At 40.1% G+C, this 72,089-nt stretch overlaps 2 protein-coding genes, 1 long non-coding RNA gene and 1 pseudogene across 6 annotated transcripts; all 4 read right to left on the bottom strand.

The window, feature by feature from the left end:
- Window positions 1–29,368: 29,368 nt before the first annotated feature.
- On the bottom strand, window positions 29,369–29,951 carry LOC126799000 (uncharacterized). The gene has a single exon (XM_050526103.1). It carries the CDS (start codon window positions 29,896–29,898, stop codon window positions 29,575–29,577), a length of 324 nt encoding a protein of 107 aa, XP_050382060.1. The 5' UTR covers window positions 29,899–29,951; the 3' UTR covers window positions 29,369–29,574.
- Window positions 29,952–31,326: 1,375 nt separating this feature from the next.
- Window positions 31,327–37,226, bottom strand: LOC126796937 (putative pentatricopeptide repeat-containing protein At3g13770, mitochondrial). The gene is made up of 5 exons (XM_050523652.1): window positions 36,574–37,226; window positions 35,740–36,071; window positions 35,065–35,548; window positions 33,483–33,943; window positions 31,327–33,388 (listed from the first exon to the last, which is right to left on the bottom strand). The coding sequence occupies exons 1-5, from the start codon at window positions 37,158–37,160 to the stop codon at window positions 31,944–31,946; spliced, it is 3,309 nt and encodes a 1,102-aa protein (XP_050379609.1). The 5' UTR covers window positions 37,161–37,226; the 3' UTR covers window positions 31,327–31,943.
- A 16,606-nt stretch (window positions 37,227–53,832) lies between these two features.
- Window positions 53,833–58,354, bottom strand: LOC126798778 (beta-fructofuranosidase, insoluble isoenzyme 3-like; annotated as a pseudogene).
- Window positions 58,355–67,850: 9,496 nt separating this feature from the next.
- LOC126799649 (uncharacterized) lies at window positions 67,851–69,204 on the bottom strand. 4 transcript variants are annotated; one of them, XR_007672640.1, is made up of 4 exons: window positions 69,084–69,204; window positions 68,291–68,953; window positions 68,051–68,130; window positions 67,851–67,970 (listed from the first exon to the last, which is right to left on the bottom strand). It is a non-coding gene; the product is annotated as an uncharacterized LOC126799649 (long non-coding RNA). The 4 variants fall into 4 exon arrangements; XR_007672639.1 differs by having other exon boundaries at window positions 67,851–68,130; XR_007672641.1 differs by lacking the exon at window positions 68,051–68,130 and having other exon boundaries at window positions 67,851–68,050.
- Window positions 69,205–72,089: the final 2,885 nt, after the last annotated feature.

Here is a 72,089-nt window from a genome sequence, read left to right as displayed (position 1 = left end):
TTCCAGGGTATGATGTTGTACTTGATTCGTCCTTAGAGAAAAAGTCTTCCAAGATAGGGCCATCACCATGAACGGGTAGAAGAGATTGCTCATTTGGCTCATTCTCCTTTGACACTTGCTTCTTCCCACTTTGAGAGGCAGGCTCTATTGCTCCCAAGCTCTCCAAGGTGATGACTAGTGGACGAGGCTTACTAGCAGGTGCCATAAATGTCGTGGGTTGAGCTCCAGCCATGCTCCGGGTGACAATGGGAATCGGTTCACTCTTTGATTTGGAGAATGTTTGTTTGGATTTCTTGACTAGCTCGGCCTCTTTGCTTAACCTCGCGGTTGTGGACTTGGATTTCGTCGATGAAATGGCTTGGTTGTTATCGCACAAACGAATTTCAAGATTTCTTCGGAGAAGGAGATGAGATGCCAAAAATGTCCCACTGGGCGTGCCAATTTGTAGAAGGCGAATCTGAGAATGTTGTGGCGGAAGGTAGTAGTTCATCGACTTGCTGTCAAACTAGAGCTCGGCCAACCAAGCAAACACAAAGACGCTTTCGAACAGAGCTTATAAAATTATGGCGGAAGACGGTTTGAGGATCAGTCCCATTAACGGCAAATTCTTGAAAAAGTACCATGCTTGAAAACGTCAAAGTATGCTTTAAGTCTGCATGAATCTAAACTGCACAAGACAAAAAAAATGAACAAAACAAAACAAAAAAAATGCTTCATGCCTGCATGAGCTTAAATTGCACAAGGCACCAAAAAAAAAGGAACAAAACAAAACAAAAATGCTCCACACCTGCATGAGCTTAAACTGCACAAGACACCCAAAAAAACAAAGAAACCCTTTAACTATGTGATGACTTGATTCCTTATTCATAAGGATACGTAGACAGCTTGAGAATAATAATCTTAAGTTCAGTCACATCAAAATAAAAATAAGGGTTTGTCCGTCAAATGATTAAGCAAATTCTTATTTCGCTGATACACACTGTATAGGTAAAGCCTCCAGTAGTTCAAAACGCACCCTATCGCACAGAGTTGTTGGATATAGTCATTGAGAAGCTTGAATGACACCGTAGGAGTATCTTTGTCATGATGTACAGACTTCAACATTAAAACGTCTGAACTTAGCTCCTCATTGCCTGACTTCGGCGATTGGAAGCTGGCTACTTGGCGATTCACTGCGTAAGTCCACTGCAAGATGAGAGTGGAGCTACCATAGAATCGAGCTTCAAAGGCGAATGGCCCTGTGAGAGAGGGATATACAGTTAAGGTGGTGCCATCATGTTGCTCATCTTCAACATCGTCGAGGATAGTGATCGTCCCGTTTTTCAAACTCTTGAAAGCCGCCATGCTGAATGTGATGCGTAAAGCCTAAAAGGCTTTTATTGAGTGATGTCAAGTCTATGAATTGAGAGCAGTCACATCATTATGTCGTTTACATTCTTCAAACTCTTGAAAGTTACCATGCTGAATGTGATGCGTAAAACCTAATACGCTTTTATTGACTGTTGTCAAAATCTATGAATTGAGAATAGTCAAGCGATTAGGTCGTTTACGTTCTTGAAACTCTTGAAACCACTGTAGTGAATATGATGCGTAAAGCCTAAAATGCTGTTATTGAATGTTGTCAAGTCTATGAAATAAAAGCAGTCAAGCGATTAGGTCGTTTACGTTCTTCAAATCCACCAGAAATCAACGCGTTTTGAAAGCAGAATGGCTAGAACGATCGCGACTCTCAAATTGTTGTCAAAATCCTACAAAAAACAAAACAAGATCATATACCCGAGCAGGAGCCGAGCTGAGCTGGAGGTGAGGCCATTGCTGCTCAGACCCGCGATTGTTGTGTGAGGAAATGGAGCTTCGTTCTTCTGAACATGAGCACAGTCTGGAAGTGGAAGTGCCTACTGAAGAAGACACAAGAGATTTAATAGTTGCAAAGTCTGCATAAGAGATGTGCTTGCCAAAGAAAGAGCCCAGAGCGCTCAATGTTTCTGAATTGGCTCTTGAAAAGCTCGATGTTGGGCAAACCAAAGAAGAAACAAAAGAAACTATTGAAACATCCTCTAAAGCTGATTCCCAAAGCATTGCTTTAGTTACTGAAGATGAAATCGTCACTAATCGAACACAGTGTGACGGTGAAAAGGAGCTAGAGGCCTCTGAAGTAGTTCAGGAAGCATTAAATGCTGATGCGCTTGAAGAAGAAACCAAACACAGTTCGGCAATGTTCCTGAATGTAACTCTGAAAGCACTGATGAGCTTGTGAAAGAGGATCTTAAAATACCTTATACTGCATTGCATCCCGAAGAAAAAGAACTCGTCGCTTCAGAAAATGAGCATGAAACTACAAGCGTTGAGTGAAGCACAGAATAAGAGATCCCAAAAGAAGTGAAAGTGCTAGCTCATGAAAACAAACAAGAGTTATTTGCCCGCAACGCCAACAAAGACATACTTGCAAACAGAAGAGCCCAGAGATATTGAATCGGCTATGTACAAGCTAGATGTTGGTGAAACTCAAGAAGAAATCGAGGGAACTTTCGAAAAGGTCACTAGATCTGATTCTCAAAGCATTGTTATGGCTTCCCGAGATGAAATTATTGTTAATCAAATACCGTGTGAGGAAATATCAGACGCACCACTTTCCAAGGAAAGAGAGTTAGGAGCTTCTGAGTTGGCTCTGGAAAAGATGGTAGCTGTGGACACTGAAAGAAATCAAAGAAGGTCCGGAAATATCGAGGTCCTTTGATTCTGGAATCATCGGAGTAGTTTCGAATGATGAGATGACCGGTGATCAAACATTCGACACAGAGATGTTGAAGGAGCAAATTCAATCACCATCTTCTACATTGCTACCCTAGGAAAAGGAGCACGAAACTTTTGAACCTGACGTGAAACTCATCATGATAGAATGATTGGAACTCATCAAATACAAAGGTTTCTAAGTCGCACTGGCGGAGCTCGAAGCCATGTTGATCTCCCATCCCAACCTCTCTGATGCTGCTGTTGTACCGATGAAAGATGAGACTGCAGGGGATGGAATATAAGCACATGAAAATATGCCTTCTGAAAAAGAAAAGCAAGCACATGCCAAAGAATGACACAATGATTGTCTTGGAAGATGATGATGAGATTGTTCTGCCGTGAGCACATGCCAAAGAATGACACAATGATAGCTTGGCTATTGATTAATGAAGCAGAGAGAATAAAAGTAACGGGTGTCACGTTTAAACCAATCAATATGAGGCAAAAAAGGATAATTAGACTCTGGCAGTTTGTGACAGATAAGGCAAACAATATTTAAACCAATCAACATAAGGCAAGCAAGGGTGTCACCACTGTAACTCAGTTTGTGACAGATTTCTCGGAAAAATATCCAGTCTAATTATATTAGTGGATGGAAATATTTTCAAAATTAAATTCATTTGATTAAAATATATATGATGGAAATATTACTACAAAATTTGCGGAGTCTCGGAAGCTAGCTCCACAAATTCTTCAAATTAAAGTGCAGACTTCAAGCTGCGTTTTCGGCACATGACGACGACATGTCTGCAGCACGACTTGAAGTGTGGGTATTTGTAGACACATGAAATTTAATGAAGTAAATCATCTTCATTAAATGATTAAATTGACCAAGAACCCAACAAAATTACAAATGTGGCCGAAAAGTCATCAAAGTTAGAGCGGATCCGAATAAAACTCGTGTCACCACATAAATGGATGATCGTAACCAAAGCTACGTGATTCCGACGTAAATCGGAAATTGAATGTCATTGACGATTCAAAATGGTAATCAGATATTTGATTAAATTAATAAATGTTTTTAACGGTCATAATTAAATCAATTATTTTCTAGTTAATTTAGTTATGAGAATAACTAATTTTAAATTAATCAGAAAATACATATTGATTTAATTATACGATTAAAGAAAAATTATTATTTTAGTGTCATTAAAATATTCTATAAAAAAAGCCTTTACACTATAAATTACATTTTATTTGTACACATGTCTATACTCTTATTTATTTTCAGATTCTCGTTCTACACCTTCATCACTCAGTCTTCAATTGCTATGCACACCCATAGTTACTCTCACTACATCCAATTATCTATTTTCTGTTTTTCCTTGCATTATCTTTGTCTTCTTGTAGTAGTAGTAGGCTTGGCCCTTCTCTCGTCTATATGTAAGTGAGATGCATGTCACATCCCGCCAAACTTAGCCATATTTACCTTGAGCATTTTTGAAGCAAACATGGCTCAAGGAAGGTTGTGGAGAATACTTGAGCATTCCAGGCGCATCCGGAATATGGCGAAACTCTTTAGGACTTTTTAGAAGTTCATAGAAGGTTTTATAAGGCGTTGGAAGTCTCCGGAAGAATAGGGAAGTCCTGGGATATCTCCGGATTTCTCTAGAACCATAGAGAGGCTAAGAGAACAAGACCACTCCAGAAGTCTCTAAAATAATCAAGGAAATTTTTAGTCTTGTGTAGACTTGTGTAGAAATATCTAGAGGCATCTCCACTTGTACATAGTCCTAGAATTTTCTATAACTATAGATGTAAGATGAGGAGGCCTATGAATAGGAACGCACCCCTCACATTTGAGGCATCAAGTAAGTTTCCTTCAAGCATATTTGTAAACACTCTTGTAAGCTTTCTTTACTTAATACAAGTTCTCTTTTAAAGATATTCTCTTTGCCTTTCAATTGTTCTAGCCAGGTGTAGCGAGAGTAAGGCTGACTTAGCATAAGGGACGTGCTAAGGCCGCACGAGTAGCATAGCGAAAAAGTAAGCTCGTGACAGGTGGTATCAGAGCTGAAGTTCGATCAATAGGCTAGATTGACACAATGGCGAAGAACGGCAATCTTGCTGGTAATGTTTCCGACGACACGAAAGAGAGGGGTCGCAAAGAACTTGTCAATCCGATGGTTCCCAAAGAAGGAACGGCTCAAGGACGTGTTAGCTTCAATCTACCCACAACCAATTCAACTAGAGGAGAGCGTGAGTGGCATGTGGACCCAGGTGGAAGACTTGGAGGCGGAGGATGCCGCTATCTACACTGCGATCAAGGGCATGATGCTCAAGCTAGAGGAATCCTTATGGGGTGAGATGGACAAGATTCGCGAGGAGTTCATGGGGGAACTTGTCAGGATGCGTGAGGTTTATGAAAGGGAGCAGAATAGCATGCTTGAACGCATGGAGGAGATGCATGCAGATTCTGCACGCATAGAAGAAGTACAGGCAGACCTTGCCCTATGCAAGCGCGCACTAGCCACGAGGGTTAGCACCAGTAGCACCGCTGAGACCAAGTGGATTGAGGTGCCAAAGCCAAAGAGCTTCGGAGGGATGCGCAACGCTCAAGAAGTGGACACCTCTTATGGGGGCTAGATAAATACTTCAGGGCCGTAGGCATCACGGAGGAGGGTGCCAAGATTAAGATTGCGGCTCTATATCTCACTAACACCTCCATGCTATGGTGGAGGAGAAGGCGAGGAGATGTCGAAAGACGTACGTGCACCATCTCTACCTTTGATAACCTTGTTAAAGAGTTTAAGAGGCAATTTTATCCCGAGAATGTCGAGGATGAGGCAATAGCTCGCTTGCGAAGGCTCAAGCACACAAGGCCTATTCGTAATTATATTAGAGATTTCACTAACTTGGTGTTTGAGATCCTCGACTTGTCCGACAAGGATGCTCTCTTTAACTTTATGGATGGTCTCCAATCATAGGCCAAGCCGAAGCTAAGGTGACAAGAAGTGCAAGACCTTGACACCGCCATAGGCGTGGCCGAGGGCTTAGTTGATTTCTCAAGTTCAAGGGAGTCCACCAAACCAAAGGAGAAGAAGAGCAGCTATGCTAAAGGTGGAGGAGATAAAATCTAACGCAAGGAGGAGCCCCATACACGTGGAGCTCGGACAAGCCTAATGACAACAAGTGCTTCCTTTGCGATGGTCCGCATTGGGCTAGGAATTGCCCACAAATGAGAGCTCTAAGCGCACTCTTGGGAAGTCATCAGGCGGGAGTGAAGCCGAAGGTGGCGATGAAGCTACACACTTGGGGTCTATGCAGGTGCTCAATGCAATCTGCTCTACACCCAAAGTCCAAGCCAAAAGTTTGCTCTTCACAGATATTAGCATAGGTGGGAAGTCAACAACGGAAATGCTCGACACGGGGACAACCCAAAATTTCATTTCCATTGAGGAGGCACGTAGGCTAGGACTAAAGGCGAGAAATGGAGTGGGCTCCCTCAAGGCGGTTAACTCACCTACCCGCCCCATACAAGAAGTAGCTCGAGAGTTCCGATGGATGACTACAAGGTAGTCTTGAGGTTCGAATTTCATGACCAAGTCAAGGCGTTCCAGTGCCATTCACCAATAGTTTGTCCATCATGGACGGCGACAGATCATGCATGGTACCGACAACAAGAGGTGCAAAGCAAGACATCAAGGTGTTGTCGGCATTGCAATTCAAGAAAGACATCAAGATTGAAGAGGATAACTACTTGGTCATCCTTAGTGAGTTCAATGATGAGGAGCCAAGGCCACAAGATGCCATGCCCAAGGAGGTAGTAGCAGTTCTTGAGGAGTTCAAGGATGTATCACCTGCGGAACTGCCCAATAGACTACCCCCAAGGAGGGAGATAGACCATGAGATAGAGTTGAAGCTAGGGACCAAACCACCCGCCATGGGAGCCTACCACATGGCGCCTCCCGAGTTAGTGGAGCTAAGGAGGCAATTAAAGAAGCTTTTGGACGCGAGCCTACTGCCTAAACATGGAAGAATTGAAATCTTAATTTACGATCGATTCATTCAATATTTCCTTTTCATTATACCTTCGAAAGCCTCATTCGGTTCCCCGGTCTAATTCCAAAAGAAGAATGACAGATCTCTACGCATGTGCATCGACAATAAGGTGCTCAACAAAATCACGGTAAAGAACAAGTACCATATCTCTCTCATTGCCGATCTCTTTGATCAATTGGACCATGCACGATATTTTTCCAAGTTAGACCTTTGTTCGGGGTACTACCAAGTGCACATTGTGGAGGGAGATGAGCCAAACACAACATGCATCACAAGGTACGGTTCTTATGAGTTCTTGGTTATGCCTTTCGGTCTAATGCACCGGCAACAGTTGCACGTTGATGAACAAATTATTCCACCCCTACCTTGATCAGTTTGTGGTTGTTTACTTGGACGACATAGTGGTGTATAGCAAGACAATGCAGGAGCATGTGGAGCACTTGTGGGAAGTGTTCAAGGTATTGTGGGAGTACAAGTTGGAGAAATGTTCTTTTGCCAAGCCGAATGTGTCATTCTTGGGGCACAAGATCAAGGACGACAAGCTTATGATGGAAAATTGCAAGGTGCATTCCATCCAAAAATGGGAGCCACCCACCAAGGTACATGAACTAAGATATTTTCTTGGGCTAGTTAACAATTACCGCTACTTTATCAAGGGATACTCGACGAGTGCCGCACCTTTAACTGACCTTCTCAAGAAAAACAAGGCATGGGAATGGACAACAGAGTGTCAAGAAGCCTTTGAAGACTTGAAGAAGGCGATATGCAAAGAGCCCATGCTTAGCCTACCCGACCTCGCCAAGCCATATGAGGTGCGCACTGATGCTTCCGACTTTGCCATTGGCAAAGTTCTCATGCAAGAGGGGCATCCAACTGCCTATGATAGTCGGAAGCTCAATGACACGGTGCGGCGCTACACCGTGCAAGAAAAAAAGATGAGTGCCATTATCCATTTCATACGACTGTGGCGACATTACTTTCTTGGGACCAAGTTTGTGATCATGACCGACAAGGGTAGCAACAAGCTACTTCCAAACACAAAAGAAGCTAAGTCCAAAGCAAGCAAGGTGGCAAGACTTGTTGGTGGAGTTTGACTACATGATGGAGTAGAAGCCCGGAAAGGCAAATGTAGTAGCCGATGCCTTAAGCCGCAGGGCGGAGTTTGTAAGCATTTCTCAAGTCACTAGCCCACTAATAAGCAAGATCAAGGAGGGACTCAAGGCTGATCCTCAAGCACGGAGCCTCACTGCCTTATTCACGGAAGGGAAAACGCGGAGGTTTTGGCTAGATGGAGAACTTCTCTATACCAAAAGCCACCACATCTATATACCGAAGTGGGGAAACTTACGGAAGGAGCTTATTAAGGAATTCCATAATTCCAAATGGGTAAACCACCCAAGTATGAAATGGACACTTGCCTTATTAAAGTCCACACATTATTGGCCTATGATGTGTGATGGGGTCGAGGAGTATGTGCAGACGTGTCTAGTTTACCAATAAGACTAGGTAGTCCAGTAGCAACCGGGGGCTTGCTTGACCCATTACCCATACCGGAGAGACCATGAGAAAGTGTCTCTATGGACTTCATCACTTGCTTGCCAAAGTCCGAAAATTTTGGGAGCATCATAGTTGTGGTGGACAGATTTAGCAAGTATGCAACCTTCATGGCCACATCAGCCGACTACACCGCGGAGGAGACAGCAGAGCTATTCCTACGCAATGTAGTCAAGCTTTGGAGGGTTCTAATAAATATTGTCACCGATAGAGACCAGCGCTTCACGGGAAGATTTTGGACGGAGCTATTCAAGATGTTAGGATCAGAATTGAACTTCTCAACCAGCTTCCATCCACAAAGTGACAGTCAGATGGAGCGCGTCAATGCTCTCTTGGAGCTATACTTGCGGCACTACGTGTGATACGACCCGAATCTTTTACAATTCATCGTGATTATAGTTTTATCTTTTTTCGGAATGAGAGTCGTACTAAGTGTGACGACTCTAAAAGTTGACTTTTTGATGCGTAAGATTTTCTGGAAAACTTCAGTCACGAAAGCTGTAGGGCTCATCGATACAAATTCGTGAACACGCGGCACGCCTAAATCGTAGTTCGTATGTAAATGTTACGAATCAAGAAGTGTGTTGGGAATGTTTGGAATTTAGTATAAATAGGGGTGAAAATCAGAATATGGGAAAATTCGAAAAAAATCAGATTTCGCGCCACTGTTCATCCGATTTTCCCCTGAAATTTCTCCGGCATCGTTCTCCTTCGTCCGGCCACCGATCGGGGTGCCACCGGTCCCATTCGAACCGCTTCACCATTCTCCGTCGATTGGTGCATGTATTGACTCTTGCCGACCGCAAAATCCAGAAGTCAACGCCGCCGTGCAACCTTTTTCCAATGATACCAGAGCTCGGGCTGCTACAGATCAGCTTATCATTTCCCTCTCGGCTCGAATCGACCAGGTTGGAGCTTCGAATTGAGCTAGATCATGATTTGGATTTCATTGCACTATTCTGATTTCAGAGGTGTTTTTCTGCCACTTCCCGGCCGATCTGGGCTTCGATGCCGTTAAGAAAAATGTTTTTTTTCTTGTGATCTATAACTTTCATGTTGGAGTCGAGTTCATTTGGAGAGGTGAGAGAGTGGCAGCCCGTGCGACAACGTGTGCTGCCATTTTTGGAGCAGTTAATCACTCCATCATGTAGTATACGTCGATCTGAACTTATCGATGTCTTAATTTTTGAATTTGGTTATCGTATGAGGTCGTTATTCTAGCTTATCGTTGGTAGAGATAATGTGTTATTAACGTAAGCCTCGTGTTCATTTGATGTTGTGGCTATGTGATTGTGTTGATTGATAATGATTATGGTGTTGTGTGTTTGATGGATGATAGTTGAAAAAAAAATGATAGTTATGTACGTCGGATGTGATGATGTGTGTGATATACGAATAGGAATGGTTATGAGGTTTGCGTGTTGTGGTGAATAATTGAACTACGAATGGGTTGATCCCTTTTATAGGATACGTAAACAGCCCAACCGAGGTTTAGGTGCAGCCACAAATATTCTAGGTTAGATTTTCATTGCTAGATGTGTTGATGCTTTAAGTATTGTGGTTATTTAATGATGGTTACTATATGATCATATTGTTAGATGATTGTATGACGTTAATTAATTCTATCAGAATTAGTGTTAGGATTGTGGGATTTATTGTCAGGTAAATGTATGCGGATAAACACCAAGTGTTGGGTATTCATTCGGGTTATGGTTTCAGTTATCTCAGTTAGTCGGATTGATTAGCTTTGACATTTACCAGTGAGACTCAAGGTACGGTGATATCGTTATGCGTGCGTGAGTGAGACTCGGGAGTACCAGAAGAGAGGGGTTGAACTAGGGGTACCGGAAGAGAGGGGATGAACCAGGAGTACCAGAAGACAGGTGATGAACCAGGAGTACCGGAAAAGAGGGGATGAACCGAGAGTACCGGAAGAGAGGGGATGAACCAGGAGTACCGGAATGGATGAACCGGGGGTATCAGAAGAGAGGGGATGAACCGGGAGTACCAGAAGAGAGGAGATGAACCGGGAGTATCGGAAGAGAGGGGGTGAACCGGGAGTACCGGAGGAGAGGGGATGAACCGGGAGTAGCAAAAGAGAGGGGATGAACCGAGTGTACCGGAAGAGAGGGGATGAACCAGAAGTGATATTGATATTACCGAGTCGCTAGAAGAGAGGGGATATACTAGCAGAGTTCTGATAGAGATTAGAAAAGAGAGGACTAGTGACTCGCCAAGCATTGTATGGTCTCGTGTTTACTTCCTAAGTGAACGTCGTTATAAGTGTAATTTACACGATTCAATGTTTATAGAATGTTGTATGATTGTTGTGACCCCGTCGTCTTAGTGGGTTGGGCCGTTGTGGTATAAGATGAGCTACGAGCTCTCGGGGTCCAATGAGATTAGGTAACGAGCATGGCATACTCCGCCATACTTTTGAATTATATTTTTGAATTGTGTTTGGGGAGTTGAAAGTTTGGGGAGCATGGTGGCTCCAGGTGTTGATGTTGGATTTGAGATATTGGGAGTGTCTTTTGTGCAGGTTGGGTTGGCTACTTTCAGGGGGAGACTATGCCAAAATTTTTGGTATCTCTTTTGACGGTGGTCCCCGCACAATATGCATCGATATAGGGTATAATTTGGGGCGGGTCGTGTCAACGTGAGTACTAATCAAAAGGACTGGGCAAAGCTTCTTGACGTGGCGCAATTTTCCTATAACTTGCAGCAAAGCGAAGTCACCAACAAGAGTCCTTTTGAGATTGTATTGGGACAGCAGCTAACAACCCCTCTATCCCTTGCCATTCACTATGAAGGGAAGAGAGTCGCATTCAAGTTCGCCAAGTCATGGCATGAGAAACAAAGTTAGCTCGAGCGGCATTGCACAAGGCTACCAAAAAAGTAAAGAAGTGGGTGGACAAAAAGAGGAGGCATGTCGAGTTCAAGAAAGACGACTTTGTACTTGTGAAACTCTTGCCGCAGCAGTTCAAGGCTTTTAGGAAGGTACACAAGGGCTTGATCCACATGTATGAAGGGTCACTTAAAGTTATCAAGCGTATAGGAAAAGTTTCATAAAAACTCATCCGGTCTTCCATATGAGTATTTTGAAGCCCTACAACGAGGACGATGAAGACCAATTGAGGGGAATATTGCACCAGGCACCTACAACGGTTGTCACCAACTTCAACATAGAAGTGGATGAAGTACTCGCATATCGGGTCATTCGACGTCGAGGCATGCCAAGTTATAAAGAGTACCTCATCAAGTGAAGAGGCCTTGCTCAATATGGAAGCAAGCCAGGGGTCTGAGGATACACTTTGGTAGTTCAAGGACAAACTCCAGTGATACAAGGAGCAAGGCCCGATGAGGACATCGCGGGCATAGGTGGGGAGAATGTCACATCCCGCCAAACTTAGCCATTTTTACCTTAAGCATTTTTGAAGCAAATATGGCTCAAAAAAGGTTGCGGAGAATACTTGAGCATTCTAGGCGCATCCAGAATATGGCGGAGCTCATTATAACTCTTTGGAAGTTCATAGAATGTTCTAGAAGGCGTTGGAAGTCTCTGGAAGAATGGGGAATCCTTGGGCCGTCTCCGGATTTCTCTAGAACTATAGAGAGGCTAAGGGAACAAGACCACTCCGACAGTCTCTAGAATATTCAAGGTAGTTCTTAGTCTTGTGTAGACTTGTATAGAAATATGTAGAGACATCTACACTTGTACATAGTCCTAGAATTCTCTAGAACTATAGATGTAGGATGAGGAGACTTAAAAATAGGAAGGCACCCCTCACATTTGAGGCATCAAGTAAGTTGCCTTCAAGAATAGTTGTAAACACTCTTGTAAGCTTTCATTATTTAATACAAATTCTCTTTTAAAGATATTTTCTTTGCCTTTCAATTGTTCTAGCCAGGTGTTGCGAGAGTAATGCTAACTTAGCATAAGAGACGTGCTAAGGCTGCATGAGTAGCATAGCGAAAGAGTAAGCTCGTGACAAGTAGCTCTTTTTGGCATGATGAATGAAAATGAACTCTTCCCTTGACTCTTAGTGCACGTTTGGTACCCCTCCTTATGTGTTCCTCACTAATTATTAATATTGTCTTACACCCATGAGAGTGGCCTTAAACTACACTAACTTTGTACTATGTTTGGTGTTGTCAGGCATAAACCAAGCTACCCAGAATATTTGATGTAACGACCCTAAAATTTCGAGCTTCAAAACTCAAAATCTTAGAATCGTTAAACACAAAAATAATCTCAATGAAATCGAAATCATTTTAATGTCGCAGCGGATCACATCTGAGTTTAAAATATAACTCAGTCAAGCCGATTATTACAAACCCAAATGATAATTCAACATATAACAAATGGAATTGTATAATCCTCACAACAACCTCACAAATAAAATCACACCAAATCTCACACACAATCCACGCTGGAACCTCACCACGACTGGATGCGATCGACTTCGAGTTTTCGGAGTCGTCACTCAATCACCACTACTCAGCACCTGCGGAAGTATTCCCTACACCATTGAAATTGGTGCACCGGGATTGCAACACAAACCCGGTAAGCTTTACAGCTCGTATGAGTAAAATATTAAAATAACTCTCGTCTCATAAAAGACACAACTCCACATCAACACAGTATAATGAAAATCATGAGAAAACGAGCAACCCATCTGGTTACTCTAATACTTTCACAAAATGGTAACTAATGAGCGCTGGTACACATCTGTTACCCCTCACTTAGTATACCGCTGATGTTGGGTAACCACCCGCCACCCAACATCCAAAACAAGCTGAGTACCCATGATCAAATAACCACCCGTTACCTCATGCAGTACTATGGCAGACAGACTAGAGCTCTAACTGTATCGTAACTTTCGCCCGGCCAAAGGCTAGGTTCCGACTTGCCTCACATGTACAATAATCTCACATCATATTGTACCACACATCACGTCCGAAGACAAATCACAATATTTCACATTTTCCGAGATAAAATCATGTACAATAATCACTCATCATATTGTACGTTTTAAAACTTTCACAATATATCATAATAAAAATCATAACAGTATATTATATTGCAAACTATATATATTTGTATTTATTTACCATTTATACAATATATACATAGTCCACTATATCATATACATGTCATATTTCATAAACACCTGAAAAATTACGTACGATAATCTCACATCATATCGTACCATTAAAATCACACATGCACAATTTTTCTGTCACCGAAATGACTATTTTTAATGAATTAATAACAGTATGTAATTTAATGAACTATATATATATATGTATTTATTACCATTATACTATATATATACGTAGTCCACTAAGTTATATACATGTTGTAATTCATTAAATAAACACACTTGCAAAAATGTTGAATCACCGCGAGGGTAGATTCGTAATTCAGTGAGATTTTACTCACCTTATTGACTTGAGCGTAAATCCTCAATTTCCGATGATAAATCCTTTCCTCGATTTAACGATCACCTTAAAAGAATAAGAAAAGAATTTAGAATCGTTTCGTAAACCTTTAAATGCCAAAACAGTAATAAACAGTTACTGTTCAGCAATTTTGGTTTATACGAAGTTACTGTTCACGGTTCACTATTCACGGTTACTGTGCAATACTCAATTAATACGTATTTCTGTACGTATAAATACTATATACGTATTTCTGTACGTATAAATATTAAATACGTATTTCTGTACGTATAAATATTAAATACGTATTTCTGTACGTATAAATATTAATACGTATTTCTGTACGTATAAATATTAATACGTATTTCTGTACGTATAAATATTAATACGTATTTCTGTACGTATAAATATTAATACGTATTTCTGTACGTATACGTACGATTTAAATGTAAATACAACTCAGTAAATAAAATTTACTAAATTACCCTTTTACAAATTACTTTTTACATTTACTGAAAGTAATTTATAATTACATTTACCGTAGGTAAAACTTAATTACATTTACCATACGTAAATAAAATTTACATTTACCGTTACACAGTAAATTACCAAAATACCCTTTCAGTCAAAACTAATTACACCACCTCACACGGCGGCGCGTGTGGCACACGCGCCACCTCCGGCCGGCCGCGCGTGGGGCCCACGCGCCGAGGCTAACCACGGAGCGTGTGACGCCACCGCCGTGCCTAAACTCTCCCCCTCCTCCCCCTCTTCCTTCCTACGGCCTTCAACCACCCCTAGGCTACCCCTAACACCCTCACGCGCCGCCTAGAGGCGGCGGTATCTCCCACCCTCCTTCACTGCCGATCCTTCCCAAATTCGAATCCAAATTCTCCCAATCACCCCCAAATCACCATTCAAGCACACACAACTTCAAATCAACAATCATACCTAGCTCAAATGGAGATTTCGATTCGTCGGTGGTGACGTGAGGGAGGCCGACGCAGTCGATGCGAGTGGAGGTGAGGCCGTGTGGAGGCGAGGCCGTGTGGAGGTGAATCGGGGTTCAACCCTTATCGCGGAGGCTCCGGAGGCGAGTGGAGGATGGTGTCGGCGAAGGAGCTCGGGGAATGAGTGGTGCTCTCGGCGGTGAGGTTGAGCGCTGCAAGCTCAGGGGTTGGAGAGGGGAGCGGCGTGGTGCTTCCCGGCTAGGCGGTGACAAGCACGTCTCCCTGTTGAAGGGAGATCGGAGGTGAGGCCGAAAGTGAGAGGGAGAGGGATCGGGGAGAAGGGGAGAGGAAGAGAGAGAGAGAGAGAGAGAGAGAGAGAGAATGCGGCGGAAAAGAAATGGGTTTCCTGTTATGGAAACCCTAGTTACAAAAATTCCCTTTTTATACTAGTTTCCAAATCGGAAACTAACTTCCGACGTTAATAACTTTTACCTCCGACGTCCGATTCGAATGCGTCACATATTCACGAACTCGTATCGACGTGCTCTACAACTTTCGTGAAGGAAGTTTTTGAAACCGAGCGACGGAATAAAAGTCGATAATTTCGTTTGGAAACGTAACGTTTTCTTATTAAACGTTCTCGGAACGCTTCCGTTTCCGTTTCGTAACGATTGCAAACAACTCAAATTCGATTTAAAACAAAATTCACAACTCAATAGAATTTAATTAAATTCAAATATTGTTTGAAAACGAGGGTTATTACAATCTACCCCCCTTAAAGGAATTTCGTCCCGAAATTCAAACTCACTCATCAAACAACTGTGGATATCTGGTCATCATGTCTGACTCTAACTCCCAAGATGCATCACCCTCATCATGGTGACTCCACAACACCTTGACTAGCCCAACTTCTCTCCTCCGTAGCTTCTTCGTGGATCTATCCAGGATACGAACCGGCTCGACAACAAAAGTGACATTTTCCTTCACTTCAATGGTGCTATGATCGATTACATGTGACTCATCTGGTACATACTTCCTCAGCATGGAAATGTGGAAGACGTTGTGAACGCCCGACATGCTAGTAGGCAAGGCTAGTCGATATGCTAGTTCGCCCACCTTCTCAAGTATCTCAAAAGGCCCAACATACCTCGGTGCCAATTTTCCCTTCTTGCCAAATCTCACTACACCCCTCATAGGTGAAACTTTCAAGAACACATGATCACCAATCTCAAACTCCACATGTCTCCTCTTCAGGTCTGCATAGCTCTTCTGTCTACTCTGAGCGGTCCGGATTCTATCTCGAATGATCGAGATCTTCTCCGTGGTTTCCTGAACCACCTCTGGACCCATCAGTGCCTCATCACCAACTTCGGCCCAACAGATCGGAGATCGACATGGTCTACCATAAAGTGCCTCATAAGGTGCCATGCCGATGCTAGAATGGTAGCTGTTGTTGTAGGCAAACTCAATCAATCTCAAATGATCTTCCCAGCTACCCTTGAAATCCAACACACATGCTCTCAACATGTCCTCCATCACCTGATTCACCCTCTCCGTCTGTCCATCCGTCTGAGGGTGAAAAGCTGTACTCATATCCAAGGTAGTGCCCATCGCCTTCTGCAAACCACCCCAGAACTTCGAAGTGAAACGTGCATCTCTATCGGAAACAATAGAAACTGGAGCACCATGAAGTCTCACTACCTCATCCACATATAGTTTCCCAAGCACGTCCACTGAGTACTTCATCGACACTGGGAGAAAATGAGCCGACTTCGTCAATCGGTCGACAATTACCCATATGGCATCGTGACCCTTCCTCGATCTAGGCAACCCGGTCACAAAATCCATAGATATCTGCTCCCACTTCCAAAGAGGAATAGTCAGTGGTTTCAACATGCCAGCTGGTCGTTGATGTTCTGCTTTCACTTGCTGACATGTAAGGCACTTCGATACAAACTCTGCTACATCTTTCTTCATACCGTTCCACCAGAATTGTCTGCATAGGTCCTTGTACATCTTGGTGTTCCCTGGATGGACGGTATAGCGTGAACGATGTGCCGTACGGAGAACCTCCTCCCGAAGATCATCACAATCTGGGACACACAACCTTGCCCCAAACCTCAACCCTCCATCGGGTCCAACTCTCCACTCAGAAGGACACTCATCAAGCGTATCAACTACAAGATCCGCCAACTTAGCTCGTGAGTGTCTATCCTGCGCCTGACCCTGTATGATCCTCGTGATCAATGTGGGTTGCACTGTGACACTACCAAGAAAGACCCTTGGTTCTCCTCCCGATGGTACCAAATCAAACTCTGATGCAGCTTCTAGCATGAACCATTCCTGGACCATAAGTGAAGCTACTACGCCTCTCGGTTTCCTGCTCAAGGCATCAGCCACCACATTTGCCTTCCCCGGGTGGTACTCTAATGTGAAGTCATAGTCCTTGAGGAGTTCCATCCATCTCCTCTGCCTCATATTCAGCTCCTTCTGTGAGAACAAGTACTTCAAACTCTTATGATCTGAAAAGAGTTGAAATTTCTCACCATACAAGTAATGTCTCCAAATCTTCAGGGCAAATACAACTGCCGCAAGCTCTAGGTCGTGTGTCGGATAATTCTTCTCATGAATCTTCAACTGTCTCGAACCATAAGCAACCACTCCTCCATGCTGCATCAACACACAACCCAAACCTTGGAGCGAAGCATCACTGTAAATGACATAACCACCACCACTAGAAGGAATTGTCAACACTGGAGCTGTGGTCAGTCTAGTCTTTAGTTTGCTGAATGCTTCCTCACATGCATCCGTCCACACAAACGGAGTATCTTTCTTGGTCAACTTGGTCAATGGAGATGCAATACTAGAAAACCCCTCAATAAACCTCCTGTAGTAACCTGCCAACCCGAGGAAACTACGTATCTCTGTAGGGTTCTTTGGATGACTCCAATTCTTCACTGCCTCTACCTTTGCCGGGTCCACTAGTACTCCATCTTTTGAGACAACATGACCAAGGAATTTGACCTCTTCTTTCCAGAACTCACACTTCTCTAGCTTGGCATACAGTCTCGCCTCCTTCAAGGTCTGCAACACTGTTCTCAGGTGCACCACATGTTCTTCTTGTGTCTTGGAGTATATCAGAATGTCATCCACAAACACCACTACAAACTCATCCAAGTATGGACTAAATACTTGGTTCATCAAACTCATGAAGACAGCTGGTGCATTCGTTAGACCAAATGGCATGACGACAAACTCATAATGTCCATACCGGGTCCTGAAGGCTGTCTTCGATATATCTTCTTCCCTCACTCTGAGTTGATGATAACCAGATCTCAAATCAATCTTAGAGAACACTGTGGCACCCTTGAGCTGATCGAACAAGTCATCAATCCTAGGTAATGGATACCTATTCTTGATGGTCACCTTGTTCAGTTCTCTGTAGTCCACACATAACCGCAGAGAACCATCTTTCTTCTTCACGAACAAAACAGGTGCTCCCCAAGGTGAAACACTAGGTCTAATGAACCCTTGGTCTAATAGCTCATCGATCTGCACCTTCAGCTCCTTAAGTTCATTCTGCCCCATTCTATATGGCGCCTTTGACACAGGTGCTGTACCGGGTACTACATCAATGCAGAAATCTACCACTCTTCGAGGAGGTAGCCCCGGTATCTCTTGGAACACTTCACCAAACTCCGATACTACCACAATGTCTGTGATAGTCACTTCCTGATCCACTGACTCCACATGTGCCAAAACTCCTGATCTCATGGCGTTGTCGGACTTGAGGCAACAATAACGAAACACTGGCTCTCCAGGTCTATGAAAGGACACTACCATGTCGAAACAATCAATCACAGCATGCTGTGGTCTCAACCAATCAATACCCAAGATCACATCATAAGTGTGATCCGGAATCACAATCAACGAAGCAGAGAACTCTCTACTTCCAATGAAGATCGGACAAGCTTTGCAGATTGTCTCTAACTCAAGTGACACTCCGAGGGGCGAAGTGACACATAAAGCGTTCCCAAGAGGTGTAGGAATCAATCCTAGCATCTCCACTACCGAACTAGCAATAAATGAATGCGATGCTCCCGTATCGAACAGTACTCTAACAAGGTAGTCAAAGAGTGATAATGTACCTTCCACTCCTGTGTCTCGCTGACCCACTGCGAACACTCTAGCTTGGCCTGCTGGTAGCTGTCTCTGCGGTCGTTCCTGTCTACCCGGAAGTGGTCGGGTACAATCTCGAGCTATGTGCCCCACCTGCCCGCACCGGTGGCACCCTCCTCTCTTCAGTTTCGGACATGCTGAGGCGTAATGTCCCATCTCATTGCAGCCATAACACCTCACCGCTGCTAATGGTCTGACTGGTGCTGCCCTGATAGCTAAGGGTGGTGCCCTTGTCGGGGCCTGATAGTGGGGTCTTGGCCTCTTCCATGACCTATCCTTCGGTCCTGAGTGCTCGCTGCATGTATAGACCGCCTTGCCTTTCCCCTTCGCATCCCTGTTCCCCACATCACCTGCTCGAGTCTTCTCAGCTTGTTCCAAACTCATAGCACTCTCAAATATCTACTCCCGTGAAGTCAGGCAAAGGACTGATATCATGGTCTTGTACTCTTGTTTCAGCCCACGTAGATACTTCTGAGCTAAAGCAGTCGCACCCATAGGCCTGACATACCGATACAGTTGCGAGAATCGAGCATCATACTCTCTAATGGTCATGTCTCCCTGCACCAATGCCAGAAACTCCAACTCTAAGTCCTCCTGTACTGAGGCTGGAAAATACTTCTCTTGGAATATGGTGGTGAAATCTCCCCATGTGAATGTAGACACATCCACAGTCTGTCTCATGCTCTTCCACCAATCTAGAGCATCACCCTTGAGAAAGAATGTAGCTATCTTTCTCTTCTCAATCTCTGTGCACTCCATCAACTCAAAATAAGCCTCCATACCCTCGATCCAATGGTCAGCTACCATGTGATCTAGTCCCCCATGAAATGTCGGAGCTGACAGTGCACTAATATCCTTGATCAGCTTCAACACTCGACCGTCATCTCTAACCGCAGGAGCTGGCTCATCCTGCTCCTCCTGCGGAGCAGCCTCCTCATAGAGGTTCTCCACGTTGCGGACTCGACCTGTGGCCCTACCTCGACCTCGGCCTACCCGCTCTACCTGTGGAGCAGCCTCCTCATAAAGGTTCTCCACGTTGCGGACTCGGCCCGCGGTCCTACCTCGACCACGTCCTCTCGCCCGTCCTCGGCCCTTGTCAGCATTCATCACCTTCAAACAACGAAACACTTAGTCAATACTTGTGAAATCTCGAATTCAACTAAACAGGTTCAATAGGTATGAACATGAAATTTCAGGATATGATGAATCATCGAAGTATCATCACGATACTTCTCGGAGGACCAAACCATTAGGTATGGCTCCTAAAACACTCTCGCGTACCCGACGACATATCAATACCGAGGAGCATGTGATGGGGGCCCGCCTGCAGTCGGATCATCGCTCCCGGATGATATTGATAATCGCCAAATACGCACTTAGGCTCTGATACCAACTGTAACGACCCTAAAATTTCGAGCTTCAAAACTCAAAATCTTAGAATCGTTAAACACAAAAATAATCTCAATGAAATCGAAATCATTTTAATGTCGCAGCGGATCACATCTGAGTTTAAAATATAACTCAGTCAAGCCGATTATTACAAACCCAAATGATAATTCAACATATAACAAATGGAATTGTATAATCCTCACAACAACCTCACAAATAAAATCACACCAAATCTCACACACAATCCACGCTGGAACCTCACCACGACTGGATGCGATCGACTTCGAGTTTTCGGAGTCGTCACTCAATCACCACTACTCAGCACCTGCGGAAGTATTCCCTACACCATTGAAATTGGTGCACCGGGATTGCAACACAAACCCGGTAAGCTTTACAGCTCGTATGAGTAAAATATTAAAATAACTCTCGTCTCATAAAAGACACAACTCCACATCAACACAGTATAATGAAAATCATGAGAAAACGAGCAACCCATCTGGTTACTCTAATACTTTCACAAAATGGTAACTAATGAGCGCTGGTACACATCTGTTACCCCTCACTTAGTATACCGCTGATGTTGGGTAACCACCCGCCACCCAACATCCAAAACAAGCTGAGTACCCATGATCAGATAACCACCCGTTACCTCATGCAGTACTATGGCAGACAGACTAGAGCTCTAACTGTATCGTAACTTTCGCCCGGCCAAAGGCTAGGTTCCGACTTGCCTCACATGTACAATAATCTCACATCATATTGTACCACACATCACGTCCGAAGACAAATCACAATATTTCACATTTTCCGAGATAAAATCATGTACAATAATCACTCATCATATTGTACGTTTTAAAACTTTCACAATATATCATAATAAAAATCATAACAGTATATTATATTGCAAACTATATATATTTGTATTTATTTACCATTTATACAATATATACATAGTCCACTATATCATATACATGTCATATTTCATAAACACCTGAAAAATTACGTACGATAATCTCACATCATATCGTACCATTAAAATCACACATGCACAATTTTTTCTGTCACCGAAATGACTATTTTTAATGAATTAATAACAGTATGTAATTTAATGAACTATATATATATATGTATTTATTACCATTATACTATATATATACGTAGTCCACTAAGTTATATACATGTTGTAATTCATTAAATAAACACACTTGCAAAAATGTTGAATCACCGCGAGGGTAGATTCGTAATTCAGTGAGATTTTACTCACCTTATTGACTTGAGCGTAAATCCTCAATTTCCGATGATAAATCCTTTCCTCGATTTAACGATCACCTTAAAAGAATAAGAAAAGAATTTAGAATCGTTTCGTAAACCTTTAAATGCCAAAACAGTAATAAACAGTTACTGTTCAGCAATTTTGGTTTATACGAAGTTACTGTTCACGGTTCACTATTCACGGTTACTGTGCAATACTCAATTAATACGTATTTCTGTACGTATAAATACTATATACGTATTTCTGTACGTATAAATACTATATACGTATTTCTGTACGTATAAATATTAAATACGTATTTCTGTACGTATAAATATTAAATACGTATTTCTGTACGTATAAATATTAATACGTATTTCTGTACGTATAAATATTAATACGTATTTCTGTACGTATAAATATTAATACGTATTTCTGTACGTATAAATATTAATACGTATTTCTGTACGTATACGTACGATTTAAATGTAAATACAACTCAGTAAATAAAATTTACTAAATTACCCTTTTACAAATTACTTTTTACATTTACTGAAAGTAATTTATAATTACATTTACCGTAGGTAAAACTTAATTACATTTACCATACGTAAATAAAATTTACATTTACCGTTACACAGTAAATTACCAAAATACCCTTTCAGTCAAAACTAATTACACCACCTCACACGGCGGCGTGTGTGGCACACGCGCCACCTCCGGCCGGCCGCGCGTGGGGCCCACGCGCCGAGGCTAACCACGGAGCGTGTGACGCCACCGCCGTGCCTAAACTCTCCCCCTCCTCCCCCTCTTCCTTCCTACGGCCTTCAACCACCCCTAGGCTACCCCTAACACCCTCACGCGCCGCCTAGAGGCGGCGGTATCTCCCACCCTCCTTCACTGCCGATCCTTCCCAAATTCGAATCCAAATTCTCCCAATCACCCCCAAATCACCATTCAAGCACACACAACTTCAAATCAACAATCATACCTAGTTCAAATGGAGATTTCGATTCGTCGGTGGTGACGTGAGGGAGGCCGACGCAGTCGATGCGAGTGGAGGTGAGGCCGTGTGGAGGCGAGGCCGTGTGGAGGTGAATCGGGGTTCAACCCTTATCGCGGAGGCTCCGGAGGCGAGTGGAGGATGGTGTCGGCGAAGGAGCTCGGGGAATGAGTGGTGCTCTCGGCGGTGAGGTTGAGCGCTGCAAGCTCAGGGGTTGGAGAGGGGAGCGGCGTGGTGCTTCCCGGCTAGGCGGTGACAAGCACGTCTCCCTGTTGAAGGGAGATCGGAGGTGAGGCCGAAAGTGAGAGGGAGAGGGATCGGGGAGAAGGGGAGAGGAAGAGAGAGAGAGAGAGAGAGAGAGAGAGAGAGAATGCGGCGGAAAAGAAATGGGTTTCCTGTTATGGAAACCCTAGTTACAAAAATTCCCTTTTTATACTAGTTTCCAAATCGGAAACTAACTTCCGACGTTAATAACTTTTACCTCCGACGTCCGATTCGAATGCGTCACATATTCACGAACTCGTATCGACGTGCTCTACAACTTTCGTGAAGGAAGTTTTTGAAACCGAGCGACGGAATAAAAGTCGATAATTTCGTTCGGAAACGTAACGTTTTCTTATTAAACGTTCTCGGAACGCTTCCGTTTCCGTTTCGTAACGATTGCAAACAACTCAAATTCGATTTAAAACAAAATTCACAACTCAATAGAATTTAATTAAATTCAAATATTGTTTGAAAACGAGGGTTATTACATTTGAAGACCATAAAACAAAGAAAAAAATAAGAGAGAAGACTAAGTACAGACCAACTTCATATTTGTAAATCTGTATCATTCAATTTATTTATATATAACCATATAAGAATATTGATTGCTTTACATTCACACTTGACAACAAATAAGAAAATCATATGATGATCAGTCTTATTGTTCTTTGAAACTCATATGAGGGATTTGGTGTTTATGGATTAACAATTAGTTCATATTGAGGGATGAGGATGTTGCAAGTTGTGTTGAGTGGACATACAAAAGATTCAGAAGTTCAATTGATGTTGCAAGTAAGGTGTGCATTCATGAGCCCCTGGCTAAAGTCTCAATTGATTCTTGCTAATAACCCCGCCACCACCATATTAATGAAGAACCCAGCAAGACATCAACAAGAAAAAGCTATCAGCTTCCCAACAAATCCCTAATCCCAAGTTTCAATTTTTTTTTCTTCTTCTACGAAATCAACAATCCATGGATTTATCATAGAAGAGAAAGAATGAATCAAGTAGAGAAGAGAGAGACGCATAAATAGATGAAATTACTTGCTGCTAAAGAAGTGATCATGATGCTCTGTTGAGAAAAGAAGAAGAAAAATGCTTGAGCACTCTTTATTGGTGACCTCGCCATCTAAGGGTGAGGAAAAGGCGTCCCCAGTATAACACCCCTTAAGGAGGTGAATTTGAGAATTACGTAAGGCTATTTAAGTTTATACTTGTTAGCAGGAAACACGGGACTAACTTTTTTGTACTCTTTATTTAAGGCTATCCAGGTTAATCCTAGCAAACAAACATGCCCTTACTCTTTTTCCTTCCCTTCTCTCTCTGTGTATACACAACATTGGTATCAAGAGCTTGCAACGATGCATGGCAACCAAACCGGCACGTCGTCGCTACCTATGTTCGGCCCCTTTGTCGATCCAACACCACACTCCCATTCTTCCACTATCACCACTAGTCAAACCACACCACCTAATACCACAACCCCTCCTCCACCCTCCTCCGTTCAAGCTTCTATTGAGCACCTACATACCCAAGCTAGAGATATCTGTGCCACCATGGTACAACTCCAGCAAAACTTCCTCACGTCTTAAACAACCCTCCATCATAACATCTCCGCCCAAATACAATCGCTTTCTTCCCAACTGTTAGACCGCCCAAACTCACCATCTTCCACACCCGTCACCACCACCCAACCCACTTCCTCACTGACGCTGACTTTCGGCAACTATACGCCATCATCGTCAGCATCTACCTCGGCCAACAAAATGTTGGAGGTTATGGGTATGACTAACCCATTTCCGTCTAGATTTACCCCTCCACTCAGTACTTTTTTCACCATCACATTCCACAACACCCAACCCACCGCCGAACACATCCCAACCTTTTGGGCAACAACAAACCCACTTCAATACCCCTACATTCTGGCCACCGAAGGTCGAGCTTCCCAAGTTCTACGGCAATGACACCGTTGGCTGGATGTCTATGGTGGACCACTATCTTCGGACAACCCGCTTTCCTTTACATGAGCGGGTGAACGTCGTGGCCGCACATTTGAATCTGGGTCCTTCGCTATGGTGAACTACCTAGAGCAGCACATGCCAAATGTTGCTTAGGATGACTTTATGGACGCTTTGGGAGAATTTCAGTTCCGGCAGCCCGGTAGATTTTAAGGCTGGGCTTGCCCACCTGCAACAACGTCTCTTTGTTGATGAATTCTTCGATGAATTCACGAAATTAGCCTGCCACGTGCCAAAGTGGAGCCACACTGATTTATGGCCAATGTATTGTGGTGGATTGAAGCCGGAGCTCTTCCATGATGCCCTAGCACTGGGTCCCCGATCCGTCTCCCACGCCCACCAACTTGCTCAGCACTATGAGGGCAAGCTCCAGGATAACCGCCCGACACCGGTTTGGAGTTGCAAGCCATTGTCATGGACTGCCAACCCACGCCCACCCCTAGACAGTGGTCCCTCCCACGCCAACTCTTCCTCCATTACTCCTAGCCACACCGACCAAACACCTCAGCCCCCAAATTCAAATTCCTTTCTCCACTCCCAGACAAACAACATCTCCCACCGTCCGGCATTGGTCCCCAGTAGAACAACATGACAAAAGGGCATATGGGCTTCGTTGGACCTGTCACGGCCCTTATTCCACTGGCCATGTATGTCAGCAATCGTTTCTGGCAATCTTAGTGCCACAACAGACTGCTTCCGCTGACGAACCTTAGGAATTTCATGATGCCAAGTCCGAGTTGGAGGAAACCGCGGATGTTGTCGCGCTGTTACCACTCCACACTATCGCCAAACCATCTCTCAACAATTTGATGCGGCCATACGGATCTTCATTGATTGTGACTCGGCCTCCAATTTCCTAAACCCTGCTATTGCATCAAAACTCCATCTTCCAATACACATTGACCCCACACTGCGGTTTGTCTCCATCTCCATTTAGTTCCGGTGACGATGCAATCCTATGGGTTTACAACTGATTTTTTGCTGCTTCCGGTGGAAGAATGTGATTTAGTCTTGGGTGAACCTTGGCTTAGCACGTTGGGGCTCATTGGCTGGTATTTTGCTGACAAGGTGATGATATTCTATAAGCAGGGAAAATATTACACAGTGGTCGGAGATACTTCATAGTCTCAGATACATCGACATTGGTTGCGTTGGTAGAGGCAACCCAAAACCACTCGGTGACTCAAGGCCCAACTTCTGCCTTTGATCTTCCACGGTGTGTAGCCCAATTGTTACAAGTTTATGCTGAATTGTTCCAAACACCAAGCAGTCTACCACCGGCCCATGTTATTGAACATAGCATTAACTTGGTGCCAAATGCCGACCCAATACGTGTAAGCCCGTATCGCTACGCCCATTCACAAAAAACGGAGTTAGAAAGTCAAGTCCGAAAAATCCTCGCTTCCGACATTATCTGTCACAACACAAGTCCTTGTTTATCACTAGTACTCCTAATTAAGAAAAAAGACAAGAATTTGCGCTTTTGTGTTGACTATCGCCGGCTCAATGAGGTTACTATGAAGGACCGTTTTTCAATACTAATCATTGACGTTGTTAGATGAGCTACATGGGGCAACTTATTTTACCAAACTCGACCTTCGTTCCGGTTACACCAAATCCAAATGCGAGAACAAGACATTGAGAAAACAGCCTTCCGCACACACAAAGGTCACTATGAATTCTTGGTCATGGCCTTTGGCTTGACCAATGCTCCAAGCACCTTCCAAGCTCTCATGAACTACATCTTCAACAACTTCCTCCGTAAGTTTGTGCTTGTTTTCTTCCATGATATCCTAATAATAAGTGCTGAACTGCTTATACCCATCCTAGCATATTTATGTGCATCTATTTATTGTTCGGGATTGGCTGCCGACCAAAAGTGTATATGTTTTACTAAATAGATTGTAATGGAGCTCCTTCTGTTTCTTATTGTAAACTTGGGGGCTGAGGGTAGTGTCTAGGTCATAGATGCTACTGGAAAAATTTGGGATAAATTGGATTATTTTCTAATGATCAGTACCATTTTAGCTTTCTGTTACTTGGTATCACTTTTATCCATCTTCTCTTTCAAGCCCAGATCCGCTGAATATTTAGTTTACAACCATGTCCTAGTTGAAAAACTTTTTAAAGTTAATGCATTATTACACGGTATTAGTAGCAAACAAGAATTACTTTCCTGTAACAGACATGAATTTCAGCTCATTGTGCAGGTCCAAGTAGGGATTCTCATGGGCGATTTTCAGGGTGTGATAAATTGACAAAGTAATAATCTTTCATTATAGCACTAAGAGAGCTGAACTAAACAAATTAGAACCGCCCCCTCTGCATCCAAGTGAAAGGTTCTCCTCTAGGCCAAACTACATGAAATACTATTTGTCCAACTTTACGGATGCATTACATTAAGGGGTGTGAAATTACATGTAGTAGTATCATGTGATCTTATGCTAGGGATAAGACTAGTTGTGCAATTAAAGCCACCCCATTTGCATCGTCATCGTTGATCCAATTCTGCTGGTAATTGTTGGAACTCTGACGAAGTATCCGGTACCAATCGTTTATGTTAGTGCGAGGATCTAACATATATAGGAGAATTTCCGAGCATTTGCTTCTTTCCTCTGTAATGTACGTCTGCATATTAACCACCCCTACAGTAATACCGAAAAGGTGACACACCCTTGTTTCATGTTGGTAATCACAAATACTAGAGGGTGACAACCAGTTTAAAATACATCGTCACCTGTTGGAACTTGGGAGAGTGCAGCTCCATTGGTTTACATTGGATTGTGTTGTTATTTGATAAAACAAAAATTATTATTTGGATTTCTCCATACAGGTCAATGGAAGAGAGCACTCAACGAAACAAGAGCTTCCAGAAATTTGATCTTGCAAATTCAGGCACCAACAAGGGAGAGACAAAGCTGCAAGGTTCTCCAAACCATATTGAGCCGGAGAACGGGATGATGTATCAGTTGATAAATAACGAAGGACCGATTTGCCTCATTCAAATCTTGAGTCTGATAGCCATATCCATGGTCTCCATGAGTGAAGAGAACCATTAAGATTGGTAATTACAAAGGTTCACAACATTATGATCATACAAAGAACCCAACGCCCTAAGCAAACAGAGAAACTGTATCCAAAATCTATTTCATCACAAGTGGGTAAATCAATAAAAATAATTAAAAAAAGGGGAGAAAGCAAGACTATAAAAAGCAACAGAAAAAGAAAAATGAAGTCTATCTATCTGCTTAAATGAAGAAGAAAAATGAAGTGTAACCAGTATGAAGTCACATAAGCCATTCCCATAGCTGTATGAATGTGATTCTACTCGGATCAAGTACCCACAATTCTAAAACTGGGGATACTTGATACCCGTAAGTAGTAACTCATAAAAGGCGGTCACAATAAATGCAGTCCGAGAATGTAACATTTACCTATCCAACATAAAAGGCTAGACTGCACAACTACAATCTAAAAATTGAGAATCCATTTTTTAAACCGATAACCTCATAGGTCAGGCAAAACAGCTTTCCATATGGCTATAAACAGTGAAAGACTTTAAGATGAAAATCAGAAGAGGAAAGATGATATCTGAGAAGCTAGTGCATCCCAATTCAACCCACCTTCTATAATAACATCGCAAACAGGATGATCTTTGTTAGCAACATAATCAATGTTTTGTAACAGCAATCTCAGTACCACATCCTTCATTTTATTGCACAAAGCACTACACTTTAAGTTGTATGAAATGAAAATACAACATATCACCAAAATATTGATATTAAGAAGAATCTGTTTACACAGAAACACGTCTACTATCACTTCTTTATTAGCACATTTTTAAAATATCCAATGAAGCAAGTAATGAGCAGCAGAAAGCATGCAGAAGAAGCCCACACAAAAGTGTACCAACAGTTTATTTAAGCATAGGTAATAAAAACAATGTTCAAATTTCAGCTAATGGCACTCAATTGGTGATTTAGGAATTAAAAATCCTGCACATCAACCAAGTTTAAAGAATACAAGACTACACAAGCCCAAGGGAGACACTTCTCACAAGTACAAAGGCATTTTTTAAAACCTAATACCATCATCCTCTATGATTGGAGACACCTCTTACAATACATCATTAGTTTAAACCTCTGCAAAGTTTCAACAACTCAAATCGTTCAAAAACCTCAGAGTAAACTTATCATTGTTTTCAATCTTATATAGGTACCACAACTTGCAGCTCATGAGTTGTACACTTAAATCAGGAGTCCACATCTCATCCTCTGCAAGTCACTTCCTCTAACAAAGTTAAATAAATAAAAAACCTCGATTGTGTGCCATGCTAATTGCCAAGGGCATCACACCGCCCCCACCCTACACTCACTATCCGTAGTCAGCTCACTCGAAGATTAAAGTTATTTATGTTCTTCAACACAACAGCCAGTAATGTAAATCACATTTTTCACCACATTTCAATCCTACCACATAGCTAATTAACACCGCTGCAAAACTCAAATCACAAAGCATAAATCGAAACGACGAAAATTTTCAGCTATAGTCAAACATCCAAAAAATAATCTTCAAATTAAGCAACAAAAATTAGGAAGAGTACTCAAAAGCTTCAATTTTAAACGATCCAGAAACCCTTATTTCAAACTACATATCATATCAACATCGGAAAACAAGAGAAGAAGCCATCTGAAACCTCAACGATCCGTTGGATTCGAATTTGCCTCATTCGGACGGCTCAGATGAGAGGGCGGCGGCGGACTGCTCGATCTCGAGGCGCTCGAGGGCCTTCTGGTGGGCCCAGGTCTCGATGGTGAGATCGGGCTTGGCATTGAGGCCGACGCCGAGGATGACGATGGTGAGGAAGCTGGTGACGTAGCAGGGGAGTTCCCAGTCCTCCCATCTGCGGGACTGGCCGGGAGGGAGAGGGGTTCGGTTGAAGAGGTAGCCTTTGGGCTGTTCTTCGTGGCCGGGGCTTGTCCAGCGGCTGGGGCCCGTGGCGGAGCCGCCGCGGGTACGGAGTGTTTGGATGAGGCGCTGGCGGAGCATCTCTTTTTTGGTGGGGGGGAGGGAGGGTATGACTTTCTTCTCGCTCGGGGGGAGCTGAGAGAGAGAGAGAGAGATGGAGTGGAGTGAATTTTTGTTTGGTAAAGGAGAGAATAGTGTGATATGCTGCGCTGTGCGACGAGTCGTTTTGAGCGATGTGGCCGAACCTATATGGGGGCCGTTTTTCAAATGAGATATATATATATTTATTTATTTATTTATAAACGATCGGATTACACATCTTAGACTCATTAATTAGTCTTGAAACAAAAAGTTTTTGAGTAATTTTTGGATCAAACTCAAATATGAAAAATCTTTGGTGACATTACCGAACTGTCGGAGATCTAGTGATCTGAATCATTCAATTGCGAAAACTAAAATTTCTTAAAAGTATTATGTTGTTTTATGATGAAAAGTGAAGAATTTGAGGAATTAGTGACTTTTCCAATTTCAAATATGGTATGTACCTTTTCTATTTGATGTAATTTATGTGAGTTAATTCACCATTATAGACAACAATCACAACCTGAAACATAAAATTGTTTTTCTAAGAAGCATCCCAGATCAGGTCTAAACCTCAAACGTATAATATGGCTAGTAGATGTGATATGTTTCTTGCGTTCTTGGTGCACTTGTGACTTGTGTTAACATAGTGGATTGCCTCCTTGAGATAATCCCTTTGTTACGCATATACTGTGATGTATGTTAACATTTGATCCGCCTCCCACTTATCAAGTAAGATACAATGCAGCGTTAGAAGAGAAACCGTGTTTTAGCAGTCTTCGACTCTCCAATGGTTAAGTCAGACACTGTATATATGTTGACATAATAGTGGTAGGTAAATATTAATTGCTTACTTAATTAGGAGAGAGATTAAACCTTATATAGCTGGATTGAGGTAGGTGGAACACTTATTTCTCAATAGAGATTAGGTCCCTTTGAGGTGCTTTCTAAGACTCACTTTGGAGTGCGCATGCAGGTGCGTTCCCAATTGGATTAAGGTCCGGGATGGCTCATTGCGCAGCTGGCGCTGCTGTCTTGCCATCTACATGGCCGGCTTGGGCTGGACTTGACTCGAGGTCCGTGATTAGTAGTGAAAAGCCTATGCCAACAACTTGTGTAGTGAATAGTGTGTTGAAGTTTTGAAGTTCAATTTTAAAAATGTGTTGTACATTTGAAGGTACACCAGCTTTTTTGAACTCTTATGTTATGCTTCGCACCATAGCAAACCAGGACGCATAAAACCGGACATCTTAGCTAGGAGCCTGTGGTATGAACTGGTGCTGGTTACTACCTTTGTGAACGCAAATGAAGTGGAGCTGGCGTCTAAATCGACAGCCCAGTGGAACAAGGTTGTATACGAAAAGCAGAAGCTAACGGGAAGAAATCTTTATATATTATCACTGGATCAAAATTGTAATGCATACGCCATTATATAGGTGTATGGAACCAAAATTTGGAGAGTATGAAGCTACCTACTTCTCTGTATCGATTGAGCTATTTCAGTTTACTTCTGTGAATATCCTGTAAGGTTGCATCATGCTCCACCTATTCAAGTAGTTGAAACAGTTATTTCTCCAGATGGAACACCAAGCAAGCTGCAGCATGTCCATATTCACAATGCAATTGAGGCATTTACTTCAAACTTCACAGCACTTTCCATCGACACTGGCGTTACATGTTCTATCATATCAAGGGGAAGTTTCTGAATCGGCATCCAATAAAAGGACATCTTCAAATTTTGACAAAATCCATGTTTAGGCATGAAGTGGTGAGATGCAACTGCATGTTGTTTGCCTTTGCTTTAGTCTTGAGAAAAATAATCTTCTCCAATGACACCATCAAGAATAATCTTGAAAGGATTCGAAGAACATAGAAAAAAAACCTTGTACTTCAGATGATATCACAATTGGTCAAGGTGCATAACAAGCTCGCTCCAATGCTTTTCTTGTTCACCTCAGAAGTCCCGACACAATGCTTTCACTGTCATCATTGCTGTATGGTCATATTTGCTTCTGACTTTCAATCTCAGCATGAATCTTCAAAACTCACCAGTAGTCTCCGCAAGAACAAATCCCTCCAACCATGTGATGAAACCGGCTTTTATCTCTCAAAGAGACTTCTCTACCATATATCTTTGAGACTAATTTAGCAAAGTTATGGCAATCCACACAAATGCGAAGGTTTTTTATCACACGGACTGGTGCACCTTCAGGGGTAGCAATAATCCCAAAAGCCAAAGCCATCTTTTCGCTGTGGCCTAAAAGTATCTTCTCCTTCTGCTCGTCATCCACATCATATAAAACACAACCCAACTCAGGAGAGTAACCAACTTCCTTTATCTTTGCTGATATCTCTCTCACCTTTGCAGATACCTCTTCCCTTCTAGGATGGGAGCGATCACTCGCATGAAAAGTATGAAGGACTTGGTCAAGCTCAATCCAACTTCTTCCAGGCTCCTTTATCACAGCCTTATCTGTCATTAACTCCCTCACAGTTCTTACATCTTCCCATCTCCCTGCAGAAGCAAATAAATTAGAAAGAATAACATAATTCCCAGCATTTTCAGGCTCAATTTCTAGAAGCCGAAAACCCACAAATTCACCAATCCTAACATTCGAGTGAACTCTACAGGCCCCTAAAAGGGAACCCCAGATTGCAGCAGTTGGTTCAGAAGGCATATTTTTAACAAACTCATATGCTTCTTCAACTCGACCAGAACGTCCAAGCAGATCAACAACACATCCATAGTGCTCAGGTTCTGGCTCAATTCCATTTTTCCCTTTCCTCATATTATAAAAGAATTCCAGCCCTCTATCTTCCATTCCACCATGACTGCAACCAGATAGAACTGCCAAAAAAGTGACACTGTCTGGTCTGATTTTATCTTCTTCTTTCATGAGCTCAAAAAGCTTAACCACCTCATTTCCCATTCCGTGTTTACTATATCCTACCAGCATTGCATTCCATGAGATAACAGTCCTCTCAGGCATGGTATCAAAAACTCGTCTTGAGTAACTCAACTTTCCACATTTTGAGTACATATCAATCAGAGAGTTCTGAAGAACCACATACGAAGGCACTTCACAGCGAAGCACATGGTTGTGAACTTGCCTGCCAAGGTCCAAAGCAGCAAGCCCTGACAGTGCTGTGAAAACACTGGCATAAGTGACATAATTGGCAGTCATTCCTTCCCTCTGCAACTGCCGGAACAGCTCCAAAGCCTCTTCATCAAGACCCTGCTGGGCATAACCAGATATTATAGCCGTACAAGAAACAACATCCCTTTCAGGCAAGCTGTCAAAAACTCGTCTAGCTTCCACCATTCTACCAGCTTTGGCATACATGTCAAGAAGGGAGCTGCCGACAAATATATGCGATTCATGTTTTGTTTTTATTATAAGAGAATGGATTCGTCTGCCCAAGTCATACCCCCAAGAACCAATACATGATGTAAGCACTGTCGCGAACGTGAACTCATTAGGTTCCTCATCTGCAACATCAACAAAACATTACCAATGTATAAGAGAATGTAACAACAACAGCAACAGTTCTTAAACAATAACAGATTGTAGTTCCAATAATACCTGATCTTAGCATCTGCAGAAAAAGATCAGTAGCTTCGGCGGCATACCCTCTCTTAGAATAAGCCGAAATCATGGCCGTCCACGACACCACATTTCTCAGAGGCATTTCATCGAGCACTCGGCGTGCGTCACCCAAACAATCACAGGTGTTATAGAAAACAATGAGCCGGGTTCGGAGGTGCATCGGTGGATGATAATTAGTCTTGATCATATGGGCATGGACTCTTTGACCTTCTCTGTACGCCTTTCTGGTTATGCACTCGTTTAAGAGGGTGTAGTAACCTTGAAACTTCATGGCAAGGCCTTGTAGGGTCATTTCGACCAGGGCTTCTCTCAGTTGACCGTTAAGGCACAGAGATGTTAAATCCGGTGGGTTTGGCGGGAAGTATGGAAGGGATAGGTGGCGGGAAAATGGGGTATAGATTACATTGTTACGGTTGCAAACTAAGAACGGTAGTCTTCTGTTCATGTTTTAACTGAGCGACCTTTGCGCCTTCAAACTTGACTGCAGAGTTGAGCTCTAAATAGCAGTTATCGGCATCGTATCGGTTTTGTAAAATAAGGATATAACGGAGATATATCGAGATATATCGGATTTATCGTTTTTGCTAATTTTTCATTAAATTTAATATATTTATAAACATATACATCAAAATATATTAAATAAACTTGAGAAATTAAAACTTATATAAATAAATGTATTAAATAAACTTCAAAAAAAATATTTGATTGTTTTGAAAATTAAAATATATAAATAGTATTAATTAATAAAAATAAAATGTGATCATTTTTCATAAACTCTCTCGTCATTGAATATTATTAACGAAATTTTTATTTTCTTTAGATTATTTTTTTTAAACGACGTGATTTTTAGAAAAAAAATAATAAAAACACTGATATATCGGGTCAAACTCGGTTTGACCTGATATATCGTCATTTGACTTGATTTTTCGGGTTGACCGATAAGCAACTTATCGTATCGTTTTCTTAATATCAGGGATATATCGAGAATATATCGGGATATTTAGAACATTACTTGAGCATATGTATGGAAAAGTAAAAACATTTCTAGTGGAATACCGTAACTACCCTCGAATGCCTTGTTTGGTTTACTTTCTTTTCCCGGAAATCTCACTTATTGATCATACATAGCTCTATATTGATAGCCAGGAGTACAAAAACCAAACCAGCAAAATCTGATCTTAACGACTATACAGAAAGATGCCAAGGCTTCAGCAATAACCAACTAACAATGATGGGGTAGTCTGAGAAATAGGTTCACAGTGAACAACACATACTAATGGCCTGATAGCCACTGCGAGCTTCTGAAGTTGTCTCATGCAGCAATCACCACCGATTTTACGACTTCAATCATATTAAGTGTTGAACAAAACTGAATTCTTTATTTCGCAATACCCTGAACTCATACAAACCTATATACATTAATACATAGACTGTCGCCGGCCATATGAGCATTTCCGGTAACACTGCATTGTCTGCATACACGATCTACAAGAAATAATGTGTTCCCCGCATACAATCAAACGCATGACAATTTGGTGGTTTTTTCTATCTGTTTCACTGTGTGTATAGGCTTGAATGGAAATTGAGCAGAGAAATGTTATTTACAGTAGCAGATCTGAAATCCATAGGATTATTCCACTGTTGTAATTGCTCATCGGACCATCTCATGTTAACATTGTCAAACACTAAGCCATTGATGTGTTCTAAGATGAAACCAGCTGTACTGTGCTTTACCAGCCCTTGGCATCCTGGTCTGTAGTCCACCAACCCACCCACATTGTTGGTCCATCTTCTGTAAGTCAGATTCACGTTGATGAATTTCAAATCACTAAGAAGCCCGTGCTTAGAGCCTGATAAGAATGCACCATTCTCTGAATTTGCAGTGATGTTCACAAAGAGTATGTTAGAGATCGAACCCTCCTTTGAATGAGAGTCTCGTGGACAAGTAGTCACATAAATAGGCTCTGCTCTTCCCCACCAGGATTGATCATAGTATCTTGTGCTGATATTAATGTTTGAAAAGATAACATCACTCACATTTCCTGCACAAGTAACAACATATTAGTACATTGAGCTACATTGATTTGTTAAAAGTACAGTCTACTTATCAAGTGACTGGTAGGATCGCTTGACCCAAAGCTGCAACTATAATAATGGGATTGAATTTCTTTTTATCTGTACAAGTAATGGCCATAGCAATAATGCAAAAACAGGTAGAGATATTTGTTACTACCTCCATCACGTATCTGGAATCCCAGCCCTCTATGAGAATCTGAAATAGTGATATTGTCGAACACCAGACCTTTAAAATCAAACCAACTGGCACTACCAAATTTGATAGCCGAAGACTTTGTCCGAATCCAACAATTTGTTACAGTTAAATTATATAGAGGACCAGTATATGTCTTTGGACAGATAGCATCATCTCCTGTATCGATATGGCATCTAGTAATGACTGTATTATTTGAATCATCAATATCTATTCCATCATTATTTGGTGTATTGAAATCTCCATAAATTGAAACATCTTGAATGGTAACATGTTCACAACGTACAATGTGCAAGCTGCAATCACACAGCCCATCTATCAGATATCTGCTAAGTTCCAAAATTGGACAAGTTAAGTTTCACATCTGACTACCGACTGTATGTAAATTTATTTACAATATCATATTCTTGCATTTTCATTGTTCTGAATCAATGACAACGACTCTAGCACTTCCCTAAAGTTGGTCGGCCAAGCTGCCAAGTGAAGAGTATCTCAAAACCGAATTTATATATTAACAAAACTGGCATTCTACTAATGCTCCAGCTATATGAAGCAACAGCTGACTCTTTCTTTTCTTCGTAGTTCTTACATATTATAAATGAATTCCCAAATTTATACACCTTAATCAGATGATCAGCATATCCTAGCTGTTGGTTAATCTCCGCTTAAAATGACATTGTTTACTGATAATAGCCGACGTAACTAGTAATTGCATTGCTTATCATACTCATATTTCATTACTATAAATATAAATATAAAACGGATCGGAAAAATCAAAATTAATCAGAAAAGACGTACCACCAGTAAGCCGGCTGACGCAACTGAATGTTGTCAAGCTTGACATTAGTGGAGTCAATGAAGCCGACGAGTCTGGGTCGGCACTCGTCTCCCACACAAGCCCCGGTCCAGTTCCAGCTCACCATCACATTCTTCCTCTCATCAAATCTCTTCACAAACTCCAACCCCTGACCATCCACCACTCCCCCGCCGCTGATCCCCACATCCCTCGCGTTCTCCGCCACCACCACGTACCACCGCTCCTGCTCCGCCGGGTAGTCCTCCATCCTCGTCCCGCCGAGCAGCGTCGCGCCTTCCTCGATGTCCAAAACGACGCCGGATTTGAGGCGGATCGTCGCCGTCAGATAGGTCCCTCCGCACGGGAAACGGACGCGGCAGGGCGCGGTGGAGCAGCTGTCGATGGCGGACTGGATGGCGGCGGTGTCGTAGGTGACGCCGTCCCCGGTGGCGCCGAAGTCGGTGACGGAGAGAGCGGCGGTTCGGAGCTGGATGGAGGGGGAGGGTGACGACGTGGCGGAGGCGGATGGGAGGAGGAAGATGAGTGTGAAGAAGAGTGTAGCTGATTGGAGGAGGAGGGGAGTGGCCATTTGGATTCAGGCTTGTTAAAGTAGAAACCCTAAATTGGAAAATAAAAGAAATGCAGAAGAAAAACAACTTGGATATATGTTTTTCAGATAAAATGAAACGAGTTTGATCTAACCACTGTGACACGTGTCACTAGCTAAGTGGGTAACACTAAACATGCTTAACGGCTCTTAACAACCTTAATTAACACTAACAGACTCCTTTAAACATAGCACGCGCTACTCACGTGATGTCGCCACCAAGACTTCTCTGAACTGAAATAGAAAATATTAAATTAGAGAAATTCTTCCGTGCGCTAACCGTACCACGTGTCATATACTCATCGAATAGAAAGTCGACACGTGTTACATTTCCCTCACCTAAATCTCTTCTTTTTTCTCTCCTTTCTTCTTCCTTTTTGTTTCCCAATTACGGGAGAGAGGTTCTTCTCCGATAATTCAACCTGCAATTCCTCCAAGTTGAATATTGCCGTCATCAGAATATAGACCACAAAACATGCCAAACCCTGATCCAACCCCCACCACCCCCTCTAACTTGCTCTCAGATTCTTATCATGAGGACACCTGCTTCTTCGTCGCCAACTCCAACCATGACTCGGATTTCGCCTCTACAGAAGGATTTTGAGAGAGAGACCCTCGTTTTTATTTAGTTCTCTCAAAATCACACAGACAAAAACAAGAAGAGGAGTTGGAGAAATTAAGAGACGTGGATTGTCGTTTTGGTTTGATCAGATAGTCTTGCCGAGTTCTTTTTTTTGCCCATCATTGGATGTAAAATTGGGGTTTATGATAATTATGTTTTGTAGCTTACAGTAATGTTGAACTACAAAAGCCATGATATAATTAAGAGAGAAGAAAGATCTATACTTGCCTCAGTTGTACTGTATTGGGGAGAGAAGCTTTTGTTAATCTGGGAACATAAGGATGAAGAGAGGAACAAGAATGGAGAGAAATAAGAAGAGATTTAGGTGAGGGAAATGTAACACTGTCGACTTTCTATTCGATGGGTATATGACACGTGGTGCGGTTAGCGCACCGAAGAATTTCTCATCAAATAAATTGATTTTCATAACAAGGTTCTGTTTCCAAGTCAATGATGTTAGTTTGGGATTTTGTATTCCTTCGTAACATTCTTGCACGAATAGTGCACGAGGTGGGTGAATTCTTTTAACTTTTCATTTTCATTTTCACCGTAGGTAAAAAGTGTAAAGTCTCTAATCAAGAAAGTTAGGGTATATTTGGTACCTGGATTGGGAGGGATTAGACTGTCTTATTTCCTTATATAATCATAACCCGTGTTTGGCCTGAGAAGAGATTTATTGAATGGGTGTTTTGTAATCTATGGGCCCACCACCACACCTTCTTAGACAACTACCCCAAAACTCATGGGGTTCCATAAAGACGCGTTCTATAACGCAAGTTTTCCTTCGGTAGCGAACAAGGCGAAACTCGAACCTTTTAGAGAGAGTGCGAAACTCATCCACTGTTGAGCTCTCCCAAGTGCAATCTCTATGTTTATTCATTCTCTATCTTGCATTAATCATCATCGTTCTCCTCTACAACCCTCCTTTGTACCTTGTTTTAAAATTCGATTTGGAATCCAACCAAGGTTTGGTTATCTATTGAAAGTTGTTTATGGGTGTTAGATTAATGACAAATTTGGTGTCTGGGTAGCTTGGATTTGTTAAAAATTAATCAATTTCATGGCTGGGTTCTTCAGATCTACTTCTAAAACGTTTTTTCTTCTAATCTTTCATTGAATTGATAAATGTTCTGGGTTCTTATTCTCAAGTATGTGTGGTTTATTGATTTGATTTACTTATATTTGAATTGGACAATGCTAGAATGATTCAACATAATTGTTTGGGTTTATTTTTTATCTGAAACGTACGTGTATGATATAATGATTCTTATGGGATCTTCTTCTCAAATATTTGTGGTTCATGACTTTGATTTGTTTATATTTGTTTTGGTCAATGCTAGAATGATTCAACATAAATGTTTGGGTTAATTTTTTTTATCTGAAACATATATGATGGAATTGATTAATTTTTGTTCTGATTCTCTTGTTCCAATTTTATGGTTGAAGAACTAAAACTACAGAGTTTGAAGAGCTAAAACATTCAAAAAGTTTATTGATTTGAGCTCTCTAGTTTTAGCTCTCATGTTTGAAGTTAATTAATTTTGCAGTTCCAATTTTATGCCATCTAGTTTGAAGAGCTAAACATTCAAAAAGTAATGATGGCATAAACTATACTCTGTCTAAAACTAAATTAATCAATTTTACGGTTCCAATCTCATGTCTAAAACTAGATGGCATAAAATATACTCTGAAATCCATCATAACTTTTTGAAGTTTATTGATTTGAATGTTTATCTGAAAATTAGATATGGATCGAAGGAAAATTATGTTGTTCCTATTGGTGGAATTGTGGCACCTAGAGACAATGTGCGCTTGCACTATGCTTGTGTTAATGATGTTGAATTTGAGATGGAGACGTGTTGGAAGAGCAGTCCTAAATAATCGTTCATTTGTTAGACATGAGACTCGTTTACTTTATTTAGATAGTATCATAGGTAATAGTGATACTGAGTGTGTAAACGAATTAAGAATGGATAGAAGAACTTTTGGCCTACTGTGTGAACTGTTACGTACAGTTGGTAGGATAAAGAGTGATGGGTTGGTGTCTGTGGATGAGCAAGTATGTATGTTTGTACATATACTTGCACATCATGTGAAAAAATAGTACTATTAGAGGTAGATTTTTTCGATCTGGAGAGACTGTCAGTAGGTACTTTCATTATATACTACAAGGTGTTCTGCGACTGCAAGGTAGTTTGTTGAGGGTACCAGATCCAGTACTTCCTGACTGCACAGATCGTAGATGGAAGTGTTTTAAGGTTAGTTTATCTTAGGGACTCAATTTTTGAAATAATCGATTGTTATTGGCTGATCTAGGTTATACAGTTGATATTATTTCATGAACCTTTTGTTTTAATAGAATTTCTTGGGCGCACTAGATGGAACTTACATTAGAGTATGTGTCCCTGCAAGTGACAAGCCAAGATATTGAACGAGAAAGGGTGAAGTTGCTACAAATGTATTAGTTGTTTGTTCTCGTGACTTACAATTCATATTTGTCTTGCCGGGTTGGGAAGGATCAGCATCGGACTCTAGAGTTCTTCATAATGCAGTCACTAGGCCTAATGGATTAAGAGTTCCCACTGGTATGGCAGTAACCAACAAAGTTTAGATTATATTGGCACTGGTTTTGTGCCTTTATACATACTAATAGAAATTTATTTTGGCTATTAGGTTATTATTACCTTGTAGATGGTGGTTATACGAATGATGAGGGATTTCTTGCACCATATAGAGGAACAAGGTATCACCTATCAGAATGGGGTGATGGAAATTTACCTAGGGATCATGTGGAATATTTTAACATGAAGCATTCCAAGGCAAGAAATATTATAAAACGTTGTTTTGGAATGCGGAAAGGAAGGTGGGGAATACTAAGGAGTCCGTCATTTTATCCAATAAAGACACAATGTCGAATAATTACAACTTGTTGCCTTTTGCATAATTTGATTAGGAGAGAGATGTCCGTTGATCCAATGGAGCATGTAGTATTTCTATTAGATGCACATGATGGAGAATAAGTTAATGTGATTGGCAATGTTGAATCTTCTGATCAATGTAGATGCGTGGAGGACTAACTTGGTTTTAGAGATGTTTAATGAGTGGAGGCGAAGAAGGGTTGCAAGGAAGCAAGAGCAGCACAAGTTGAAGAAATTATTGCGAGAGATGCAAGAGCTGCAAGGGCTGTTAGGGATACCGGGGCCACAAGGGATGCAAGAGATGAAACAAATGGAAGATCTGCAAGGACATAGATTGTAGTTGCTGCATTATTATCCATTTGAATTTGGCTGATTAGGAAATCTTTGTATCACTCTAACTTTGTATGACCTCTTTGTTATTAGACTTTGGTTGTATTTCCATTGCTTTGCTTGTTTTTAGTGTTGATTACTATCCTTGCTGAAACTGAATTGGTCCCAAAAATATATGAGTTAAACCATATTGGTCGTTATCTGATATATATGTATATATATATATCATTATATATATGTGTGTGTTGGTTGTTATCAAACTTTATTGATATGTCGATATAGTTCATCATGATTATATTTATTTTCCTATCGACTGATGAAATGTATTGTTGATCTTTGTCATTCTTTTAGAATGAAAGGGGGTGATGAGAATTTAGAACAAGGGAAAAGGCGTATTTGGACTAACTTTGAAGTAGAAGCTTTATTGAATGTTCTTGATGGTATGGTTGCTAGTGGACAACGTTGTGACACTGGAACTTTCAAATCTGATACACTGCGGAAAATAGAGGCTGCTTTGCATCTATTATGTCCTAATACCAATTTGAAGGCAAACCCACATATTGGGTCAAAGTTGAAGAAACTTAAGGTGGATTACAGCATTGTCTATGACATGATAAATAAGAGTGGATTTGCATGGAATGACATAAAAAGTGTGTTGAAGTTGAAATCAATAAAGTATGGGAAATGTATGAGCAGGTAATGATTTAAATTCTTTATTCTTTGAGATTAAAATTTTCATATTCATAAGATCATTAAGAATTGGCTAATTTTAGTTTTCTTTTCTATTGTGGCACAATAGTAATACAAAAGGATGGAGAAACAAGCCTTTTCCAGTGTATGAGAGACTAGCTAACATATTTGGGAATGACCGTGCTAATGGAAATGCGACTGAAGTCCCTGCTGAGATGGTTGAGGATCAGAGCAACAATGAAGATGAGATAGAAGGCGAGAATGATACAAGCCCCATGTCAATAAGCAAAGATGGTATTGGATCTCAGTCCATTGGAAAAAAAAAGGAAAAGAACCGATGAAGATAAAATCTTGGTTGCATTTGGTAAGTTTTTTGAAGAATCTGGAAAAGAATGCAATTGGTGACTAATAGTGAAAGGTAATGAAAATCGATATGATATTGCTGAGGAACTTAAGAATATGAGACTCTCTATCCTAGACCGAATTGAGGCATTGAAAATCATTAAGGAGAAACCCCAAAATATTTCTATGTTCATGTCCTTAGATAATGAAGCAAAAAAAATGTATGTTGATAATCTGCTCGCCGGTATTAGTAGAGAGTCTACCTAGTTTTTGACGTATATTTCCGCCTCAAACAATGTTTGACAAGCCCGTTCTGCAAATGAACACTCATTTTGTAATTTCTAAAAAGCATTCATGTTTTGTTTTCTGTTGATAGAGAGTTCAGCCTTCATTGTTGTATTAATTGGTGGACTTGTCAATGTGTAAAAACTGTTCACTCTTATTTTGATTGTGGTGGCTTAATTAATCTATGAAATTGTGAAAATCGTATCTTTGGACTTCTTGTTGGCACTTGCTTGTTAAATTTCTTCTTGGTAGTAAAGCTTTTATGAAAATATATATATCAGTCATATTTATTATAAGTAGGGCAAATTTTGTTTTATTTACAAATTTATTAAAGAAGTTCGTACGAAAATGAAATTATGATGAAAGTGACGAGCTACAACAACACAGATATGTAGCTTTATATCTAAGTTGTTTATATAATAATTATAATATATTGTTTCATGCTTTAAACAATAGTTTGCAAACCTGGAAAAAAATTTTGATGTGCAGAATTAGTCAAGCCCAATATATCACCAAACATGAGATATGATTATTGTCATTATTCTGGTCTCTTATCCCAAGTTAAACCAAACATGGATTAGGTGTTAATTTAAAATAAGGTAAAGGTAGTGTATGACAGTGTTACTTAATAAATTAAGGTGGGTCAGCACAATCCCAGGTACCAAACATACCTGGGGCACGTTCGGTATACGTTTCATAAAATGTTTTTTTTAGAATAATTTTACAAAATGAAAACAATGGATAAAACTCGTCGTTTTGTATTCTAAGAATGCATTCGGTCTATGTGAAACTAAATTATGTTTTTACAAGATTGGATCAATATATGAAAGGTTTTTAAGGAAAGAGATACTAACATAAGAACACCTGTCATTCTATCAATTAACCCTTCTCCCACGTGTCTCTCTCTCAAATATTAAACACCTCCATTGCTCCACCGCTCCACATATCTCTCTTTCTATGAAGGCGAATGCATCCATGCATAAGAATACAGTAAAGATTAGAAAAGATTGTTGTTGGTTCTTTCTTATAAACTTAAACACTTACATATAGTTAATTGATAGATGATTGTTCAACCATTGGTACTCATTGAAGCTCAATTCTACTACAACTTGTATAAGATAGAAAAGCAATAGCTCAATGGAGGACTGGAGGAGACTTGCAAAAATTCAATGCTTCTTCTTCTTCTTCTTCGTCTTACATTTGAGAACTAGGTAGGGACGATGGGTATGATTGAGTGATGGGCATGTCAGCTCGCATGTCAGTTCCCATGTTCGTCATTGTTTTGTCGTCTATGTTTTCTAAAAACAATGGAAACAAGAAAAAGCCATTTTTTACAAGGAATATCTTAGATGTATCATAATAATTATTTTTGCGTGTTTGTGAGAATAAAGGAGCCAAATGCATATTAAGTTGGATTCTATTTTGATAATACGGAAAACGGGTTTGTAATCACATACTGAATAGGCCTTAAGAAACCATGAAGAACTTGACACATGAAGTTAGAAAAGATGTTATGATAGATTCGCTTGCTAACCGTAAGGGAGTGTTTAGATAAGAGATTTTGAGGTTCGTAGGAATTTAAAAGTGAAGGGATTTGGAAGTGAAGTGTTTTGAAAGTGACAGGATTTCAAAATGAATACACTTGGGGGATGGATTATTAAAATGACTTGTTTGGGTCTTTTTTTTTTTATAAAAAAGTGATTTAAAATTGGGATTTTGTAACATATTTATTTTCTATTAACAACGTTAATCTCTTTTTTTTTTACTTTTGCTATATTATTATTATAATTAATTAAATTGAAGAACTCATATTCATAGTTAGAATTTAACATTGAGAGTAAATTATGACACATTTGCCACATCTCTTTGTTCTTGATGCGTTGTTGAGCTCGATACCTTCGAGATAGTCAGCAAACACATTCATCGCTAGTCGATCACAAAATGGAGTCCACTCATTAATAGCTTCAACAGTTCTAACCTCATCTGCATTGATTTCTATTGGCCTCAGCACCAACTTACGATCAACCAAATTTAAAATGTGCAACTCTTCAGCTTCTAACAAAGGATCAATATACTTCTCAATCCGTATGAACTTGTGTTCACACAACAAGCATTGATGATTTCGTAGACTATGTTAGTATTGAGCTCAGTTTACATAAGATGTGTGTAAATCAATGGAGTTTATTTCACACTTTACATGACTCAGTAGGAGGATTGAATTGAGAACAAAGTAATTGTCAACAGAAGAAAAACTAATAAAAGCTAATGCCATGGACTTCCTTCTCCATTTCTTTCTAAAATTAGATTAGACTAGAAAACAAAATGAGTGTATAATCTCACAACACATTGGAAATGAGCAAAAGAGGATATTGTATCAAGTTATTTCCCATTCAAACTTCATGCTACATTTTTTCAGAGAAAAGGAAAAGGATACGAGTGATCGATTAGCTTACTCGACATCAATATTAACCATATAAGCATCGTTAGTAGTATAAAGCAAGAGGGTATCGTTCACAAACCGGGAATCCACAAGGGCAAAGAATCATAAACATTTAACAAGGAATTCATAAGAAATAAAAGGATTTGATAATTATGGATGATAAGTATAAAAACAGAAAATAATACCTAAACTAATATATATACATGTGATCAACCAACCAACACATAAGCAATCACCAAGCAAATAACATAAGAACAAAGGAAACTAAATCTACTCTCATTTAGGTTCATGTCGTAGGGTTGATTATACATCCTAGAATCGGTTATGCAGTTAAGTTCCTCTCAAGGTTCCTAACTCAATGACACTTTAACACATTCGAACTCAACCCCAGCCTCATTTGAAATCTAACATACTAACCCATCATGCAACCCCAGTCACATAAAGAAATTAACATATTCAAAGGCACAAGTCTAAACGAACCTAGGCAATAATCGGTGAAGGTGACAAAGAACAAACAATTAATCAACTCCCAAGTATCAAAATCGTTTATAACTTTGGATTATTACACATGCAACGTCAACTTCCGGGTATCAATCACACACATAGGTAAGAACACACCGAAAATCGTTTAAGTAAATAAACAGAAACTCACGACATAAAACCTAAAATCATTGAATACAAATAGAAAACCTTAATTCATCATGTCATTCAAAAGTTACAAATATTTCATAGACAACAATCAAAATAACTTTAATAAAATCGAAACAACAATCATCCAAGAACAAGAACATAAAAACCCGAAAACTAAACATGAAAATCATAGAGTTACATTTTATAATTCTTCTCTCAAGGTTCCTTACAAAGGTAACATGAAATCTTCAAGAGTATGATATCCTAGGCTCCCAAGCTTTGGACAGAAATTATGGCGAAGGGTGGTGAATTTAGATTCTAGGGTTCTTGGATAATGATTGTGTTTGGCCAGAGCTTTGGCTAGTCTTGTGAGCAAGGTTAATGATTCTTTTATGTGGAAATGATGTGCTATATATAGAGGAAAAACCCAAGGGAGGTTGGCCACAATGTCCACAAAGTTGAAACCAAATTGGTTTAGGTTTTCTAGATTTTCTCAATTCGGCAGAGTTGACCTTTGAGCCTTGTTGTCGCCATAAAATATCACTATAAAATATCTATTATCGGTGATTCTGATTGCATTGGAAAGTAGATTTCCGTAGCGTTTCATCCATATATTATACGTTGTCTGAGTCATAGTGAGATGTCTAAGGGAATCCGTCAAAGATGGATGACGTTCACTGGCAAAATTCTGATTCTGATAAGGATTGGACATTAGTTGCATATTTTCATCCTCCTTTAATGCTAATTTGTTTTGCATGAATTTCCTCATTTGAATTAGGGAGGCAGCAAAAATCTTATTGGTTGCAGTCTTGTTTGATTTTTCTTCCTTCATTTGCTGCAGCCTTCTTTGATTTTCTTACCTTTTCTCATTTATTTGTTGCATGACTTCTTGTTTGGTGAAAGAATTTATGGTGATTCAGATATAGATTCGTGCCTCTATATATAGGAGAAACAAGGCCCCAACTTTCCCTCACATCCCTTTGATCAAAAATAAATCAATGGCTGAGATTTTTCTGCCGAGCCCACCAAACCTCCGAATAATGATTCGGTCATATCTCCATGTATGAATAAGATATTGATTCGATCCTAAATACTACAGAAAATAGACTCATATAGCTTTCCAACCATATAAGAAATCTTCTAATTCGATCTAAGTTGTCCAAGGGATCCCGTCAAAGTTGGACTACGAATCATGACAACTTTTTGATTCTTGCATGGATTGGGGTTCTAAGTGCATATCTTATTCTCCTTGATAATTCTGATTTATATGCATGAAAATATCTTCATAGAAACTTTGAAAATTCATCTCCAACTTGGTTTTGAAATCCAACTCCCAATATGAAACCATCAATGTCGCACGGCCTCTCCTTATCCTACTAGGAAACTGATTTTCAGTCTCTCATCTTTCCTTGCGCAACTAGGATTGTTTTTCTTCTCCAACATGAATTTGTCTTTCCTAATAGAATAAGTACATTATAAACAAATAAATAGGTAGGAATGAATCCTACTCGAACAAGGAATCATATCTCCACAAGGATTCTTAACACTTAGTACGATTTCATCATCAATTCACTCATAATCGATATAAGCTATACCTAGACACTTATTCATACAAAAGAAACTAAATCATACTAAATAAGAGATAACAAAGAGTAAGAATAAGACATAAACGCATTAAGAACGTCACATTTTGTACTCCTATCAACGAGTGAGCACTTCTAAGGTGCTCAACAACTAACAAATTTGATTCGCACCAAATTTTGGAAAAATGGTCGGCTACGAAGCTCTTATGTTATTTCTTCAATATGGCTAGGTATAAGAAAATATTGGGACATTGTCATTGCAAATGGACGTTGGATTCTTAGAGATGGTTCAAAGGTTTCTTTTTGGCATGATAATTTCATGGGTAGGCCTCTCATTCATTTTTTTACGTGCATGGGGTTTATCTCATCAAAATGGAGGTCAAAGTCATTGATTATGTCCATGATGGAAGTTGGAATTTTCCCTTCCTTTTGGACTTTCACTTTCTAGCGTTATGTGCTCTTGTAAACAAAGTTTCAATCTCTATCACTACTCCCGCTGAAGACAAGCTTATTTGGTCTCTTTCTTCATCAGGAGAGCTCACTGCTAAATAAGCGTATAGTTTTTTAAAGCCTACAACTCCTCCATTGATATAGGGTAAGCTAATTTGGACAAATTATATTCCTCCTCGCATTTCTCTATTGGCTTGGAAAGTTCTACGAGTGCGGGTTCTATCATAAGATTGTTTACAGAGAATAGGCATATCTTTAGCTTCATTACGTGTGCTTTGTCGCTACCATGGAGAATCATTAGATCATATTTTTCTTCATTGATCTTTCTCAGCAGCTATTTGGTCCATTATGCTAGGGAAGTTTGAACTTCATGGTGTCCCAAGTTCTATTCTTGATCTTTTGAATATGGGGTTGTCGGCTGGCCGGAGTTCTCAATTACATAATCTTTTGGTTGCATGTTTTACCTCAGCTCTTTGGTTCATTTGGCATTGTAGAAATCGAGCCCGGTATGATGGTATTGAAGTTACTGTTTCTCAAGCTTGCCGTTTAATTACGGGTAATGTTGCGGCCTCTAGTAGTTGTCTTCCGATTCCATGTTTAATAATGCTCAAGAGCTTTGTGTAATTAAAACTATGGGGGTGCTAGTTGCAAGCCTCGCCGGGCACCTCGAGTGATTGAGGTGAACTGGTAAACCCCTCCTTTTGGTTTAATCAAAGTTAATACTGATGGTGCATCGAAAATTGGTTCTAATAAGGCAGGCTATGGTGGTGTTTATAGAGACTACAAAGGTACGGTTTTAGGTGCTTTCTTTTCTACTTTTAATATCCTTAGCTCAGTTGCTGCAGAAGTCATGGTGGTCATTAAGGCAATTGAACTAGCTTGAAAAAAAAACATGCCTCATTTAAGTCACGAAAATCTACACAAATGCGGATTTGCCCGTTCTTCTTCTTGACAGGAACGATGTTTGCGATCAATTTGGGATATTGAACCTCTCTAATGAAGCCTGCGACAATCAACTTATCAACTTCTCCTTCAATTTGAGGAATAAGTTCTGTTCGAAAGCGTCTTTGTGTTTGCTTAGTTGGCCGAGCCTCCGGTTTGATAGCAAGTCGATGCACTGCTACCTTTGGATCCAGGCTAGACATTTCTTTGTACGTCTAAGCAAAGACATCTTTGTACTCGAGCAACAGATCAAGAAATTCTCTTTCTTCTTCAGAACTTGAAGACGCACTCACAAAAATAGGTCTTGGATCTTCCTCTGTTCCCAAGTTAATCTTCTTAAGTTCGTCCATAGTGGCTTGCCCCCCCTCCCCGTCTTCAAGTTTTGGAGGAGCTTCGTTTACTTCAATTTCAAAATCTTCATGATTGTCTTCCTCTACAGCATCTGCTCCTGTCACCGTGACATGATAAGAGGTTTGGACAATGTCATCATCACCGTCATTATCGAGGTTGCTATCTCCTTTTTGGCCAGTGAATATGATGGTATGTTGCTTCACTTTGAGTTGATCCGTTGAATCTACTTCCAACACAGAATGCCTCTTCATGCGTGACGGGATAAGACTTCGGACTTCCTTGCTCTCCGCTTGACCACAAGTCATTTTCCTCTTGCATATCTATCGTTCCTTAGGTGCTTGGATCATTTCCAACGCAGGCTTTCGCGGAATGAGGTTTGACTTTTTCTGATCTTTGTCTGAACTTGACATCCTTTTGAATACAGAAGTCTGAGTGGTTGTACTACCGATGCGATTGAAGACTGAATCTCTACTTGCTATCATGTTCACACGATTAAAAACCGACACCCTTGTGATTGATCCTTCAATACTTTCGGATGTTGCTCTTCGGGAATTTGGACGAATGCGATCGAACGACGAAATGCGAGGGGTTGACTGAACCTCTTGACTCTTCTCTTCAACTACCTCGACACTGATATATTGCACATTGCTCGCTTCGCCCTCCTCCTTCCTGAAATTCTGATTGGCTTGCTTGAAGTGAAACCGAGACCAATTTTAGAAGAATCAACTATTGCCCCTTGCTCTCTTAACTTCTTTTGTGACTCATCGAGCTCATGTGCCATCCTTGCTGCAGTCTAGTCGTCCTTTTTGCTTGATGAACCAAAGTCGTATCCGGCCTTTTCTAACAGCTTGTATGCGTTAGGATCGAACCATTCACTTGTTCTTTTTTTGGGCAGCGATCCATGTTCCGTCTTACCTTGAATTGGTTTGACAAATCCCTTTAATGGCTGTTTTGTGGGATTTTGGTTGCTCACCTTTATTAATGGCAATGTTGACTCCTCCTTCAACAATTTCACATCATCCTCTTCTAATTTTCGTGGGCACTCTTGTGACTTTGTCCCCGCAAATGGAGATTCCTCCTCCATTCGTCTAGACTTCGGAACATAGCGAAGGACCGGAAAGGCATGGTTGGCTTTTCTTTCCGCAAACGATGTCGCCATTTCAGATGAGACTTTTTGCGACGCTTCACCATGAAGCTCAATGTCTTTTGACTTGGCATCGTTCTCCCTAACTTTAGCGGCTTTCCCCATAGAGGGTACTCCGACCGGAAGGACTTCTTTCATTGACTCCTCATCTGTGTAGAATTTAGAATCCGCAAAGTATGATTCAGCTTCCGTGAAAGGTTTGGTATCTCCTACCACGGTTTTCACACCTCCGCGATAGAACTTGAAGCATTGATGTAAAGTGGATGGCACGATGCCGTTTTCATGTACCCATAGTTGTCCCAACAACAAGTTGTACGAGGTCTTCGCATCAATGACATGGAACAAGGTGTTTGATTTTAGCTCTCCAATGTCCATGTCTAGTCTGATCATCCCTATCGCTCTTTATCCTCCTTGGTTGAAACCTTGGATCATGAGACGATTCCTTGACAACTCATCAACGTTGATGCCGAGTTGAGACATGGTTGACTTGGGCATGATATTTACTACTGACCCTCCGTCTATGAGCATGCGATTCAACTTCCGTTCTCGCATGTATCCTGTCACAAAAAGAGGCCGATTCTGTGGCTTAGAGCCCAATTGAAGATCATCGTATGTGAAGTGAATGTTATCACAATATGCATCACACGCGCCACATTCGTTCATGCTTGTGGACTGTTTTCCTACGTCGATGAGCATTTCCACAAGTGCGCATCTCATTGATTTTGGGAATTGCATCAAGTCAGAGGGGCTAAGTTGGAAAGGTAGACTCTCCAATTGTTTCAACACCTCATTTTTCTTTAACACTTGACTTGCACCTATTTCTCTTGCTTCAAACTTTTCGTCTCCTTCGGAGCTAACTTCACAACTTGTGGCCATTGAAGTGACATTCGGTTGTTTCATCTCAAAACATCATCGTCCATTCTCTTCTCGTCGTGGAGGTGATTTCTTCTGACTTGGTCGGGTAATTGGTGAATTTGACATCATACCTTTGCGAGTTCTTCTCCGGGTGACCAATCTACATCCTTCATCATCGGCATTAGAGGCAACTTGAAGGATAGGTGTGGAAGCAGGACATTCTTTAACTTATTTGGTCTTCTTATGTTCGTGCGCCTCCTTTGTGAAACAAAGCGGTGCTTTCATCGGGTGAAAAGGGAGTGGAACTGGCTCGAACGACCCAAATGTTACGGTAGTGCAATTGACTTCAGCAATGTCGTCAACGTCCAGCTCAATCTTCCCTTGCTTGGCGAGGTTCATTATCAAATCCTTGAGAACAAAGCACTTCTCTATAGGGTGACTAACGAGACGATGATATTTGCAATACTTCGGATCATTGACTCGATGCATTTCTTCTGGACGTTTGCACTCCGGAAGCTCTATTCTCTTGTTTTCGAGCAGATCCTCTAACATGCCCGCCACATCAGAGTCTGGGAACGGGTACGTCTTTTGCTCCATCTCCTTTAACGTGCGTTTACTCCTATCGTAGGTTCGAGGAGGTTCCACCTTATTAAACTCTTTCTTATCCAGCGTAGAGATCTTAACCGGTGTAGTATTGATGACCATTGATTATTTGGAAGGCTTCTTCACAACCTTGTCAAATCTGCTTCCGAATGCTTTGTCTTTTCGTTGGTCGACCAGGGTTTCATTCTTTCCCTTATGACTTGCCAAGCTTAGCTCCATATCGTGGGCTCGAGTAGCCAACTCTTCTAAAGAACGAGGCTTGATTCCTTGCAAGATGTATAACAAATCAAAGTGCATGCCTTAGATGCACATTTCAATGGCTGACACCTCTGACAGTCGATCATTGCAATCAAGGCTAAGTGAGCGCCATCTATTGATGTAGCCGATCGCATGTTCATCCTTCAGTTGCTTCGTGTTAGTTAGCTCCATCATGCTCACCGTCCGCCTTGTACTATAGAATCGATTAAGGAACTCGCGCTCCATTTGGTCCCAACTGTCAACATACTCCGGCTCTAAGTTTGTATACCACTCAAAGGCATTTACCTTCAACGAGCGAATGAGCTGCTTGACAAGGTGATCGCCTTCTGTCCCGGCGTTACTGCAAGTCTCCACGAAGTGGGCAACATGTTGCTTTGGGTTTCCTTTACCTTCAAATTGTTGGAAATTTGGTGGCTGATACCCCCGCGGCATCCTTAAGCTGTCGATCCTCTTCGTGTAAGGTTTGGAGTAAGTGATTGAGTCACGAGAAAGACCTCCATATTGAGCCTGAATTGAGTTGGTGATGATGTCTTGTAATTGCTGGAGTGATAAGGAACCAAGCGAGTCGCCATCGTTCTTGGACATTTCTTCCTTTTCATTTACTTTGCTCCTGCCAGGCGACCCCTTGGTGGAGTTCTCATCATTTTGATCTTCCAACTTTCTATAGAGCTCAGCGATTTGCACATCCTTTTCTTCAACCATTCGGGTGAGATTTTCAACCATCTCCAACAGATTGGAGAGTTTCTCCTCGACTGTGGATGCCCCCGTCACCAAGACCTGCGCATTTTCAGAAGAGGATTCATGCGGCATATGATGAAACTTATCGCCATCTTCTTTGGGACTTCCATGGTATGATGTCGTGCTTGATTCGTCATCAGAGAAAACGTCTTCTAGGATAGGGCCATCACCATGAACGGGTAGAAGAGATTGCTCACTTGGCTCCTTCTCCTTTGACACTTGCTTCTTCCCGCTTTGAAAGGCATCCTCTATTGCTCCCAAGCTCTCCAAGGTGATGACTGGTTGACGAGACTTACTAGCAAGTGCCATGAACGTCGTGGGTTAAGCTCTAGCCACGCTCCGGGTGACAAGGGCAATCGGTTCACTCTTTGATTTGGAGGATGTTTGCTTGGACTTCTTGATCAGCTCGGCCTCTCTGCTTAACCTCGCGGTTGTGGACTTGGATTTCTTCGTTGGAATGACTTGGTTATTCTTGGAAGCCATCGCACAAACGGATTTGAAGATTTCTTCGGAGAAGGAGATGAGAGGCCAAAAATGTCCCACTGGGCGTGCCAATTTGTAGAACGATAATCTGAAAACCAATAAGAATGCAGACACGTGTACAAAAAAATGTGATTTATTGAATATCAAGCGTGGGGTTACAATCTTTGTGAACTCCTATGATTCTAAATCCGTATGACTTGGCTCAAGGGTGACGTGCACTTGATCTTGAGAATTTGAGTTTGATTTGGATTTGATGAAGGGGTGTATTTATAGTGTCAAGGTTTCTATTGTGTGGAATATTTTAATGACACTAAAATAATAAATTTCTTTAATTGTATAATTAAATCAATATGTATTTTCTGATTAATTCAAAATTAGTTATTCTCATAACTAAATTAAACAGAAAATAGTTGATTTAATTATAGTCGTTAAGGAATTTATTAATTTAATCAAATGTCCGATTACCATTTCGAATCGTTAATGACATTCAATTTTCTTATTTTTTCTGATTTAAGTCGGAATCACGTATCTTCCGTTACGATCATCCGTTTATGTGCTGACACAAATTTTATTCAGATCTGCACCGACTTTGTTGACTTTTGGGCCACGTGTGTAATTTTGTCGTGCTCTTGGTCGATTTAATCATTTAACGAAGATAATTTACTTCATTAAATTTCATGCGTCTACAGCGTGTGAGGGAGTTTTCTCACCACCGAGTCATCCATGGTTGTATTTTGTTTCATTTTAATAATATTCTAAATTTTCTTTCAAAAAAAAAAGTCGTAAGTTTACCTCACAAGTTACAATAGACAGTATTGTCTTAACAAAAATAAATTAAAAATTAAAATGAACTGTGGTCTTCAAAAATAAATTATTTCATTGTTTTCAAAACTACTATAATGGCCACAACTATCAACTGATCGAAACTGAACCCTAAGATCAATGTCGTCAGACTCATAGATCCTTATTACACGGACACCTAAAAATTAAGCTCAGACTAGCTAATTACTGAGAATTTGGTTACAGATTTCCAACAGCCTTAACTAGTTGTTAGACCTGATCGAATTGGTCTATTGGTTCATCAACTTAGGAGCATTCATAGTCCAAGCATCGAGACTCTCAATAGTGACAGCTTCAGTCCCATTGTTGAACACATACAAGTGAGCTTTATCGTCAACAGCTAGAGTGGGGTAAACCCTAGATGTGATGCATGTTTTTCCTCCACCTCCAAAACTCTCAACAACAGAATGATCGATCTGCATTTAAACAAGGACAAGGAAAAAGGGAAGAAATTTGTTAGTTATTATTCAACTAATACCGCGCGTAAGGCGTTTATAAAGGAACTTATCCAAAATCATTATTTACCAAACTCCTGAGAGAGAGCTTCTTCTCCGATAAGTCTACATCTACGAAACCAGCAAACGATGGCCTGTACAGATTATCCTGTAAAGAGGAACTGTTCCATCCAAAGAAGTATAAATTGAACAGTGCTAAAACTTTGGACGGCGATCCGTCAGTAATGAAGCTAATCACTGCCTGTCCATACATATATAACTTTAGTACTGAAGGCAAAGACTAACCTTCTTGTATCAGAGCACAGGAGAACCTTATGCTTGTTGTCTTCAGTTTGGAAAACCCTAAAGAAGACGGGAGTGAATTCCTCTAGGTTTTCTGAAGCTAAAGTCAATAACCCAAATGGGCCAATGCCATCTCCAACCTTTGAACCCATTCGCCCACAGATTGCTTGAGCATTAAGGTTCGACCATTTAGGATCAAACTTCTCCGCTTTGTCCAAGCTATTGAAAGAGAATACAACTTCAACATCGGCCTGTTGATTCATTGACATATATGAATGAGAAATAATCTTCTGAAAAAGTTTTATACTAACATACTAGATAAGGGATCAAACCTGAGCAGCCGCTATTCCTTTAACTTCAACATGATCTCCCATTTTAAGATCTTGATTCTTCATCTGAACCTTTTGTCCCCTTAGATCATCCAATTCTTCAACCGGCCATTGTAACAATTGTTTCCCATCGGGACTCAGCCACACTGTCCTTGGGATTGTCTGCATATAGGATTAAGACCAAACTAAATAATTGGAATACTAGAGCACGTACATGATTTGTAGTACATTTTACAAATCAACAGATAATTTACACTCTCTTCTCCCACAAAAGTGAGATGAACTAGAAGTAGTTCTTTGTTCTCAACTTTATTTGAGCTGAACTTAGAAATCTAATCATTAAAAGAGTACTTTGATAGAGGAATGAGGATAGTCACCTGAAGTCCAGCCCATCCCTTCTCAATATCATCCTCACGTGCATCAGACTCATTAGCCCAGCCCCACAAAATTCTCCTATTCTTTGCAGGATCAAAGAAAGTTTTGGAAGCATAGAAATTGCCATAATCATATCTCAATCCTTCCCAACCATCCACCAATTCTTTATCAGGAACATACCTGTCTTGTTTAGGAAAGTATTGTCCAACAGTGTAGTAGTCATACCTAGTCAGATCAAGACTCACCTTCAAAACATGCTTCACATCCCCACCATTTTTTGATGTGTCCAACCCTACTTTGCCCTTCAATGAAACCGGGTAAAAATCTGGGCATTCCCACATACCCGTTTTTGGGGCCGAGTGAAGCGGGTGCTGGGTCTTGACACAATAAACAAAGTCTTTACTCCTATACAAATGGGCCATCCCTCTCTTTTTTCTAATGCCACCCACCACCATCTTCCAATGCCCATTGCTCCACAAGCAGTTGTCGGGTGCCGGGGAACTGCGAAGAGTTCATGGTTTTATCCGGAACCACTAGCGGGTTGTTGTCAGGCTTAACCCATTCACGTAGATATGAGTCCGACAGGTTTGCGGGCACGGCGTAGTTTTGGATCTGGCGGTTTTCCGCATCAAGACCGGTATAGAGGATAATGGGCTTGTTCCCCGGAAGAAGAGTGGCGGAGCTAGACCAGCACCCATTAATGTCAAAGGGCTTGGACGGTTCAATGGCGGGTTCAATAGCCTGCCAGTTAATTAGATCCTTAGAGACTGAATGAGCCCAAACAATGTTGCCCCATACATCACCTTTTGGATTGTACTGGTAGAATAAGTGGTAGAAACCCCCATAATACATAGGTCTTGTTAAAGATAGAAAAGAAGTGTGTAGTTAAATTAATGTTGGTTACTACAAGTGAAAAATTGGTAAACTTCATGCTGAAGAAAACTCACCATTTGGATCTGTGGTTCATTTGTTTGTGAACAGCCATGGAAGGGAGAAAGTGGAACAATAAAAAGTCAGTTGACTAAAAAAGGTAAAGCATATTTAATTCACAGTAATGAGTGAACGTATGAGGGTTTATATTTCTGTATTAGAACATGATAAGGAAGCAGATCTCATCGTTGAACATACACCAAAACTTTTCAAAAATCACATGAAGCCTGTGTTTGGATGAATTGACCAATATCAGCAATTTTCCTGCTATTTATTCCAGTACACCTTTTATTAACTAATTAACCCAAGCATCCCACGGGCACCTATTACGTAAGGTGAAATTAAATTAGGAAACATGCGCTATCCAACACCAATGTTCATATATATCTGGGGGTGTCATCAACATCATTATCCACATTGTTGTTCTTCGTTTGCTTTGTATAGAACAGAATTTATCTTTATCATTCAATCTTAACATGCTCCAAAGTATGGTAAAGAATTACAATATGCTAAACGATCAGCTTTAGAGTAGTAACTGAAATTGGGAACAAGTTTGTTTTCTGACTCTAATGTTACTTCTATTAATCTGAGTTTAATTATTAGTGGGTGTTTGGCTCTAAAGCTGAAATTGCTCGGGAGTTTGAATTTTGATGTTTATGGTCAGGGCATTGATAATATGAGATCATTTGATTGTGGCTTGTATCAATCATAGATTTCTTCTGTGTCTCAGATCTTGGTTGAACTCGTCCAAATGTCAATTGATAAATTTTGTCTTGAATATTGGGCTTGCTTGGTATGTTTGGTGTTTTGATTTATGTAGATCCTTAGAACTCTCATCTGAGAAACTTTTGTGGAGTCTGAAATTGGTAGGAACCAATCCTTTCAAACTCTTCTCTGCTAGTTAAGTATTCATTCATGTCAGTACTTTGTCAATTTATTTTGTATTAATCATGCCACGAAATTATGGAGGGCTTAATTATGTTTTTTGTCCTTCTTCTACATTCAAGCTTCAATCATTTAGTTTTCATTCATGAGATGATATTTTATTTTCATCCCATCAACTAATATTAGGCTTTAGAGTAGATATTTCATAAACTGTGGCTATAATATATGCATTGATTGATTGATATAAACCACATCGTTAACTCTGATATATGGTTGGCTCAGATTTCTTTCATATAGTTGGATCACTTTTGTACATTTAGTTAAATGCATGAGCGTTCGGTATCCATGTAAGTTTAGGAAATTGTACAGTCCTCTACGACATGCTTCTGCAATACCTGTGATTACATCAATGCTTCCAACTTCTATGTTTTTGAACACTTACCAATTACAGCAATGCTTATCATGCTTTCTGTAGGGGTGTCTTTAAGTACTGCCAAAATGGAAACAGTTTGAAGTTTTTGAGTCTAACCATGAACAAGTCCAGTTCTTTCTCATCCATGACTTGAAAATCACTGCTGGCCCTCATCGCAAAGTATTTGTCCACCATGCGCTGTGACTGCACGGAGCTGCTCGTCGATCTTCGGCAGCTGGTCGACCGGCATGGCGATCCTCAGGCACGACACGTGTGCTGAGACCAACTGGCTCTCGGGGCTTGATGGCAGTGGTGGAAAGCCATTTGAGGTTTTGCGGATACAATTTGTCACAACTTGAAGCAACGTTGGATCGTACTTGCACGTTTTGAATTTACAATAATATGTTAATACTAAAAAGCTTAAAACATAATGCTCATGGTTTTTCTGTTCATCGTAAAACTTTTTTACAGTATAATAATAGAGTTCAGACCCTTCGCAAAGATGTTCTTTTTAAGCCAAACATGAACAGATTACAAGGAAAAACGGAACGCATGTATGGACCAAAAGCAGAGAGCCAAAAACTACTTCAATCTCGGAGCGTTGAGAAAAACATCGTGATCTATTTATGCAAAACGAAACAACAGTAGTAACGGTTTACTGACAGTAATTGAGAAAATCAAACAGAATCAAATACCGTTTATCCAGTTTCTGGGAGGTTGAAAGTGAAACCCCGTTCTGTGCACTTGATTGACCTCCAAAGCACTAAGAGACTGAAACTCTGGGTACACCTCGTGCGAGGCTTCCACTCCATTGATGTTTTGTAGCAGAAATACACAGCAACAAGCGAGTAGAAGGAACCATTTAGCGGTATCCATGAGAAAACAACGAATGAGAACTAGTAAACAAGCAGAAGGGCACGATAGAATTAGAATGGAGAGTTTAGAAAAGATAGAAAACCGCGAGGTTCCGTTGGGTTTGCATATGGTTATATATAGGGCAGCGGAAGCGGAAGAAGTTTAATTAGATTTACAAAGGGTTCGAAGATGTCAATAAGGATTAGATTTGGATAGGACTTCCTAATTAACCGTGAAGTGAGTTAACCAAAACAAAACCGTGAAGTGAAGTTTCGTAGTTGAATCCTCCTGAGACCTCGAATAAAAAGCATCTTCGCTTCCAACTCTAATAGGTACAATTTCCAAATTTAAGCACAATCAAATTTATCGCATTTTAGGTACAATTCCATAATTAAATCTTTATAGTTTGTGTAGGCTTGCCGATCGGTTGTAATGAGCTGCATATCTTAGTTGGGGACTGGTTGTTCACTCGCCAATTTCTCTATTAGGATGCTAGAAACTACTCACATTTTGGCTGTTGATTAGCAATACAGTATCAATATCTATTCAAAACAAAATTGAAGCATATTTGCTCCAACTGGTTTTAAAAAAAATGTAAATAAATTTATACTCGTATACAATAAATTGAAATTGTGTTTGGATAGTATTATAGTGACCAATTCTCTCTCTCTCTCTCTCTCTCTCTCTCTCTCTCTCATGCACAGCCCCAGAAGGTGAGGTATAGAGAGGTCCAAAACGACTGCCTATCTAAATCACCATGCCTTCTGTTGATTCGAAGGCATGTTGGACGGACTGTTTCTATAAAAAGCACTTCTGCTAAGTAGTGCTTGCAGGGAAAGTTCAAGTGCATCCTATATATGCATATACATTTTAAAGTGCTTCGTGTAGAAACACTATGAAGTGCTCTGAAGACGCGTGCTAGCTATTCAGCCAAAGCAACCCAGAACACCAACTATTGTGATACTAACAGAACCATTGCATGTGCATTTTCGATCAGAAGCACTATCAAGAAAAGTGTAAATTTTATACCTAACAGAAATTGATATCCAGCTATAAAGACACATAGAAACTGATATTTAATCTTATCTATAAATTTACAAAAATCATGACTATCATTCTGGGCAAACTATACAGTATTCAATCTGTGAGTTGCATTATTAATATCGCCAAACACATCGAGGTGTCCCAAGAAAGTTGATCAATACGTTGAAGATGATGTCTTCCTAATTTAATTTGTATGTACCTTGTGTTATTTTGATGCTAGCTTTCTACAGTATATAGATTGATTAAGGGATTATATTCCTATAAATTATGGAAAATCCAATTAAATTTTTTACCAAACCGAAGGAAGATTACAAATGAGACGTTTGGTTTCTTGCTGGTGGCTATGCATTTTTGGCATTCAAGTTGACAACTATAATGTGGATGCATGTGTGTGTGGTTTGTGAGTAGTAAATTGGGTGGAACAGGTTTACAATTCTGAGCTGAACGAAAGCTCAGGTTTCCGGTGCAGGTTTACAATTTGGGATTCAAACAGAGAAGTGCAGAGTCATCAGGACATGCTAGGGGTGGACACGGGTCCATTCGGTTCGGTTTTGGACAAAATCCATAACCCAACTCAAATTTTAAATTCGGTTCGATTCGGTTCGGTTTTTCTATTTTAGAGACTGTGACCCACAATCCAACCTAACCCGTACAGTTCGGTTCGGTTCGGTTTTTTTTCGGTTTTACCCGTATGTAAAATACGTAATATTATATATTAATTTTAAAAGTACAAAATTTAACATAAAGATGAAAAACTAATAGTCTAATGATTATTTCATACCTTATTGACTTATGCCTCATCATTTAGCCCGTGGATCTGAAAAGCTCGCCGAGGCCCGCAAGCCCGATGGGTTTTTACCCGAAAACAACACTAATATGTCATAAGGAAATACTCATTACCAATATGCGAACACTAAAAGTCGTTTGCATATATGAAATCACCTAATTTTTGTCACCGATTGTGTGCGGTCGCACCAAAAAAATCCATTTGGCAAAGCCTCGGTCAATGATGATTTTAATATGTCAAAACGCATTTTTTTACCATAAGTATGGACGATCAATCAATATCCAAATCGGACGAAATTTTTACGGGTTCCCTAAATATATATACTGATCACATCTGCTGGTGTCGATCGACCATATTTCGAACTGGAGTTATCGATTGCTGAAGTGTCCACTAATGTATCATACCTTTATATTAGATTTATAATAAAACTATCGCATTATGAAGCGACTATATGAAGGAAACTTTTAGGGATCGATCAACACCATCCGATGTGATCAGTATATATATTTAGTGACCATGAAAAAATTTCATCCTATTCGGACCTAGTTTGACCGTCAGAATTTCCGGTAAACTGAAAACACCACTAATTTGTCCTAAAGGAGAATCCATTACAAAGATGCGAACGCCGAAAGCCGTTTGCATATCTGAAGTCACCTAATTTTTGTTACCTATCTTGCGCGGTCGCACTGAAGAAATCTATTTGGCAAAGCCCCGGTCAATGATATTTTATTATGTGAAAACGTCTCTTTTTTGGTTGACCGTAGGTACGAACGGTCAAACCATATCCAAAATGGACGAAATTTTTACGGGGTCCCTAAATATATATACCAATCACATCTGCTGGTGTTGATCAACCATATTTCGAATTAGAGTTGACGATCACCTAAGTGTCAACTAATGTATCATAACTTTTATATTAGGTTTAAAATAAAACTATCGCATTATGAAGCGACTATATGAAGGAAACTTCTAGGGATCGATCGACACCAGCCAATGTGATCGTTATATATATTTAGTGACCCTATAAAAATTTCATCCAATTCGGACCTCATTTAACCGTCGGAATTTTTGGTAAATCAAAAACATCACTATTATGCCATAAGGGAGGACCTATTACAAATATGCGAACTCCGAAAGCCGTTTGCATAACTGAAATCATCTAATTTTGTTACTTATCATGCGCGGTCGCACTGAAGAAATCTATTTGACAAAGCCCCGTTCAATGAGGTTTTATTATGTGAAAACGCCTCTTTTTTGGTTGACCGTAGGTACGAACGGTCAAATCATATCCAAAATGGACGAAATTTTTACGGGGTCCCTAAATATATATACCAATCACATCTGCTGGTGTCGATCGACCATATTTCGAATTAGAGTTGACGATCACCTAAGTGTCAACTAATGTATCATAACCTTTATATTAAGTTTAAAATAAAACTATCGCATTATGAAGCGACTATATGAAGGAAACTTCTAGGGATCGATCGACACCAGCCGATGTGATCGTTATATATATTTAGTGACCCTATAAAAATTTCATCCAATTCGGACCTCATTTAACCGTCGAAATTTTTAGTAAATCGAAAACATCACTATTATGCCATAAGGGAGGACCTATTACAAATATACGAACGCCGAAAGCCGTTTGCATATCTGAAATCACCTAATTTTTGTTACTTATCATGCGCGGTCGCACTAAAGAAATATATTTGGCAAAGCCCCGGTCAATGGGGTTTCAATATGTGAAAACGCCTCTTTTTAGTTAACCGTAGGTACGAACGGTCAAACCATGTCCAAAATGGACGAAATTTTTACGGGGTCCCTAAATATATATACCAATCACATCTGCTGGTGTCGATCGACCATATTTCGAATTAGAGTTGACGATCACATAAGTGTCAACTAGTGTATCATAACCTTTATATTAGGTTTAAAATAAAACTATCGCATTATGAAGCGACTATATAAAGGAAACTTCTAGGGATCGATCGACACCAGCCGATGTGATCGGTATATATATTTAGTGACCCTATAAAAATTTCATCCAATTCGGACCTCATTTAACCGTCAGAATTTTTGGTAAATCGAAAACACCACTATTATGCCATAAGGGAGGACCTATTACAAATATGCGAACGCCGAAAGCCGTTTGTATATCTGAAATCACCTAGTTTTTGTTACCTATCATGCGCGGTCGCACTAAAGAAATATATTTGGCAAAGCCCCCGTCAATAGGGTTTCAATATGTGAAAACGCCTCTTTTTTAGTTAACCGTAGGTACGAACGGTCAAACCATGTCTAAAACGGACGAACTTTTTACGGGGTCCCTAAATATATATACAAATCATATCTGATGGTGTCGATCGATCATATTTCGAATTAGAGTTGTCGATTTCCTAAGTGTCAACTAATGTATCATAACATTTATATTAGGTTTAAAATAAAACTATCGCATTATGAAGGAAGCAAGACGGCTAAATAATGCGCCTCTTATACATTAGGTCAATTAGGTTAGAAATTATGTGCGGCTGTGAGGCCGACCACACTATTTTTTTATTAAAAAAATAATAATAATGTAAAATTATAAATATGACAAAATGATGTCGTTTTGTAACGTTGACCATTGACTTCGGGTTGTTCGGGTCGGTTCGGTTTCTAAGGGACTGAACCCAAAACCCAACCCAAATAGAATCGGTTCGGTTCGATTTTTTTATTTTCGGTTCGGTTTGATTCGGATTCGGTTTGGGTTCGAGTCCGGTTTTTTCGGTTTTCAGGTCAGTTTGTCCACCCCTAGGACATGCATATAGAAGTTACTACCCATATTTTTGGCTAATCTGAAGTAGCCTTTCCATGTGCATAGGGGTCCGACGTAAAATCTTTCATCAGGGTTTAGGCTTAAGAGGTACGTTATAGCATATGATGGTAAATGACACAAACTTATGAAAACAAATAGGAAACATACTTCTGCAAGACGGATATCAGAATCTGTCAGCAGGACTCAGGACTCTTTAATATCCCTAAATCCAGAAAGACGGTATCAATCACAACTGATTAATTAGTACGTAGTAAAAGTTGAGGAACAACAGAGAAGCATAGAAGACAGCGTTGGGAAAATCAAATTAACTAGAAGACCAAATCTCATGGTTTCATTCTTGAAGAACGAAGAATTTTGAAGAGATATAAATCAAATACGCACTGCACTCGTTCTTAAGCTTTACCTAATCATGATGGATCGAGATAAGACATTTTGGGATGGGAAGTCAAAGGAGAATATCAACAATCTATTACTAAACCCCATTCTCCTTGACATTGTAATCCCTGCCTACTCCAACCAAACATCTCGCATTAAGTCCATCTTGAAAAAATATTATAAATCATAATACATGCAAAGTTGCAAACTATTTTTTTTTCTTTTCAATCATGACTGATCTTGAAAATCAGATAGAAAACGTAAGTTACCAATTATATATCAACCGGATATTCAACCAATTAAACAAACATGAATGTTCCTCTTCTGAAAGGGATAGGACACCAGTAAGTGGAACACTGAAGCACTACTTCATCGCGGTCCATCATCTTATTAAGGATAGAATCATAAAAAGAAACAAAAGGCAAAGCTAGGAAACTAAATGATGACTGATCTCTAGCAGGGATGGGAGACCAAAAGGCTTATAGGCCTAACATGCTTAGAGGGCTTAGGAATTTGAATGGCTGACCAATAGGCTTATAGGTCTGGCACTATCCATATATGGTTGCATAGTAATCTCAGTAAGATGAATAATGTAAAATAAATATGCAACCATATATGCAACCTGAAGCATTTGATTTCTTGCTTTGTAAGCATCTTTCAATAAAAATAAATAAAATTCACATTGCTCCTAAGCCTGCACTTTTCTTCATACTCAAGTTGAAAACCATAATGTGGATTCATGCGTTTGTGAATGCATCTAGAGAAGCCATGCAAGATAGTCCAATGAATTGGGTAATAATTTGCAACTTTGGGTTTGCAGACACAAAGCTGAGCCGAACAAAAACCCTGGTATCTGGTACGTACAGATTTACCAAATGGGGATCAACAGTGAAATTCAAAATCATTGGGACAGATAGAACTGAATTTTGGCTAAGTTGAAGTTGCTGTTCTATGTGCTTTGGTATCTGAAACATAAGGATCTTAGTCCATGTTTCATTGTTTTGGCATTGGGAGGTTGGTTTACTAGGTTATCAGCCAAGTCCTATAAGCATCAGTGGGACAGTGAGCATAAGAGCATATTAGAGATGCAATTTCCATACCAGAAATTAGTGCAGTGATAGTATATAAATGAGCAGAAAGTAGCTTATAGAATTGTAAGCGTTGCCCCTATAGAATAGGAAGCCGGTATTCTCAATCTCTTATAATAAGAGAACAGAGACTAAAAAACTTCACCATCAATAAGAATGCCAGAATGGACCTGGAAGATGACTCTGGGTAAGACACACAGAGATGGAATTATATATTATGTGACTAACAAGATCCTACCAAACCCAGCTACTCAATTCATGTAAGGATCTTGTTCTTCTCCAAATCAAAGGACATACAACAGTTCAGCATAAAAGTTTGAATCAGGCCCCACGTCCTAAGTATTGAACATCATAAAGGTTCACATAGGTGCCTCTGATATGCAGACACTATCAACTGTCTAACTGTGAAGGCAAGGTTTCAGATAACCAGTACATATCAGCCTTAATTTTACTGTGTAGTTTTTTGGCAGTATACGATATACCCCATAACAATTCACATCATCCTGCGCAGGAGAGTGAAAGTAATGCTACATAACCAATTTTGAAGAAACAAGGGACTAAGGAGTCTAAATGGTGTAAAAAACAAGACTGAAAGTAAAAGGGAGGCAAAATGTACATTAAACCGGAAGGAAGAGCTGAAACTAAATCAAGATCTCAACAATTGATGTGATCATATATATATTGATAGTCTTGATGATGTATATTAGAACCTGAGTATGTTGGCGCAATAAGTTATTCCAACTAGTTTAAATTACAAGGGACCTGAATATGAGGTATGTCACCTGGATACATGATCATATCATCAATGTTTGAGGTCTTGATTTAGTTTCCGAAATTCAATCAAATTGAGTTCCATTGAATAACAAGGAGCACAAATTTGAACTAAATCACCCAATATAATAACATAAGATGTCACCTATTACCGACATCAGCTATATAAAGTTCCAAATGGCCTCAGAAAAGAAAAGAAACATAACCTTCTCTTATGGACTTGGAAAAGCAAGATTAATATTCCCATATTGTCAACATGAACAGGTCCATTCTCTGCAGTGTTCAAAGCAGTTTGCATCACGGACAATGATCTCCGATTGTGTAATAGCTGATACAAACTTGCTAAATGTGTAGCAATCACCAGACATTATCTTTAATTGTGATAGGAATTCTATCACCAGAGGCAATACAAATGGAAGTATCTACTCCAGCTTCCATACCAAAATCATGTAACACAAGCTTGTGTCAGGAACATAACCAGCCAACTCTAATTTGTGACTCAAATTCTTCAGTATGACATAAATGGTTCAGACCGTAGATGAGTCCTATGGTATATTGACTATATTCAACAGTTAAGTGGCCAGGTGCTAAAGAAAACTTATGGAATCTAGGCAAACCATGGTATCAGAGAAGGAAGGCTTGGTAATTGAGCATAATGAAGGTAAGGTAATTCAAGTTTTTCAAACTATCATGCCTTTTATCTCAACATGAATCTATAAGGCAGCAATCTAAGTATTATGGAGTGGTTAGCTACCATCTGCATAACATGAACTTACATGGCAAAAATCCAGCAGTTTGGATTGTTCTGTCAAATTACCAAATGCAATTTAAACTTGCACAGCGTGTACGTGCAAGGCAACAAACTCACGTAACATGAACTAAGGCAACAATCTCACAGAACATAAACTTATAAGGCAACCAGCTCAGTGATGTCCGAGCCAACTCGATTCAAGTCACTGCTATGAAAGAAAAAAACTATTAATGGACCCAATCACTTGAGTGGCAACAATCTTATTAAAATGTCATGGTGACCATCATCAATGTCCATGTTCCATGGTCTCTTTTAGGCATATCATCCAACAATTGGTGAGCATCATCAATAGCAATGCATTTCGATGCATATTAACACAAACAAAATTATCCAAAAGCAACCAGTATTTAAAAACAATGTCATGGGGATCAACCTGCCCATTTTCATGTTATAGATTGAGCCCTTATCACAAAAGCAATAAATGTATAACCAGAAGTTATTACCAACTGAAGTTTAAACTTGCAGACCTTGAACTTAAGGCAACAATCTCACAGAACATGAGGCAACAATCTCAAGAACATGAACCATAAGGCAACGACCTCAGTGTTATTCCCGACTGAGGTAACAATCTCAGTTTAACCAGAAGTATAACCAGAATTTATTACCAACTGAAGTTTAAGGTTGCAGACCTTAAACTTAGGGCAACAATCTCATTGAACATGAACCTATGAGGCAACAATTTCAAGAACATGAACCATAAGGCAACGACCTCAGTGGTATTCCCCACTGAGGTAAAAATCTCATTTTTAACCAAAAGTATAGCAGAAGTTACTACCAACTGAAGTTTAAGCATGCAGAACTTGAACTTAAGGCAACAATCTCAAGAACATGAGGCAGGTCACTACTGTAACATCATTCTCAAGGGACATGGCTACCAATTGGACACAAATGTTACGTTTTTACAATAAGTTCTCTGATGTGCCTGCACCATTTGATTATCTAGTAACAGACTCAGGAACAACATATTGGAAATATTGGTACCATGGCTACAATTCATGTCAGAATCACCAAGTATGCAATTTGTGATAGTTATGAAAAAACACATCCCTCAAAATTGTCCGATTTCCCACAATCACAACAAAAAATATTTCCTCAACCCCAACAAATGAGGGAGCACCGATATTTTGATTGTAACTTCTTGGATGTCTCTCATATCACCAAAAGTTTTTATCATTGGAATATGCATAATCAACATCACAAAATTTCATCATCATCAAATATCTAATCCAGATGTGATCTCATATCACGGATGGATAATAAGGAGGTGGCAAACCTCAGGGGCAGACTTCCAGTAGTATGGTTCAACTTCGAGGGTTAAATACCAAAGGTAGTTTCATACTCGCAGAACATGAATTGGACCAAGGCAACAGTCTCAGCAGATGTTGAAATGATTTGAGTGGTTTAATGCCAAATTATTAACTGATGTTAAAAAATAACATGCAGACCATAAACTTAAACGGCAACAATCTCATAGAATCATGTATTATAACTTTATAAGGCAATAATCTCAAAGAACACAAATTTGAATAATTAGGCATAATATCACAGAACACAAACTTATAAGGCAACAATTCAGCAGTTTGGGATTGCTTAAATGGCTCAACACCAAATACCAACTGCGCTTTTAACTTGCAGATAATGAACTATAAAGCAACAATCTCACAGGACAGAACTTGTATGGCAACAAATTTAGCAGTTTGGAATTCACTATAGGTATTAACACCAAATTACCAACTGCATTTAAAACTTGCTAAACATGATTATAATGCATCAATCATCCGGGACACAAACTCATAAGGCAACAATATCATAAGAATTTCCACCTACTCATTTCAAGCTCACTGCTTCAAAACTTTATATCTCTGCAACGGCAAATTCTCAAGGGACAAGGCTACCAAAATTGTGTTCATGTTCTGTTATTTGATTCTCGGGTCAGGGACTAAGGCACACCATATCCGAAAATATCTAGGCTACCAATTGGACACAATGGTAACCTTGTTTTGATTCTCGGGTCAGGGACTGAGGCACAATATATCTGAAAACATCGAGGCTACCAATTGGAGACAATGGTAACCTTGTTTTGATTCTCGGGTCAGGGACTGAGGCACAATATATCTGAAAACATCGAGGCTACCAATTGGAGACGATGGTAACCTTGTTTTGATTCTCGGGTCAGGGACTAAGGCACAACATATCCGAAAATATCTAGGCTACCAATTGGACACAATGGTAACCTTGTTTTGATTCTCGGGTCAGGGACTGAGGCACACCATATCCGAAAATATCTAGGCTACCAATTGGACACAATGGTAACCTTGTTTTGATTCTCGGGTCAGGGACTGAGGCACAATATATCTGAAAACATCGAGGCTACCAATTGGAGACGGTGGTAACCTTGTTTTGATTCTCGGGTCAGGGACTGAGGCACAATATATCTGAAAACATCGAGGCTACCAATTGGAGACGATGGTAACCTTGTTTTGATTCTTGGGTCAGGGACTGAGGCACAATATATCCAAAATACTAATTGGACACAATGGTAACCTTGTTTTGATTCTCTGGTCAGAGACCCAGGCCCAACATTTCCAAAAACATCAAGGCTACCAATTGGACACAATTGTTACGTGTTTATTAATCTCGGGTCAGGGACTCAGGGGCAACATATCCGATCAATACCAATATCAAGGCTACACAAATCATGCCAGCATCACCAGATAAGAAAACTGTGATGGTAATGAAACAGCATATCCCTCTTAAATGCTCGATTTCCCACCAGAATCACAATCAAAAAATGGTTCCTCAACCCCAACAAATGAGGGAGCACCAATAATTTGATTGCAATTTCATATATGACCCACAAATTACGATAATTGGGATATGCCGAATCAACATCACAATTTTCATCATCTGGTTTTTCTAATCCAGATTGCATCATATCATAGATCGATAATAAGGAGGTGGCAAACCTCAAGAAGGGACCAGATTCAACTCTTTCAAAGGCAGAGGATTGAAACAAAAGAACAAATTGTTCGAACAATTCGCGTTTTCCCGACGCGTCTGAAATTGAATGAAACAAAGAACGATATCAAAACCCTAGATCCTTGTGAGATTCAATTGACGATTACATAATCGAAAGTAAAATTGAACAAAAGAGAAAACAAAGGAGAGAGAGCTTGATGATTTTTACCTCTACAATCTCAGGGAGGCGGTGGTTGGCCGCACCGCAACGGCTATAGCTCTTTCTAAAGAGAGAGAAACGTTAATTTGAAATTCAAAATTGAATCAGGCTCTCTCTCTCTCTCTCTCTCTCTCTATGGCTACAATGTTCTGATATATAGGCGTGCATGTGACGTAGGCTTTTTCTTTTCTTAATTCAGGATTAAGGACCTCTTTGTTGAGGACTAAATGAGGACTTTTAATTTGCACCATCAGATTAAAAGAACGGTTGTTATTGTAAAGACCAAAAGAGAGTTGGGCACACTGAATCATCCAACACTCCTCATTTCCATCTCTCTACTCTTCTTAGCAGCCGCTCCCTTCCGGTTGCATCTCAAATTCACGAACAGGTTAACCGACCAATCACATATCAATTGACTCAACATAAAAAAGCAACCACAATGGCAAGAATCTCAGCGGCAACAAAACGGCAAAGGAATTTATAATCTGATTCCATTTTAGTTTATAATGATGATTGGTTTCATCTACTCTTTCAAAATGAATCAATTTTTTTTCATTTAAGTATGTAAGATCTGAAATAGCAACACTAATATACGATGGCAAATCTATCTGTAAACTGATAAACACAAGCCCAAAACTGACGGAAGAACTGAGATTAAGTTCACAAATTCTTTTGAGAAAAAGGAAAAGAGAGAAAAATTGGATAAAGATAAGAGGGTTGATGAAGATGGGTGCATGCACAGAAGGGGAAATTATGAGAATAGGTAAAGGAGATTGAAGAAAATAACCAGGGTGGTGGTGAAGGTTCGAACGGGAGAGATGGAGAGGAGTGCTGTGAGATGATTCAGTGTGCCCAACTACTTTGGTCTTTACAATAACAACCTTTCTTGTAATCTGATGGTGCAAATTAAAAGTCCTCATTATGTCCTCATCAAAGAGGTCCTCAATAGAAAGGGCTCCTCTTAATTCATTCTCTCTTATCTTTTTTTTTCTTTTTCTTTTTCTTCTTCCTTTTTCTCTTATAGTGTCTTAAAAATTAGAGAGCATTGAGCATGTAGTTAGTAAGTAATTATTATGTGTACCCGCCACACCACGTGTCACTGACACGTGGTGTGCCCAACAATCATACTACGTCATGATATAATTAACATGCACGTAGTGAAAATGATAAAAGTTTATTTACATATAAGAACCAATCAGAACCAATCAGAAACAATTACAGTAAAAAATATACCAACAATATTAAGGGGGTATGCCACGTGAGATATATGACGGATTATTATATAATTTCTCGTAATTAGGTCCATGGAGCCTAATTTTGGGCAAAATTTGTAATGAAGGGGCACTATTAGAGGATGTTCCTTATAAGTTTCAACATGGTGATAAAGACTTCGACATTCTAGAACATGTAGTTGCAAATTTTGATCATACAAGATGCTTGGATGCTTTGTAAGTTTGTTTGATGTTGAATATACAACTGTTCCAATGGAAAATTCACACTCTCAAACTTGTTCGGTAATGTTTTCGAAAACAGTTTTTAAAAATAAATTAAAAAAATGAAAATGAGAAAATGAAAAAGTGAAAAACGTCAAATTGATGTTTTCACTTTTTTTTTGTTTTTTTTTTTTCAATTCCAAGACATTTCCTATGTGGAGTCCAAAGGCAAACTCAGCGGAGAAAAACCCCCCAATGCTCTCCGATGGTACACCGTTGCATACGGAAGTGTGGCATCAGGGTATCCACACGGGCGAAGATAATTTCTCATGCATGTGACTAATCCATGACGGGACCCATGTGAAATGGTTCTAACCCGGTAGTCCAGAAACCGGGTGCTCTGGCCACAATAATGTCCTCAATGCCCAAACTCAGGCTCATTGTGGCCCAGTTAAAAACAAAGAGGTGTGTAATGTCTCCGCCAATGATCGAACCCCTGACCAATGCCACGTTTAAACCCTGGTCAAAGAGTTTCCGCGGTTAGAAACTATTACATCACACCTCGTGATTCACTTTTCCTTTGTAAAAGTTGAATATGTCTAATTCTTATTTTCTATGTTTTGAGAAATATTTTAACACACATTTTATGAAAAACGTTACCAAACGCCACTAACCCTTTCGCTTCTTTAAGTTTGGATTATATTACTCAAATTAGGCTCCATGAAACCACATGCTCTCTCATTTTTTATAAGTGGCAGGACACTAGGATGGATGGGGAAATTTGCGATTTATGAGTCAGAAGCTCTATTAGTCTTCAAAATGGTTTTAATGTTTTATGGAAATTATGTACGGACAATTTGGGAATATTAGAAATCAAGGCATGATGCCATGGTCTAAAACAATGAATGCCTAGTTTCCTCAAAATGTGATCATAATGGGGGTCTGGGAGTTCAACTCATTCATATGTTTCAGACTGTCATGGACTATAACATTGAGTAACAAGAGCTGTCAAATGACTCAAATGTGTGACAGGAATGTGTAAATCATCCTCTATGTGCTAAATGAAACAGCGATGACTAAAACCTACACTGTTAAGTCTCAAGACCATAGTGAGTGCACAAAGGCTAAGCCAAGGGCACGACATTCTACTTCATCATTGTATTGAGGCAATAAAAGGTTTTAGTATCACAGCACACCAGCATTAGTTTAGTTGTGTAAGTGGTGAGTGTGGTATGATACACGCTTGCAGTTCCTTCACACCAAATGATTCAAACGAATTGTTATCCCGAAATTCCTCAACAGGCGCTTCCATTGATTGCTTCAGAGTGACTCAATTCCTCAGTTGTAAGTTGGAACTTCTAGTTCCGCCTTTTGTGGTGTAGAGCCACAGGTTTCATAATCCTAATTACATTGAAAAAAATCAAACCATGAAGTGAATTGCAAAAACCACAAGCAAAATATTGGGACTTTGAGGTGATGAAATGAGAGAGAAGTTGGAATTTTGTCATAAATTGACATTCCTCAGACCCCAGCACTTTCTATATTCAGGAAAATCAACACATTTATCTTAAAACACAGATCA

The sequence above is a fragment of the Argentina anserina genome, chromosome 6, assembly GCF_933775445.1.
Source record: "Argentina anserina chromosome 6, drPotAnse1.1, whole genome shotgun sequence".
In the NCBI taxonomy this organism is placed as follows: Eukaryota; Viridiplantae; Streptophyta; class Magnoliopsida; order Rosales; family Rosaceae; genus Argentina; species Argentina anserina.
The sequence above is the reverse complement of the archived record's forward strand: the minus strand, read 5'-3'. Positions and strand labels throughout refer to the sequence as shown.

Excerpts from the sequence above, each read along its gene's own strand:
- LOC126799000 (XM_050526103.1), bottom strand. The coding sequence starts at position 29,898 with ATGCTCCGCCAGCGCCTCATCCAAACACTCCGTACCCGCGGCGGCTCC.
- LOC126796937 (XM_050523652.1), bottom strand. The coding sequence starts at position 37,160 with ATGGCCACTCCCCTCCTCCTCCAATCAGCTACACTCTTCTTCACACTC. Across the intron at positions 36,072-36,573 it reads CGTCAGCCGGCTTACTGGTG|CTTGCACATTGTACGTTGTG; the intron begins GTACGTCTTTTC and ends GTGTGATTGCAG. Across the intron at positions 33,389-33,482 it reads TCTGCAGATGCTAAGATCAG|ATGAGGAACCTAATGAGTTC; the intron begins GTATTATTGGAA and ends TTGATGTTGCAG.